The sequence below is a fragment of the Humulus lupulus genome, chromosome 8, assembly GCF_963169125.1.
Source record: "Humulus lupulus chromosome 8, drHumLupu1.1, whole genome shotgun sequence".
Lineage (NCBI taxonomy): Eukaryota > Viridiplantae > Streptophyta > Magnoliopsida > Rosales > Cannabaceae > Humulus > Humulus lupulus.
In genome coordinates this window covers 70136406-70208494 of record NC_084800.1, presented here as the reverse complement: position 1 = coordinate 70208494, position 72089 = coordinate 70136406, and the positions used below count along the sequence as shown (strand labels likewise).

At 36.9% G+C, this 72089-nt stretch overlaps 4 protein-coding genes across 8 annotated transcripts; all 4 read left to right on the top strand.

Moving 5' to 3' along the window:
- The first annotated feature begins 16182 nt into the window (after window positions 1–16182).
- On the top strand, window positions 16183–19632 carry LOC133797723 (vacuolar protein sorting-associated protein 60.1-like). The gene is made up of 7 exons (XM_062235740.1): window positions 16183–16425; window positions 17231–17382; window positions 17539–17632; window positions 18502–18573; window positions 18651–18762; window positions 19150–19307; window positions 19407–19632. The coding sequence occupies exons 1-7, from the start codon at window positions 16357–16359 to the stop codon at window positions 19458–19460; spliced, it is 711 nt and encodes a 236-aa protein (XP_062091724.1). The 5' UTR covers window positions 16183–16356; the 3' UTR covers window positions 19461–19632.
- Window positions 19633–21722: 2090 nt separating this feature from the next.
- Window positions 21723–23708, top strand: LOC133795580 (putative F-box/FBD/LRR-repeat protein At4g13965). The gene is made up of 3 exons (XM_062233034.1): window positions 21723–21980; window positions 22072–22950; window positions 23092–23708. The coding sequence occupies exons 1-3, from the start codon at window positions 21723–21725 to the stop codon at window positions 23263–23265; spliced, it is 1311 nt and encodes a 436-aa protein (XP_062089018.1). The 3' UTR covers window positions 23266–23708.
- Window positions 23709–27806: 4098 nt separating this feature from the next.
- On the top strand, window positions 27807–31634 carry LOC133797722 (FBD-associated F-box protein At2g26860-like). Of its 5 annotated transcripts, XM_062235739.1 has the most exons (4): window positions 27807–27966; window positions 28155–29455; window positions 30050–30129; window positions 31087–31634. In XM_062235739.1, exons 2-3 carry the CDS (start codon window positions 28196–28198, stop codon window positions 30092–30094), a joined length of 1305 nt encoding a protein of 434 aa, XP_062091723.1. In that variant the 5' UTR covers window positions 27807–27966; window positions 28155–28195; the 3' UTR covers window positions 30095–30129; window positions 31087–31634. The 5 variants fall into 5 exon arrangements, with proteins under 5 accessions (XP_062091723.1, XP_062091722.1, XP_062091721.1 ...); XM_062235738.1 differs by having other exon boundaries at window positions 30050–31634; XM_062235737.1 differs by lacking the exon at window positions 31087–31634 and having other exon boundaries at window positions 27810–27966; window positions 28165–29455; window positions 29589–30468.
- Window positions 31635–59052: 27418 nt separating this feature from the next.
- Window positions 59053–60635, top strand: LOC133795579 (F-box/LRR-repeat protein At3g26922-like). Its single transcript, XM_062233033.1, has 3 exons — window positions 59053–59356; window positions 59557–60341; window positions 60459–60635. Exons 1-3 carry the CDS (start codon window positions 59053–59055, stop codon window positions 60633–60635), a joined length of 1266 nt encoding a protein of 421 aa, XP_062089017.1.
- Window positions 60636–72089: the final 11454 nt, after the last annotated feature.

The following is a 72089-nucleotide window of genomic DNA, read 5'->3' as shown; positions in this document are numbered from 1 at the left end:
AACGCCTCAATTACAAAGGCAAAAAGTGGAGCGTTGAAGAGCACTACCCCAGAACGATTGCAGATGACAGAAGACGGTCAAACCCAATCAGGTGGTAAAGTCACCAAATAGGGTGTTGCCCAAAGTGAGGATATAGATTTGGATCCTCGCTTTGGGGATTTTGAAGAAAATATAGGACCCATCAAGGACCTGGAAGAGGTCCAACTCGATGAAAAAGATCCAACCAGAGTCGTGAGGGTTGGGAAGAATTTAGAACCTACCACAAAGCAGGCACTAGTAAGGTTCTTGCAAGAGAACCAAGAAGTTTTCGCCTGGTCGCATAAAGACATGGTTGGAATAGACCCTGCAGTAATCAGCCATGTCCTGAACATAAACAAAGCCTTTCCACCGGTGCAACAGAAAAGAAGGCTGCTCGATAAAGATAGATCAAAGGCCTTAAAAGAAGAAGTCGAAAGACTTAAAGAAAATGGGTTCATCAGGGTAGCGTTTTATCCGTCGTGGGTCTCAAATCCGGTGCTGGTCCCCAAGCCAAACGGCAAGTGGCGGATCTGTGTGGATTTTACAGACCTCAATAAGGCCTGCCCAAAAGACTGCTTCCCACTCCCGAGGATCGACCAGCTAGTCGATGCAACTGCAGGACATGAGATCCTCTCGTTCATGGATGCATATTTGGGTTACAACCAAATCAGCATGCACCCCCCTGACGAGGATCACACCAGCTTTCGGACCGATACGGGCTTGTATTGTTACAGAGTAATGCCCTTCGGACTGAAAAACGCAGGTGCGACTTACCAACGACTGGTCAACCACATGTTCAAAGAGCTAATTGGGATAAGCATGGAGGTATATGTGGATGACATGCTCGTAAAGTCCAAAAGGGCAGAAGGACATGTGAGGGATTTGCAGAAATGCTTTGACGTGCTGAACAAGTATCAGATGAAATTAAACCCCCTCAAATGTTCCTTTGGAGTCGGATCGGGGAAATTTTTGGGGTTCATAGTAAATTCAAGAGGAATCAAGGCCAACCCCGACAAGATAAAAGCCCTGATCGACATGAAGTCGCCAAAGAAAATCAAGGATGTACAAAGCCTGACCGGAAAGATCGCTGCCCTGAGTAGATTCATCTCAAAATCAACTGACAAGTGCGTCCCATTCTTCAATCTACTCAGGGGAAATAAAAAGTTTGAATGGACGGAAGATTGCGAGCAAGCATTCCAGACCTTAAAGACTCATATGTCGCAACCTCCCATCCTATCAAAACCAATCGAAGGAGAGACTTTGTATATTTATCTGGCGATTACCGAAGTTGCTGCTAGTGCGGTACTAATACGGGAGGAAGAAGGTGTACAGAAAGCTGTTTATTACGTCAGCAAAAGGCTCATCGGTGCGGAATTAAAATATCCTCCGATCAAAAGATTAGCATATTGCTTAATTCTAGCCTCCAGAAAGTTGCGTCCGTACTTCCAAGCTCATCCTATCACGGTTCTGACCGACCAGCCCCTTCGGCAAGTCCTCCAAAAACCGGAGGCGGCTGGTCGACTGTTAAAATGGGCGGTCGAATTAGGACAGTTCGACGTAACTTATTCACCACGAGCAGCAATAAAAGGACAAGTCTTGGCCGACTTTATTGCGGAGTTCACCGAACTCCCCAACAAAGAGTTGTGCGAACAACCTGAAGCGTCCATGCCTCAAGACAAGACTCCTTCATGGAAGCTATTCACGGATGGATCATCTAATGAATCTCACGCTGGAGCAGGAGTGATATTGATAACGCCCGAAGGGCATCGATTTCACTGCGCAATCAGGTTTGACTTCGCAGCGTCAAACAATGAAGCAGAATACGAGGCACTCCTTGCTGGGCTGAGAATGGCCAGGGATATGAATATAAAAGCGCTCGATGTTTACAGCGACTCTCAGCTGGTCGTGAATCAAGTCCTGGGAGAATATCAAGCGCGAGGATTAAAGATGATGGCTTACCTCAACAAAACGAAAGATTTGCTAGCACAGTTTACAAAGTACACCCTCTAGCATATTCCGCGAGACCAGAATTCGAATGCAGACGCCTTGGCCAAACTCGCAAGTGCTAAAGATGCTGACGCCTTGAACATAGTCCCAGTAGAGAGATTAAGTGAACCAAGCATTGATGCGGCCGAATCCAACATGGAAATTCGTATGAAAGATACATGGATGGCGCCTTACCTGGAGTACCTGACAAATGGGACATTGCCAGCAGATAGAAACAAAGCCAGAACTCTGCAAAGGCAAGCTGCTAGGTACATACTGCTCGACGGAGTTAGGTACAAAGGCAAGCTGCTAGGTACATACTGCTCGACGGAGTTATGTACCGAAGAGGATATTCAATGCCACTGCTCAGGTGCATTACATCAGAAAAAGCCAAGGAACTCATGAAAGAGGTGCATGAAGGCTTCTGCGGAGATCACGCTGGGGGGCAGAGTTTGGCGAAAAAAGTTCTCCGACAGGGCTATTTCTGGCCAACAATGAATGAGGATTCCATGGAGTACGTACGAAGATGTGATAAATGTCAAAGGTTCTCCAAAATCCCACGAGCAGCTCCAAACGACTAAAGCAGATGCAGAGCCCGTGGCCTTTCGCAATATGGGGAATAGACTTAATTGGATCACTGCCAACAGGAAATGGAGGAGTAAAGTACGCAGTTGTGGCAGTTGATTACTTCACAAAATGGGTCGAAGCTGAACCACTCGCAACCATAACGACCAAGAAAGTTCTCGACTTTGTCATCAAGAACATTGTGTGCCGCTATGGTTTGCCCAGAAAGATAGTTTCAGACAACGGGACCCAATTTGACAGCGACTTGTTCACCGATTTCTGCGAAAGGCATGGGATAATTAAGAGCTTCTCTTCAGTCACACACCCCCAAGCGAATGGGCAAGTCGAAGCTGTAAACAAAACCCTCAAGGACACCCTGATGAAAAGACTTGAAGAAGCTAAAGGAGCATGGCCAGAACAACTACCTGAAGTCCTCTGGTCGTATAGAACATCTCATCGAACAGCCACAGGACGTACCCCATTTTCCTTAGCTTATGGGTATGAGGCCATGTTACCCGTCGAGATAAATCCCCCCTCACATCGGCGTTTAACGTACGATCAAGACCAAAACAGCCAGCTAATGCTGGAGTCCTTAGACTCAATTGACGAGATACGAGAAAAATCTCAACTCCGAGTTGCTGCTTATCAGCAAAAAGTCGCCCGGTACTTTAACTCCAAAGTTAAAGAAAGAAGATTCAACGTCGGAGACTTGGTGTTACGACGAGTTTTCTTGAATACCCGCGACCCCACAGCTGGAGTGCTCGGACCTAACTGGGAAGGGCCTTACCAAATTGAAGAAGTCCTTCACCCAGGCACCTATAAACTCGCGCGCTTAAACGGAGATCTCGTTCCACGCTATTGGAATGGAGAACACCTGCGCAAGTATTATCAATGAACAGCCCTTCTTAAAGGACTGGCTTGTTTAAATTTTCTTTTACAAGTTTTGCAAAGAGGGTTAGCCACGTTGTGTGGCTAACTGCTCATATATGTAAGATTCTATTTCAGAATCGCTCGTAAAGACATGATTAGTCCATCTTTAATACGAAATTATAAGGGACTGTGCTCAGCCAGTCGTTCTTGCCAACCTTTGTGAATTTACATTTGCAAGTATTTGTTCATTACGTGTGTTGTTTTGCTGTATTACAAGTATCATTTTTTCACACGAACAGGAATGTTCGGACAGGCCATGGTCAAGGCAAGTGACCAAGGACCTAAAGCTCCTCGATCACTTGGGGGGCATATAAGGCACATCGATAAGCAAAGCATACTCTTAAGGTATGTAAACACATGAACAAAATGAGTGAAAGCATGCTACAAGTACTTAGAGTATTTTTCAAAATATATGTTTTGTTAAATCAAGCCAAAGTACTATGCTAAGTTCGGTCATACGGACAAACGTTATAATAAGTAAAAATATTATAGCACCAAGAGTTAAGCTTTTACACCGCAAGCATTGTTGCTTGGATGTAACTGTTCAAACAAAAAGATTTACTGCCCGTGCAGCAAAGTTAAAAAGAAACTATTGTCTTTACATCACGACCCGTGGGTCGCATGTTCAAAAAAGAAAGAAAAATAGTTAATAATAAATTAAGAAGCATGGGGGGCAGGAGGGTCCTGGGCAGCAACCTGGTCAGTCACTTCCTCGATGGTTTCTTCTTCCAAACCAACGACGCTTGGGGTTGCAGGAGTCGCAGCTCTTGCCTCCTCTTCAGCCAGTTGAACAGCGCACCGGGCCAACTCCGCAGCTCTGACCTCCTCTGAAAGGTAACTAAAGTCAGCACCCTGATTGTGTTTCCAGAAGTTATAGAAACATCGGAGTGTCGTCCTTTTGTACTTTTCTAGATTCTTGGAGTTGTCAAGCTCCAGCTGCTGCACCTTGCCCTCGAGAGTGGCAATAGTCTCGTCCTTAGACTTGACTACCCCCTCCAGATGCTTGATTTCGCGGAGATGAGTTTTGTTGTACGACCGGTACTCTTCCCTCAGCTTAACCGCTGCATCTTTTACAGCTTCAACCGCAGACAGTTTGGTTACCGCTGCATCCCTCTCTCAGACCACCGTCTCCAACTCCTTAGCATGTTTGGCCTCAGCAGCCGAAAGCTCCTCGGCCGCCTTCACCTGATGTTTCTCGAGAACTTTAGCCTCAATCTGCTCAAAGTAGGCCTGGGCTCGGGTACGAGCAGTAATGGCAGAAAGTAAGGCCTGTAAACGAAAGAAAAAGAAGTCAAGACTTATCACGAGGGCTGAAAAAACAAAGACTCGAGGAATAAAGAAATACTTACGCTGGAGATCTCGTTTAGAGCCCTGTTCAGGATCTGATCGACTGGTAGCTCTTCAGCTTGGATCATGGCGGCCCCAACATGCTCACCTTTGCCTATGCGTTCAATTCGATCCTTAGCGGATCGGATGGTACGGCTCACAAGCCTGGCCCCATGGGCCTCTTCGCGAGAAAGCTGCTCCCTAGCAGGCGCAGGTGGAGGGTTGGACCGAGCAGGAGTGTTTTGCTGTTCAGAAGGAGCTGGAGGAGGAGTGGGAGTTCGCCCAGTTGGCGCAGGACTTTTCCCAGTTGGTGTACCCTGAGGAAGGTCTTCTGGTCGATTCTTCTTAGCTGAAGGACCTTGACTGGTTTCACCAGTCCGCTTCTTTGACCTCCATTGAAGTTGAGGGATTTCCTCTTCCTCTTCGGCCTGGTACATATCAAAAATATTGGGAGTCGACATTTCTGCATGAAAATAAATACAAGAGGTTAGTAAGGGAAGAGAAAGGTGAAGGTAAGTAATACAACAGAAAGAAGATAATAAAGTGAATACCCGAGCTACAACTACTGGTCGCTATACTATTGACTCTATTAATCATATACTCATTTTCTGGCACGAAGAAGTTTGGCCCTAGATTGGGAACATATGTAAAGTTACCATCCCCGTCAAACATATGACAAGGGATTGGCAAATCATTTAAAAGCGAAATAACGTTACCATTGTCATCAGAGGACACCTCCAAGTCAACGACAGTATCTGTGGCCTTTTCTTTCCCCTTGCCTTGGGGAGCAGAAGGCCTTTCTGCAGAAGGACTGCCTGTGGGTTCCCTGATCGTAACTCCTGTGGGCCTCCTCCTAGGAGAGGGCACAGGAGGATGCTGCTCGGGAACCCCCTCGGCAGTAGGATCGTCCGCTACGGACCCTCTATTTTCATGGCGAGGAGCCAGAAGGCCAGAAGACCTCAAGTTCTTTTCTAGTGTCAGAGTTTTGACACATTTGGCTGCAGCAGACATCTTGGCCAGGGTGTTAGACCTCAACACCATGTCTGGTGTTGGGGTCGGACGTAACCAAGGGCCTGAAAAGCATATCAAGTTTGAGAAATGATGAAAAGAAATACTCCGTGATAAAATATCAACCAAGACAAAGATAAATTTATACCTCCTCTCGCGAAGGCCAAGTTGCTACTGGCTATATCCGGAGTAAAGAAATACTCCTTGTTGTAATGCCCCACGTTCGATATATGGGTGGTGCCACTCAAAAACGTCCGGCCGGTTTCCTGGTGACAGAAGTGAAAAAAGCCCGTTCCGTTGTGTTGAGGATTGGACTTGAGGTCAAAGAGGTAGTTAACCTCATGAGGTGAAGGTTCTGGCCATTTGTTAAGTTTGTACAGGACATAGAGTGCAGCCAACATCCTATATCCGTTAGGATTTATTTGAAAGGGAGCGACGCCGAAATAATTGGCCACCCCCACAAAGAAAGGATGAAGAGGGAGATAAGCCCCCGCTTCAATATGATACCGGGACCAGGCGCTGTTCGCTCCTCCTGGACGGTTAGCCCTCTGGTCCACAGTAGGGCGCGTAATGGTTACCCCCGTTAGGGGGTATTTTCTGAAGCAGTTGGCGACCATCCGAGGGGTCATCGAACTGGCTGGGGGAGTATACCACTCGACATCAGGCGGATTCCGATGGCGAGGACGAGCCCTAGTTTGGATATTAGGGTCAGGAACAAGATTCTCTCGACCACTGGTCGAGGGAGCCCCCGCCTGCGAATCAGGCTGGGCAGGAGAAGAAGGGTTATTTTCAGACTCGGGCCTTTTCTTGCCAGAAGATTTTGAACGAGCCATTGGAGGAGAAGGGTGCGGTCTGGAAGAAGTTCGTGAGAAAGGTATCTGGTAGACGCGGTCAGCTGGTTGTTCTTCTCCCTCGAGCAGTTGGGCGAGGAGGTCGTCGTCGATGGGTCTCTCACCACCCCACAAATCTGGCATTAAAATCTGCAAACAGAAGAATGGGGAGGCGAGGTCAGAGGAGTCTAGAAGGCTTTCAGAATAACACTGGTCGAATATAAAAGCTAAGCCTTTATATAACAGTATTCTAACAAGAAACTAAATCTTTCTGTGCGAACAGTTTAAGAAACGGATCAAAGGGTGAAAGTGGAAAGTTTTCCTGAAAAGCTTTTCCAACTCCCCTTAGGGCGGGAAAAAATTATTTTCAACTGGCTTAAAAATCGAAATACTACTTCGATTTTACGTCCTAAAAAGCACTGATCCTAGGTCTTAAACTTACTCATAAGCCTACTCTGCCTACAAAAGTATCCTATCTGCAAGCGTTCACAAACTAAAAACCGAGAGACTCAAACAGTACACCATTTAAAAGCATGCACCACGAGAAATTAGAAGCATGGAGTCTCAAAAAACTTACCAAGGAAAATGATCGTGGAGATGGAAGTGAGAGCTTCGGGAGTCAAGGAGCCCACCGTCTGAGTCTAGAAAGCACAGGAGAACGTTCGCCGGAGAAGGTAAAGCTCTGTTTTTTAGGGTTTTCGGCAGAGTAGTGGCGTGCGTGAAAAGGAAAGAAATGGCTCTGGTGGATCTTATATAAGTTTGTCTCTGATATTCAAAAGGCGTGATCATTAAGTTTCCCTTTTCGAAGTATGGGGAAACGTGATAGCCGTCGAAAGTGTTTTTGGGGAACTGAAAAGCCATGATTAGACAGGAGTAGTTTGCTTTTTTCAAGAATGCACGAAGGGTCCTGACACGTCAGAAGGGGTTACCGAAGAGTCATACGTTCAAAGTTTATTCACTGTTCGTAATAAATAAACTTTGGGGGGCAAATGTTATCAGGTAAATTAGCATTTGTGACGTGGCAAATAAATCCTTGATACATGGCTGACACCTGGAAGCATCTGCTAGAGTATCGACCAGGAGACACACCAGAAGCATGACAAGCCTATCTATACCGCGACCAGTCTGGTCGGTGGTTCCACTAGCAGAACGACATTTATGGGAAGATCTTTGTAAATCCCAAATTTATCTCATGCAATCTTCCGAGTATCCCACTATTCAGGGGATAATATCTGCAACAAATAATCTGTAACCCTCCTTGAGCCTATAAATAGCAAGAAATAGCTCAAGGGGAGGGGACTTTTCTTTTGAACGAAGAAAAACGAGAGAGAGAGATAGAATTTCTCCCAAAACACTTGTATTGCTTTAAGTGAAGTGCTGAAACTCATTGAACCCAGGTTCTTTGATCACACTTCTGATTTCATATCAATATATTTCTAAGTGGACGTAGGTCATTACCAGATCCTGGGGCCGAACCACTATAAATTGCTGTGTTTTCTTTACTTTCGTCATTATATTATTTTCTTTATATTTGTTCATATCATCCATATTTTGACTCTGTGTCAGTTGGCCAAATCGTGGGTCAACAGAGAGCTTTAGGGGAGTTGTGTACATCAACAGCTGCTTGACTGCCATGACCAAGGGATTGACAAGGACCGGAGCCAAATTTGATTTTTCTACTTAGGCTGGCTTCAATTGTAATTATTTTAAGGGTTGTAATTGCCTTGTAAACACCTTTTTGCGATCCCGTGTACAAACTCTTACTTTTTAATGAAAAACAACTACTTTATGATCAAAATATTTTAACCCTAACCTGTTAATTACCTTAGTAACAAGTTTATGTCCAAACGACTTGATTAGCAAGTCCTGCACTATTTAAAATACACAGTGTAATGGTCTTGGCTATCCAGGGCATTGCAGGATAGATATGTCTAGCTGACCTCAGAAGTTAGTGGAATACTTAGAACTCTCTCAGCTCACAACCTTTTCTTTCTTAGCTCTCTATCACGTTTCCTCTCTCTCTTTCAAAATATTGGAGGTTTGATCTTGATTTTGAGGAAAAAGGCTAGGGAATTGAAGATTCAAGCTGGGAATTCCAGTAGGATGAAGTTAAGGGACATAATCCATCACTGAGGAAAGCTCTAACGTCTTCGTTTATTCATGTTTGTTTTGGGTTTACGGGTGTTCTTGAGATGTTCTTGAGCTTCAAAGCTCAAGTATGGATTTTTGTGTTTGATGGGTTTTTGATCAAGTGTAAACTTGGGTTTTGTTAAGATTAATGTATTGATGAGGTTCTGAGGTTGAATTGTGAGTTTGGATTATGTTTAGATGAGATTTTGGTGGCTTGAATTCAGGGGAAAATATAGGGAAACACCAAGGAATTTTGGGTTCGTAGGGGAGCTCCCCAGCACTGGAATTGGGCGCCCCAACGCTATGCAGGGGAAGCCAAGGAGGGCTCTCTGACTTGGTTGGCACCCGAGCGCTACCCTTGGGTGCCCCAGCACTATACCAGTCTCAACAAAACCTATTTTTAGAGCTTGGGAGGATTTGGGGGCTCGGGGATGGTTCCACCACCCCGTTGGATGGGATTGGAAGTCCCGAAAGCACAAGAGTGGTCTGAGTTTGTTTTTAGGGATTGAATCTTAATGAGGTTATTATTTATGGTTGTGACTAGGTTACCGCTAGAGCTCGAGACAGGATCGTGCTCGAGGGTCGTTTATATTTAACTTGTGCTCAGACCAAAGGTAAGAAAACTGCACCCAATACGTGATGTAAATGATTAAGGCTTGGCCCGAATGTTGAATATATATTTGATTAGAGCATTGGCCCCTGTAAATGTGCACAATTATGATTATTCCTATGATTAATTGATTAAGCATGATGAGTGCTCTGTATCTGGATATTTATTATATAATGAATGTTTATTTGCATTATCTGGTTGGGAAAGGCTTGACTTATGAGTCAAGGACGGCAATAGCGCTAAGCGCTGGTTGAAAAGCATTGACTTATGAGTCAAGGACGGCAATAGCGCAGAGCGCTGGTCGAAAAACATCGACTTATAAGTCAAGGACAACAATAGCACTGAGCGCTGGTCAATATGGTTAAATCTAATCAGGAGCGCATTATATGCTTGCTCGACCCAATGGTCGCGGAAAATTAAAAGCGCTAGGTACGCTGGGCTAGATCCAAGGCTGTTTATACAAAGGATAGGGCAACAGGCCCCAGGGTGACTTATTAGTCCCATATCCTGGGGCACTGGGCCCCAATATGATTTATTAGTCAGTTAATTAAGGCAACTGGCCCCTAGATGACGCTGTAGTCATTTATATGAATAAAATACATGCACGAGTAGGGTTATTACTGGTAGGCATGTTTTTTTATGACTTGGTAATATGTTATTAACTGCTTATGAGCCTTGGCTCACGGGTGCTATGTGGTGCAGGTAAGGGGAAAGGGAAGCTGGACCAGCCATGAGTTGGAGAGCTTCGGTGACAATGTGTACATATGCAGCTGCTTGACTGCCACTATAGTGCCCTGGGTAGCCAGAACCGTCACACTGTGTATTTTAAATAGAGCTGAACTCGTTAAACAAGTCATTAGGTCATAAACGTGCATCTAAGTGTTATTAATGGCTAGGGTTAAAATTTCGGTCAAAAGGAATGGATATTTTATTAAAAACGTTAAACTGTACATGGGATCCCATAAAAGTGTTTACAATCCAAAATGGTCATTACAATTCAAAAGTTACAATTCACTGACCTAAGTGGAAAAAATAGGGTTAAACCCTAGTTCCCCTGAAACACCTTGGTCGTGGTGGTCAAGTGGCCGCATACGTACATGTCGCCACCTAAGCTCTCCACTCAAGGTTGGGTAAGCTTTTCTTTCCCTTTACCCGCACCACATAGCACCTGTGAGTCAAGGCTCAGCAAGAAAACTTATTACTGTATGTATACAAGTATTAATAAATGATCATGGGATCCTGTGCTCTGAATAGATGACTATTAAGTCATCCTGGGGTCCTATGCCCAGAATAGATGACTTTTAAGTCATCCTGGGGTCCTGCGCCCTGAATAGATGACTATTAAGTCATCCTGGGGTCCTGCGCCCTAAGTTATGTGACCATCAAGTCACTTGGGCCTTTTAGCCTTAGCTTTGAATAGCTAGCCTTAGACTAGCAAAGCGCTTTAGTTTTCTTCGACCATTAGGTCAGATGAGCGTATGATTCTCTGTTGATTAGATCTAATCATATTGACTGGCGCTCACTGCGATATTGCTGCTCTTGACTCATAAGTCAATTCCATTCGACCATCACTCAGTACTATTGCCGAACTTGACTGATAAGTCAGAGCTTCACGACCAACACTCAGCACTATTGTCGTTTCTGACTGATAAGTTAGCGCGTTGCTCAAGTAAACAATACAATCAAGCATTCACAATGCATCAAATATCCATATATAGAGCATTCAACATGCTTCATCAATAATCATGTATGTCACATAATGGGTGCAGTTTTCTTACCTCAGGTTCGAGCATAAAATATGTTAAGAACGACCCTTAAGAACGATCCTGACCTTGGGCCCTTAGTGGTAACCTAATCATAACCAAATATGAAATCCCATCAATCAAATAAGTAATGAAAGATTCCTGGACCAAGTCTTAGCCCCCCGGAACCTCGAATTCTACTTGAGGGTCGCGGCGTGCCTAGCAGACAGAGCCTCCTCTTGGCTCTGGGGTTCGCTTAGGTCGCGGCGCCCAAGAACACGGTCGCTACCTAACCCAACGAACCCAGCTCCCCTGCATTTTCTTCAATCCAAACTCAGCCAAAACTTCTTCTAAACAGTCCCAATATCAATACCAAACCTCAACATAACATTACCACCAATCTAGCAATAAAACCCACGCTTCATAACACCTAAAACACCTCCAAAACCCAATTCACAATCTAAAACTCTCAAGCTTATAAGCAACATTAAAAACAGAGGAAAACACAAAGTTCAAGCTTAGAACCCTTACCTCAAACATTGAAGTATCCCTAAGCTTCACCCAAACAAGAACCTAGCTTAGAAAAGCTTCAATTCTCCTAAACCTCAAGCTTCAAAAATCAACCTGAATGAGAGAGAGGAAGTGATCGAGAGAGAAGAAGAAGGTGCGCTGTTTCTGTTTTGCTTGGTGCATTCTACAACCTTCCCTGACTAAGTCTATCTAAAGCCTAAAATGACTAAAATACCCCTAAGGCCAATCTAATCCCTCAAAGCCACCCAAGGGCAATTTTGTCATTACCACCTGCCCCGTTAATCATAATTAACGTCTCACAATTCCTGTCTTTCCCAATATCCTCAAATAATTACCAAATCATTTCCCATTACCCCCTCATTCCCGGTAATGTACTAAGCACTAAATTACCCCTAGGCTCACCCCGAGCCCGGTAATTAACCCCATCATGACTAAATCGTTAACTTGCTTAAGAGGATCGTATCATGCTGAATAACTCAAATATATCCACATAATAATGTGGTCACACCCATATATCACATACATGCACATAAATATACAAATATAGCCATATAATAATACAACCCACATAATCATGCGTATAATCACATAATAACACATTACATTCATTATTGCCCCCTAGCCTCCTAATCCAGGCACTAAGCCATATTAAGGAATTTATGACGTTACAGCCACGACCAAGGTTTCTCAGAGGAACTAGGGTTAAACCCTATTTTTGCCGCTTAGATCGGCTGGTTGTAATTTTTGAGTTGTAATTACACTTTTGGAACTGTAAACAACTTTGTAAACATTTATTATGAGATCTCATGTACAACTTAACATTTTAACGAAATAACTGTTCTTTTTGATAGAATTTTTTAACTCTAAATCGTTAATCACGTTTAGTTACACGTTTATGACCAAATGACTCATTTAGCGAGTTTAGCACTATTTAAAATACACAGTGTAACAGTCTGGGCTAACCAAAGCATTACACTTATTTTATTTGAACTATTTGCTTTAGTTTTATTTGCAAGTTTAATAAATTTATTGTTTGATTGATTATGCTCAAATTTTTCCTCATAGATGGTGAATTTTAAAAATTACACAAATAAAATAAATAATATTTTATGAATTTGAGTAGAAAGTATGATTATAGTAAAATTGTAAATTAATAAATATTATATGATTATAATATGAACCAGCCACCATTACCCAATAATTTATAATTTCCTTTCTTCTTTTTTCTTTGATATTTTTTCTTTGAGGAATATCACTTTTCTACTAGTCACGTCATCATTTTCTACTTCAATTCATAAGACATTATATTTTTAAAATTTGTTTAATATATTTAATTTTTAAAATTCACCATCTTTGAGGGAAAAATTGAAGCATAATTAATCAACACAAGAAATTTATTATACATGCAAATAAAATTAAAGCAAAATAGTTCAATTAAAATATTATTAAACTTACTATTGTATATGATGTTTTAATTTTGTAATATTTAAATAAAATAAGGGAAAACGAAGTATGCTTCAATTCATAAAACATTATTATTTTTAGGGAACATACCATTTTGGTCCCCTGGTTTTATGCAAAATACAAAAAATGTCTCCCGGTTTTCGTAAATACCAAAATAGTACAATCTATTTAGTTGTTTATACCAAAATGGTACCCTATATATATATTTTTGGTCAAAATTATTTTTTTAAGACACTTTTACCATTCACTTATATATTTTGTTTATAATTAAAGTTATTTATAATTATTTAATAAATTAAATAAACTTAAATAAAATGTAAATAATAATTATAAAAAATACTATCTTTCAAATTATTATCATACCAAAATCGTACCCTAAATTTATTTTTAATCAAAATGATTTTTTCAAAGACCTTTTACCCTCACCTATATATTTTGTCTATAATTAAAATTAGCTTTAATTTTTTTAATAAATTAATAATAATACTTAAGTATTTCATTTTATTATTATTTGATATTTGATTTTTACTTAAATAAATTCATAATTTACGTAAGTTTTATTATTATTTAAGTTCATTTAATTTATTAAATAATTATAAATAACTTTAGTTATAAACAAGATATATATACGTGAGGGGTAAAAATGTATTAAAAAAATCACTTTGACCAAAAATAGGTCTAGAGTACTATTTTGTTATAAACAACAAAATAGAAGGTACCATTTTGGTATTTACAAAAACTGGGAGTCATTTTTGGTACTTGGTATAAACCCAGGGGACCAAAATAGTATATATATATATATTTTAATTCATGTTTCAATTTAAATTTCTTCAACTTTTTTCCTCAAAGATGCTAAAATTTATTTAAATTTCTTCTTTTTTCTCTGCAGAATATCACTTTTTTACCGGCTACGTCATCATTTTCTACTCCAATTCATAAAACATTATTTTTTTAATTCATAAAACATTGATTAATTTTTAAAGTTCATCATCTTTGAGGAAAAAAATGAAGCATAATCAATTAAGAAATTTATTGTATATACAAATAAAACTAAAGCAAAATCGTTCACATAAAATGCTATTAATGTTACCATTTCATATGATTTTTTAATTTTATAATATTTAAATAAAAGAAGGTAAAAAACATTTAAATAAAAAAAGAAAAAAAAGTAAAAAATATATATAATTTTTAAATTATTTTTTCTTAATTTTTTAATTGAATTATATATGTGGCATTGACGTAACAGTACCACGTCAGTACCCAATCTGTCAAATCAGCTTGTGAGGCAAGTCACTCGTAAACTAACTGAAGTCACGTAATGGTAAATGTGTATAGTTTTGGAGAATTTTAACAACCTGAAAAATTCGGGGGAATTGGTAGTAGGTAAAATAAATAAGAGAATTTTACATTCCTTATTGTTTTTTATAATTTAATTACAAAAATCACTTACAAAATTTTATTTACAAAAATATCTTGCCACATCATCAAAAAATATTGGATTATAAAAGTAATATACCTGAATTTGAAACTTTCTCGAAATCCTGATTTCCCCATTTTTCTAGGTTTAAAAAAGTAACATTTTAGTTACTTAAAATGTTAATAAGGTACCAATTAGTTACTTTTTTCATGAATTTTTATTTTTATTTTTATAGTATATTATTTTACATACATTTTGGTTACCTCCAATACTTATTTTTTGAAACTTTTTTATCTTAAGACACTGATTAGCCATTTTGAAGTTATATTATAGTGTCTTATTGCTTAAGATACTTTTACATTCCCGATTAGTCATTTTTTAGAAACTAATGAGTTGCAATAAAATATAACAAATTACTATATAGCTTATTATTAAAAGTTACTTTTAGTATACTATACAACAATTTTTTTTATATTTTATTTAAAAGTTACTAAACAATATCCTTAAAAATCTATTTAAAAAAAGTTATTTGGAATATTTTAAAATAAATTTAAGTTGTTTAGAATACAATATAGGTGCTGTTTGGTAACCATTAAAAAAACAGTTTTTTATTTATTTAATTAAAAATTTGATAATTAAACATAAAATAGTGTTTGGTAACTCTATTTTTATTTTTTTAAATTTTAAACAAAATTTATTAAATTTTGAAAATAGAAAATTTTCACTTTCAAAATTTTTTTAAACAGTTTTCATTTTTTCCTTCTCTTCTTCAAATTAACACATCACATTGTTAAACAAAAAATAAAAATAAAAGTTATCAAACACGTTTATTATTTTTTGTTTTTAAAAACAAAAAACAAAAATAGTTACCAAACATATTTTTATTTTTTAAAAATAAAAAAACAAAAATAAAATAATATTTCTATTTTTGTGTTTAAAAAATTTAAAAACAAAAATTTTACCAAACAGACCCATAGTATCTTTTAAATGTAAAATAAGAATACATATTTTAGTATATTAAATTTTGATCAAGTTTAAAATTTAGTTACTTGATTGCTTTTTATTCTGGTCATATTTTCCGGCGGCGGTCAAAAAATATATGCTTCCCACATATCAAAATGATCATTTTGAAGATTAGGTCTCGATGGTACCACTTTTGAGCCCAATTAATTAGCGGTGTAACCGGAAAATATTTTTGAAATTAAAGATAAGAGAGAATGTAAGAAATTAATAAAAGAAAGAGTACAGTGAAAAAAGAGAGGGGCCATGTACCATGAAAAAAAAAAACAAAAGGAAAATTAAAAAAAAGTTGAAAAAAGTGGTATAAAAAACCGTAAAAATAGTAACTAATTTGTAATTTAATAACATTTTAAGTAACAGAATAAATTACTTTTTTAAACCTAGAAAGACGTGAACACCGAGATTTTGAGAAAATTTTAAATTTAGGTATATTGATTTTAGAATACTTTTTGATGACTTTACAAAATATTATTTTTGTAATTATTTTATATTATAAATATAGAATTGTAAAGTTCCCAATAAATAAAGTGAGGACAGTATGACGGGCCTGGACCCAATCCAAATGGCTCAGATCACAGAACTTACGATGTAAATACGAGAAAGTGGAATATTCTATATGAAGATTGATTTCTAAAGCTTCGTAACCTTCGTATCCAAATACTCCCAACACAATCTAAAATCTGGTCTCTTTGACTTTTATCCATCCAATACTTGAGAGATCAAATCGAATATCTTCAATCCATTCCTGTTTCAAGGAAGAAGAAGAAGATCAATACTACGATGAGGAGGGTTTTCGGTGTAAAGAAGGACAAGGAGCCCCCTCCTTCCATTCAAGATGCCTCCGATAGGGTTTGCCTTCTCTCTCTCTCTCTCTCTCTCTCTCGTTTGATTTCTTATTCTTTCACTTGCTATTTTTTCCTCTCTAAAACGTGATTTAATTGAATTGTTGGGTTTTACCGAAGTTGGGTTTATCAATTTTAAACTTTTTTTGGGGGGGTTTATGTAGTTATAATGGAACTTATTGACTATTGAAGAAACCCTATTTGTTACGGATGAAAAGGAACATTAGAAAGAAAAAAAAATGGTTGCTGGGTGCTTGATTCCTAAATTATGGTATCGGCTTGTTTTATGAGAGTTTCCCACCAACTGTAATGGTGTTAGTAATTCTGGGTCTGATAATTCAAAATTTTCAAGGTAGATTTTTAGTGCATATCAGTTTCCACCTGGTAAGTTTTTCAACAAGAAACGCTAGTACATTGTTTAGTGGGAGCAAATCACGGGCCTGATTACCTGATGTATCTCTATGGACAGTTGTTTTTGTTATCTGTTTGCTGAATAATTTAATGGTGCTTAACATTTTCTATGTCATATTCGATTTTAGTTTCGTGTTCTGGTTGTTTCCATTTGGGGTGGGCTAGTTCAGGGTAATCGTTTGATCTACTTGATGATCTATGTTATCTGTCTTATAGCGTTCTATACTGTTCATAAGAATTTTTTTCATGTTTACTTGTGTTATTCCTATTTGCATTTTCATTCAACTCTTTAGTAGATAATATAATAATGTTTGGTTGTAATTTGTTTATTGAAGTATAACTAGGACTAGTGGGTTTAGCTAGCTGGCTCCGAGAGACTAAGTGCATTTTATTTCTTTCAGATTAATAAAAGGGGTGAGACAGTTGAAGAGAAGATTAAAAGGCTCGATGTAGAACTTAGTAAATATAAAGAACAGATTAAGAAAACTAGACCTGGTCCAGCACAAGAAGCTGTTAAAGCTCGAGCCATGAGGGTTCTCAAGCAAAAGCGAATGTAGGTGCCTCTTCTCCATTTTACTAGCTCTTTTATTATTGTTTCTGCAAGTTGAACTTGAAGCTTTTTATGCAAGGGGAGGATTCAAGACCTTACTGTTTTTTTTTTGGTGTTTTCTCTTTTCATGATTTCTCAACCCACCAAACGTCTGGGCAGGTATGAAGGCCAACGTGACATGATGTTCAATCAAACGTTTAACCTTGATCAAGTTGCATTCGCTGCTGAGGGCATTAAAGATGCTCAGCAAACCGTAAGCTTCTAATTTGTATTGAAATGTTTGTTATTATTTCCTTTTTGGGGATGTTGACCTATTTAGAATGTCAAGTTAATTCCTGTCGTGATAAATTGAGTTTAGGACAATATGATGGATGACTAATTCAGTTTCAATGTGTATCATAATCTTAGACTCCCCCCTTCCTTCTCTCTCTCTCTCTTTATATAAATATTTTTTGTGAATCAAGCTTTTTTGTAATTTGTTTTGGCTAGGAGAGTTCCCTTACATAGTTACATTTGTTTTTATTGTCTTGAAGTGTTGAACTTTTTGATCAAAGTTTTGGATTAAATGAACATATTGCCTTAGGTTAATAATTTATTATATCCTGTGGTGGTCCTATATAATTAATTTTTGAGTAGTAAGCATTCCATTTAACTTTTCTGCTGAATTCTTTAGTAGTAAGCATTCTAGTTAAGTCAATGAAACATTATCTTCTTGGGTTGTCAAAATCTAGATGGAGAGGCTGTTGAAAACTAAGTTATTAGCTTAGATCTACGATGGTGGGGGTGTAACTCGTTGCTACATTAACTTTGGCTGTACTGGAGCTTTGGATTTTCACCTTGAAATATTTGTTTTCTTCGTAGCATCTCGAGGGTCACAGTTCAAGGCTGTCCAAGCGGAGCTTTTTCGGTAACCTGATTGGAATCGGCTGCCTACCTCATGAGAAGTAGGGAATGGAATTAGGAGGAATTCAGCCATAAGTATCCGAATAATCTAAGTCTTAGGTTGCCTTATGCTAATATTGGAATGCATTTAGGTTTCAATGTGTTAAATCTTAATAGAGGTACTTTAAGAGCTTTATAGATGTTTGACCTTGTTACAATACTTTCTTATAATCTTTGCAGATGTCAGCCCTAAAATCTGCTAACAAGGAGTTGAAAGGGATGATGAAAACTGTGAAGATACAAGACATAGATGTAAGTAACATCTCATCAAGAATTTCTTTCTTTTATTTTTTCTTGCACTTAACTCTGTATATTTTTTACTTGCATAGAATTTGCAAGATGAGATGATGGACCTGATGGACGTCAGTTCTGAACTTCAAGAGAGCCTGGGTAGAAGCTATAACGTTCCTGATGATATTGATGAGGATGAGCTTTTGGGTGGTAAGATAATTATAAATAAAAAGCTATGTAGAGGAATCTCACTGTACTGACTAATAATTCCATGCTGATTGTATTTGTTGCTTGGTAGCAAAATTCGTTAAAAACTGCTATTGATTTTCCTACAAAACATATCTGTCGGGATTATGCTGTGGTTGTATTGAAGTGTATTGTAGATTTTCTGAACGTTTGATGATATCATTTTTTAGGTAGAGTAGAATAACACATATTCATCTCATGTGCTGATTATTTAGCAACTTATCTCAGTAACTTTTATTTAGTGTCATATAAAGCATTCATTTGCATGACTCACATTTCTAGCTATTTCGCATCATCTTTAGAACTCATCTTCCATAAATATTCTCATACCCTTTCTGTTTCACGTTGCAGAGCTTGATGCTTTAGAAGCTGATATGGGAATGGAAACTGAAGCTGATGGTGTGCCTTCCTATCTCCAACCTGATAAGGAATCTGATTTGGATGCAGAGCTCAACTTGCCTTCAGCGCCAATGGGATATGCGGCAACAGCCGGAAGATCAAATGCACATGTATGTTTGCTTCGCTATAGCATGGTTGATGTGTGTGTGCGTGTTTTGCTTGTCTTTTCCCCATTGCTTAATTATTCTTCAAATCTGACATTGTGACAGGCAAATGATGAAATGGGCTTACCTGCTGTTCCACGGGCGACCCTCCGTGATTAGGGAAATACTGATTGATTCTGTAATATCTACATCCATTTATTACTGGTGGTAGCCTTTGTGATCATATTTGTGCAGAAGCGAACATTTGTTTCGTTTTGTTATTCTTGACTATTATTTTTAGTTTGCTGTTTCATGGACGCTTTTGGTTTATCAATAAATATTACTTGGTATATTTGCACTATAAGATAGACATAGAATTGTTGATATTTGGGACTCCATATTCTTGTTGTGTGTACTCTTTCGTCTTTCTTGGTCCAAAGGGTTTTGTTCACTGGCTCAACCTCTTGAAGTGGCCTTGAGTGATCTTTGGTGGAGCAGCGCAGTCTATATAAACGTCACAAAATGTTTGCACACTTAACCGTTCGGTCAAATTAATATATTCGAAGTAGGCAGGAACCATTCCGTTCTTTTTTATTAATTTAAATTTTTTTACGAAACCAGCTTCATTATTGAAACTGATTATGTATTTATGTGACTACTGATGATAAGAAGGGAGATTATACATGTTTAATTTGAATAAACTAAACAGATGAGATTGTAGCTGATCTTTTAAACAATATATTTTTAACTTTGGTTTTTGTTTCTGTTTTTCAATTGCAACAACTTTGTTATTTCTAAGTTACTGGTAAGAAGCATGTTTTAAGTATATTTTGTTGGGATGAATGCTACTGCATTAAAAATTCTATTTAGTTACGAATGCTAAAAAGAATGTGACTTTTGTCTATATTAGTAAGTGATTATCTACTCACAAATCTTTAAGTTATTCGATTATATAGAGTAACACTTTGTGTTTGTATTACTCGTTATCTTGCCATACACTGGTCTTTTTCTTAAATTTATAAACATTTTCTATGGAAGTTAATCTACAAAAGGCCCCAAAACTCCTGTTGTAATAAATATTGTGCTATATTTAGCACCAAATAAATCAATATGCTATATATTTTGCATAATTTTTATCATTATACTCCAATTATAAAAATGGATGTAAAATTAATATTTCATTAATATATATATTTTTTAAAGACATTAATATGTATTTAATATATATTAAAAATATACAAAAAAAAAAGTAATAATTGTACTTTATACTTTAGGACAATTTTATGGTAGGGCCTTAAAAAAGAGCCATACCGTAGGGTTTTTTTGTGTTCTCAACCTGTGAATAATTTTCGGCGTGATTTTTTTTTTATGACCATGTATATTGTAGTTATTTAGAACATCCTGCAAATTTTTAGAAAATTCTGAATAATTTACAGTGCCGAAAACATATTATTGCACGCGTGACTAATTTTTTTATGCGCGTGGAAAATAACATGTTTGAACTTAGCTTTCGGCACTGTAAATTATCTAGAATTTTCTGAAAATTTGCAGAATGCTCTAAATAACTACAATATACACGGTCATAAAAAAAATCGCGCCGAAAACTATTCAAAGGTTGAGAAACACAAAAGAGCCTTACGGTGGAGCTCTTTTTAAAGGCCCTACGAAATAAATTTCCTATACTTTATTATTTATAGGTAAATATAATAATAAAATAACAAAGTTAAAAGTCTAGCATTAGCATTTAATTGATAGGTAAAATTTTAATAAAATAATAAAAAATAAATTAAAAAGTGTAGTATTTATGATTATGCAATCCAAAATATTAATTTCACTAAATTTGTAACAAGTGTCAAATTTATCAGAACTTTTGTTACAATTTTTTTTTTTTTTTGTTATGGAGTGAGATATATTTGATTTGAGCAATACATCACCAATTATATTTGAGCAATCCATCATCAATTGGCGCTACAACTAGATGCTATAAGAATACTTGTTGCTTGATGGGCCATTTTCTTGGACACAGCATCAGAAGTACACGTCCCTTCGTCGGCCTTTTTCTTCTGTTGCACTCTCAAATCTCACTCAATAGTAATACTTTCTCTCAGTTGTTTTATTACTTTCTTTCTTAAGAAACCCTTTCCCACTTAGCCCAGCTCTCAACACAATCCTTCGACTCTAAACTTTCTGGTTGAAGACAGAGAAAACTTCTGCAGCTACAAGTAAGTATGAACGAATCTGGCTTCTTTTATTTTATTTTTTTAATCGCAAATTTAGTTTTGGAATTGGAGTCCATTTATCGCAAGTAATCAAGGAAAAATTAATTGATGAATTATCTGTTTTTCTTTTCCATTTCTAGTTAGTTACAGTCCACAATCCACTTGGGGTTGTTTTTAACTTATGGCTGAAATGGGGAAAAAAAGAGTTAAAACGACTACATCAATGGCTGATGAAGATAGAATCTCGAAACTACCTGATACAGTAATCGTACACATTTTGTCCTTTCTGCCCACTGTGGATGTTGTTCGGACATGCATCCTTTCAAGGCGTTGGAAGTTCATGTGGTTTTCAGTTCCCACTCTCTCTTTCTCTGATACTAGTGCTGATTTTCAATCGCCAGACGGCCTAGAAAAGTTCTACAAATATGTGGATGATTGTCTCGAACACCGAAGGAGAATTATGTATTATTTCGTCGATTCAGTCATTACTAGTTTTAAGCTTGAGATGAGGAATTTCTATCGATCAAGCAAGTCTGCCCACCTAGATAAATGGTTAGCTTTTTCACTTTAAGAATAAAGTGAAGGAAATAAATCTTTGCTTGAGTTTTAGCTGCGAAGATGGTGTTAATTACTATTGGTTACCTGAAACAGTAGTCAACGCAAGAGGTTTGACTATTTTGGAGTTGGAAGGGTTAGATTTGGATGCTACCTATTCAATTGGACTTCCAGCATTGAAAACTCTGTCGATGAAAAACTTTTTCTTTCTAAGTATCGGAAAGGTTGATTTGGTATCTAAGTTTTTGTTGGGTTGTCCTTCCCTTGAGAAATTGATGTTAGATTTGGGTGGTAACATGGGTAGTATTGGTGATCTCCGTTTACAAAGTTCAAGCCTCAAGTTCATTAAAATTGAAAATGATGGAAGTGCATATGCAGTACCTTTTCAAGTTGAAGCCATAAATCTCGAGTCTTTGGTACTAAATGGACCTATTTTTGAAATCTCAAATCTTTCTACATGCAAGGCAATTAGAAATCTCTCACTAACTTTTAATAGTAGTATTACTATTAAAGACCCGTCATCACTAGAGTATCTCATTTCAAATCTTCCTCTCCTTGAGGATTTGACTTTGGAGAACTGCTATGAATTGAAGTTGGAGCACATTAAGATCTTGAATCAACAATTGAAAAGTTTCCATTTGAAGAATAAGGATGCTAAATATGATCATGGAATGAACATTATAATTGAATCAGCTCCAAAATTAACAACCTTTTGTTATGAAGGTAATGTCAACCTCAGCATATCAACGAAGTCCTCTAATTTATTGAATGGAAAATTCGTGATTTCTAATCTGCATGAGAACTATGACCCAAATTGGTTTACGAGTATGATGATTTTTCTTCTAAATCTCAATTGCTCTTGGAATATTGTAACTCTGCATGTGCACTCAGATAAGGTACGTTCAATACTTGTTTTGTTTTTAATTTCATTATTTCTCTTGATTTATTATTTGGCTTTATTTTAAGTTAGTATTATTAGTCTATTTAACTGATATTGATATGTTTTTTCGTTTTCTTAAATCTATACATACATGAAGGATCTCATTTTGTCAGAAAATTTTAAAAAGATATGTCGTTCTCCCTTGCTTAATTGGAAGCATCTCAGAGTTATTACTGATAAACCAGAGAGAGAATCAAACCTGAAGGATTCTTTGATGTGGATTTCACCCTCTCTAGAAACATTATCTATTAATGGAAAGGTCATACTTTAGTTGTTACTGCTGATTATGAGCAGGAATGATGATGTTTCATTTGTTTTCTTTCCTAATTGCTACTTTCGATCTTTTGAGATTGTATTTACTTTATCACTAACTTAGTATGAATGAGTTTTGACTACTTTGCATAAGAATGTGATATTTTTCCTTTCTTGCATATTTGTTTCTAAATAGAATACTATTATTAATATTATAGATTTATTTTTCTATCTTCTTGCAATTTTTACAAATTTACAAATAACTTGACCTCACACTGGTAGAATTGTTAATGAGGTATATAGTTTAGCTGAACTCATCTAATTTGATAAATGGAAACTTTAAACTTAATGCGCAACCTAGGTCAGGTCTGCATATTTTCTCACATAAGGTAATGCCAATTAGTTATCTTATTATATAATGGGTTACTTCAATTTGATATCACTAATTTACATCTAAAACAATTATTTCACTTATATTGATATTTTATGCGTTTTCGTTAATCTTTACATGGTTCTCATATTGAGTGAATCGGACTTGAGTCATGCCTTGTCTATCAACACATGTAATGTTAACCTAATTTGGGTGCTTGCTAAAAAGATAGGGTAATTATTTAATGATAACCTAATTAACACATGTTTTTAATGGCTGAACTGGTTTTAGACAATGGCATGAGTCTTTCAAGGTGGTGAATCTATCAGCTTCAAAAACCATGATTTTGTGTCTTCTTTTCTAATTGGTTTCAATTTCACTTTGAGCAAAGGTTAAGTTTCTACATATCTAAAGCCATTTGCATGGCCTCTAAATTAACTGCCTCAGCTGGGGAATTCGGAAAGAAACATGTTCGAATTTGATTGTGACTGGAATTTGTTTAACCACTCTTCAATCTCTTGGCTTCCTTCTTTTCCTGATGCTGACCTGCACCAGTAGTCATAATCAGTATTATATGAGAAAAACAATAACCATGTCCATGTTGTCCACATTAGATGTGATCAATGATTTGAGCAAAGCTCTCCTGAACTATTAGCTCACACATATGTAACTAACCTTCTACCACAATCTTTAGTGACTTAGCCTTAATGCTTGTTAGTCCCATCTGTATCTCTGTTATTCCATTGCTTGTCTTAACTATAGTTGTTATATTGTCAATATTCTGTTACTGGCTCACTCATCTATTTTGTTGCTTGTTTATATAAGCCTATTTATGCTGGGAATATAACTTAATTATGCTGACCTTTACAAAGCATAGTATTTCACTCTGTTTTATTCATACTCTGTGAAGCTCTAGTTACATTCCATTGAAAACGGGTGGCAAGCTGCTTCGAGGGGTAGCCTTTGTAATCATATCTGTACATAATCGATCATTTGTTTCGTTTTGGTATTGGTATTGGTGACTCGTATTTTTAGTGGCTGTGTCATTCATAAACGCTTTTGTTTTATCAATAAATATTACTTCGTATATTTGTAAAATAAGATAAATATAGAAGGTGGTATGTTTGAGTGTACTGTACCTGTGTCTTTCTTGTTTATTGGTCACTAGGTTTTGTTTTTTTTTTTTCTTAAAAAAAACTTTAAACAGTTACTCACTTAACTTCTTGACTCTTGCACCATGTTTGGTAGGAAGGAGGAGATAGGATGGATGAAGAGTTTATGTAGGATAGAGATTATGGTATCGAGAGGATAGTAACTTTCTTTCCTTTATGTTGTTTGATGTTTGGTATGAGATATGAAGTTGGAAGGATAGAGAGGAAAATAATTATTTAAATTACCCCATTATCTTTTGTAACATAAATATTTGTTAATTTTTTAAAAGGATAATAATGATATTTTACATATTTTGGTTATTTTTTTCTTAAATCCTTCTAAAAAAAAAGAGGATTGAATTTTAATAGTTTGGAGGGAGAAGGTCTCTCTCCATCTCTCCTACCCCTTTATCTCTCCCTCTTACCATATCTCTCCCTCTTAACAAGGGAAATAAAAGAATTTGCAACCAAAATATGTAAAAAATTAAGGAAAAAAAATTGGAAAAAAAGATGAATATATTCTCCCCAAAATATTATTCTTATATTTTGTGTAATGAATAAAAATTCTACACATCATTGAGATATTTTCTTATCAAATGGTTCGGTAACTACAATATATATTAAAAAAAAGGAAATTACTTTTTGACCTCCTTAATTTAACAATTGCCAAGTTTAATCTTATATTTTCACAAAAAACTAAAAATAAATTTTGTTAATAGAAATAGTAAAAAATATCCCTTTCTCTTGTTTCTAGTCAATTTTTTATTATAAAAAACAAAAATAAATTCTCACTTAAATTTTATTAATATTTTTATATATTTTTTTGTGTAAATAATTTATAAAATTCATTAAATTTTAAATAAATTAAAACCCAAAGTAAAAAAAAAAGTAACACTAAATCTTTTTTTAATTTTATTTAATTACTTTTATATTTTATTAATTAATTATATTTATATTTTATAAAATATTATAAATATATTTATGCATAAAAAATGTCAAATATATTTTTTATTTGTTTTAATTTTAGATTTCATTTAAAAAAAAATATATGTAGTAATTTATTATGAGTTGTTAGATTGTAGAAATTATATATTTTTGGACCTTGTATTTTGTCTCATTACCTATTTAGACCCTATGTTTTGACAAATTATTTTTTAGATCTCGTTCATAAATAGTTCATAAAACTAACAATTTAGAATAAAAGTACAATTATTTTGTCTAATAATTGTGTTGTTATATTCAATTTTTTTTTTATCAGAGTTTGGTTTAGGGGTCTTTTAGAACCATTTTACAAAATATAAAGTCCAAAAGATAATTTATCAAAACATAAAATTCAAAGGTACAAAAATGTATAAACTTTAGATTATATATAAAGAGTTTATAATTAGATTATTATGAGTTGTTGTACATGGAAGGAAGAAGTCATATTATTATGAGCTGTCAATGTATATTAAAAAAAAATATTTTTTATACATCATAAACTCAAATAAGACTAAACTTTAATTAAAAAAAAACACACATATTTAATAATAACATCATCAATAGAAAAAAAGTAACTTTATTTTGAGGGTATTGACAAAAAATGTTCACTTTCATCTATGTTAAAAAGAACATTCTTATTTTTTTTAGTTACTACTATATTTTACATATAGTCAATATATATCATAATATAGCTTCTAATTTTATACACGTAAATAAAATTCCTCATTAAATTTTTTATATGTAGTGCAATGTAATGCACATAATTATTGTTATTTGACACCTTAAGATGCTTAGCACCACAAGAGGTGACATCCTATAACTGGTTAACGATACTCTATAATAATTATTAAATTAAAATGCGTAAGACCTAATATTAGATTTCATCAATATCGATCTCCTGCCCTCTTATGGTGTTGCACACCAATAATACCCCTTAACAATTCTTTAATTACATAATGATCACAATCTTTAAAGTATATTAATATATGTATATCATATAATTATAGTATTAATTTTAAACATCTTGTTGTACCTATTTTATAGAACATTTATATAGATACCATATAAGTACAAGTATCCAAGAACATATTTATATAGATACCATGTAAGTACAAGTATCCAAGATTTGAATTTTCAATTAATATCTTTTCGAAACCAATATTAAACATTAATGTATAGAACAAATAGTAAATAGGGCATATATTTGGAGCTAGTACCCACTTCTCACTTCCATTATGATTTTTATGGGTTAGAAATAGATGCCATAAATACTAATAAAAACACAAGAATAAATTAAATTTATTTTTCAATTGCAACAACTTTGTTATTTCTAAGTTATTGCTTATTGGTAAGAAGCATATTTAAGTATATTTTTGTTGGGATGAATTCTATATAGTTATGAATGCTGAAAATAACATGACTTTTGTCTATATTGGCAAGTTATTATCTACTCACAAAGATTTGATAACAATTTGAAATAATAAATCATAATTTCATACAATTTGAAGTAAATGTTTTATGAATAAAAGTTATTCCAAAATATAAAGTAATGATTTAATGTATTGCGAATTTCTATGGCAGTGGCTAGAAAAAGAGCTCTATTGGTGATGTTCTTTTGTCTTATCAACTTGTGAACAGTTTTTGATGCGATTTTTTTTTATGACTGTGTATATTTTAATTATTTAGAGCATCTTAAAAACTTTCAGAAAATTATGAATAATTTACCGTATCGAAAACTAATTTAAAAACAAGTTATTACACGTGTGCTAATTTTTTTATATGCGTGGAAAACAACATATTTAGAGGTAATTTTCGGCACTGTAAATTATTCAGAATTTTTTAAAAATTTATAAAATATTATAAATAACTACAATATACACGATTATAAAAAAAATCGTGCAAAAAATTGTTAATAGGTTGAGAACATAAAAGAACCCCACCCGTGTAAGTGCTCTCACATGAGGTATTTGTATAACCATGCTATACATCTGATCTATTTCTTAAATTTAAAAAAAAAATTATTCTATCAACATAGGCCCCTAAAATTCTATATGTGGGCCTCACTTCGTCGGCCTTTTCTTCTGTTACACTCTCAAATCTCACTCAGTAGTAATTCTCTCTCCGTTGTTCTAGTCCTCTCCTTCGTGACAAACCCTCTCCCGCTTAGCCAAGCCCTCAATCCTTTGATTCTGTACAGAGAAAACTTCTGCAGCTACAAGTAAGTATAAACGAATCTGACTTTTTTTTAATTGTTTAAATTAATTGAATTAGAAATTTGGTTTTGGAATTGGAGTCCGTTTATTTTCTCTTGATCATCGTAAGTCTTTGAAATATTCAACATCTAGTATTATAGGAATCAAAGCAAAATTAATTGATGAATGATCTGTTTTTCTTTTCCATTTCTAGTTAGTTACAGTCCACAATCCACTTGGGGTTGTTTTTAACTTATGGCTGAAATGGGGAAAAAAAGAGTTAAAACGACTACATCAATGGCTGATGAAGATAGAATTTCGAAACTACCTGATACAGTAATTGTACACATTTTGTCGTTTCTACCTACTGTGGATGTTGTTCGGACATGTATCCTTTCAAGGCGTTGGAAATTCATGTGGTTTTCAGTTCCCACTCTCTCTTTCTCTGATGCTACTGCTGATTTTCAATGGCCAGGGGCCCTAGAAAAGTTCTACAAATATGTCGATAATTGTTTGGAAAACCGTAGGAGAATTATGTATTATATCGTCGATTCAGCAGTCATAACTCGTTTTAAGCTTGAGATGAGGTATTTCTATCAAACAAGCAGGTCTGTCCTCATAGATAAATGGCTAGCTTTTGCAATTAAGAATAGAGTCAAGGAATTATATCTTTCCTTGAATTTTTCCTTCGAGGATGATGTTACTTACTACTACTGGTTACCTGAAACAGTAGTCAACTCAAGATATTTGACTACTTTGGAGTTGGATGGGTTTGATTTGGATACTGCTTATTCAATTAGACTTCCAGCATTGAAAACATTGTCATTGAAAGATGTTGTCTTTGAAGAGAATAATGTGGTAGTGAAGTTTTTGTTGGGTTGCCCTTCCCTTGAAAAATTGGTGTTAAGTTCATCGTATTATAATTTTGTTGGTCATCCTCTCCGATTACAAAGTTTGAGCCTCAAGTTCATGAAAATTAAATACGATGGACTTGATGTAGTACCTCTTGAAGTTGAGGCCATGAAGCTTGAGACTTTGGTAGTAAAGGGATTGATCTTTGAAAACACAAAACTTTTGGCTTGCACGGCAATTAGAAATCTGTCACTATCTTTTGATTGCACTAATCAAGACACGTCATTATTAGAGTATGTCATTTCAAAGCTTCCTCTCCTTGAGAATTTGACTTTGAAGAACTGCTATTATTTGAAGGTTGAACATATTAAAATCTCGAATCAACAGTTGAAAATTTTGAATTTGAAGAATAAGTATAGTTACGAAAAGGACTATGGAATGAACTTCATAATTGAATCAGCTCCAAAATTAGTATCTGTTTGTTATGAAGGCAATACCAATTTCAGTATAACTATGGAGCCATCTAATTTGTTGAAAGGAAAATTTGTAATTCTTAAACAGCATGAGAATTATGACGCAAATTGGTTTACCAAAATGATGAATTTGTTTCTGAATCTCAATTGTTCTTGGAATGTTGTAACTCTGCATGTTCCTTCAGATAAGGTATGTTCATTATTTGTCTCTTTATTTAATTACTTCTCTTGTTAGAGTCTGCAATATTATTTCAATTTCATATTATTAATCTATACATTGAATATTGATATGCTTATTTATTTTCTTAAATCTATATATATAGGCTCTCATCTTGCCAGAAGATTTCAAAAGAATATGTCGTCGTCCCTTACTTAATTGGAAGCATCTCAGAATTATTACTGATTATAAACCTATGAGAGAATCAGACTTGAAAGATACTTTGATGTGGATATTACCTTCTTTAGAAACACTATCTATTAATGAAAATGGTGTACTTTAGTTGTAACTGCTGATTATGAGCATAAATATGGTCTTTTTCTGTTTTCTTTGCTAATTGTTACTTAGTTTTTTTGAGATTGTATTTTCTTTATCAGTAGCTTATTCCTAATGCATTTGACTACTTTGAATAGGAATGTGATATTTTTTTTACACATGTTTGCTTGTGAATGAGTAAATAAGATACCATAGATATTATAGATTTATTTTGCTATCTTGTTATAACTTTTACAAGTTTACAAACCTGTCCTCAGTCTAGTAGAACTCTTAATAAGGTTCATAATTTAGCTGGACTCATCTAATTTGCTGAGTGGAAACTACAAAACTTCATGAGCAATCTAGATCAGGCTGCATATTGCTGAGTTAAGGTATGCCGAATAATTGTCTTTTTAATTATTTTTCACTTTTATTTTAATATTTATTATACGGTGGGTTACTTCGGTTTAATATCTTATATACGATAATAGTTATCTCACTTATTGTTATTTTATGCATTTTCTGGATCTGTTGCTCTTCCCTGCTTAGTTTTAGGCATCTCAAGTTTATAACTTGAGTAATGCCTTGTATGTTAATCATATCTATGACAAATTTAATTTAATTTAAAATGTGTTAGTACACTACTTTTGGGGTTAATGAATCTGCTAGTTGCTACTGATATCTCTACAGAGAACGATGCTGCTTGATGACATAATTTATTGAACTCGGTATGTTAAAATGTTTAAATTTAAAGATAATCCCACAAAATTGATCAAAATCAGCAAAAATGAATTTAACTCGCACAAATTTAGAAAATAATGGACAAAATCTCCATGGAAATAAATTATGTAAACAAGATTTTTGCACAGTAAAAAGTTATTCAATATAAATAGGAGAAAAAGAAAAACTTGGAAAATAAATCTTAACAAGGATGAAAATCAAAAGATAGAATAGAAAAGATGGTTGTGCTTGTAGCATTTAAATATCACAGTAAACATTTTGATTTCAATTAGGTTCTTGTCTTGTGTTACTTATTGGCCCAAATCATTTTAAAAATTATTAATAAAAGGAGTTTTTTTCATTTTAAAATTATCATGGGAGTTTTGACACATTGTAGATGCTTGAAGAATCAATATTTCCTTGTCCACCTTGTGTATCATGCACTTTGGGGTTGTGATTGACTAGCGTCGATCAGGAAGTGTTTTCAAGAATAAGTGGTATCTTTCCCTTTCCCTGTACATGTTGGTTTTTAAATCTTTATGGTGGACTTGGTTGAATGTTTAACAAGAGATCAGCTTGAGAAGTTTCTAATTATGCTTTGGAGAATCTGATTTAAAAGAAACAAGCAGGTTAATGAAGGGATGATTCTCCTTGTTGATATGGTTGTTGAATGGGCTTTCAACTACTTGGAGCAATTTAGACAAGCTAATGTTTCAAGGGACGTGGGAGCTATTCATGGAGCTTCGACTTCAGCTGATGTGCGTCCCGGTTGGACTCTGCACCAACTCCAAATGCTTTTAAGATTAATACAGATGCAGCCTTCAATGCCAGCACAGGGAAGGTGGGACTTGGTATGGTTATTAGAGATTCTCATAGCAATGTTCATGCCTCTTTGATATGGCCTCTTAACAGTACGTTTAGCCCTGTTGTTGCTGAAGCTTTTTGCAATTCTTCATAGCCTTAAGTTATGAAGGAGCTTGGGCTATAGAAGTACACTGTTAGAGTCTGATTGTCTCATGGTAATTCAAACCATTCAGAATAAAACTTAAGCATGTTCTTATCTAGGCAATTTATTAGTGATATTATTCTAATTTGTAATGATTTTTTTTAGATCTCTCTCCACGCATTGGCAAAACTAGCATTTTCGTCGGAATATAAATATAGTGGCCTGGCTACCTATTTGTATTGCCTCTATTATTTAGGTTGACTTCTAGTTTATGAAGAAGCTATTCATTTGAAGAAAGAATAACAAATACGACAAATCATCTATCCAATGAGCAATAAAACGAGATATTACTTCAAAAGATAGACTCAAAAGTCATTATAAAGGTTACTTTTTGCCCATGTAGATGTTACTTGATTTCGTTCACAAGTTTTTCTAGTAAGAGCCAACACGACAGGGAAAAAGTGTTGGATATCCCCAACATTTTCAAAGAGAATCAAATGTGATCCTAAATAGCATATATAGCATCTCTAGAATCGTTTTTGACACAATGTATCTTAATACCCTTAGTATATCACCAAGCCTCCAAACACCCCAAAAGTTCAGCAGTAAGAGGAGGTTGAACCGAATGTGCATTAACAGAGAGAAAGTGAATCACTTTACCACAGCTACCCCAACATCAACATTGAGTTTGAAATGAGACCACTTAGGAGGTTTCCACAATGAATGTCGCCTATCACTTCTTTGAGACGAAATGTTGGGTCCTTGATATTCCAAGCTACTGTCACCCAAGTCGTTGGTGATGGTTGAGGGGTTTAATTCAACAAATAAATTTATTTGACTCAATAGCTGGATAAAAAGATCAAATGAGATATTAAAAGCAAATTAATTATGATGAAGCAAAATCATTAATGCATTCTTTAGTTTTTTCCTACATTAGTCAAATCTCCACTGGTAAAAATACTATTGGTTGCCAAGAGTACATTATATATAAAAAAATATTAATTTTTCTTTTTAAAAAAAGAGAAGGCAATGTTGCTTGGTAGTGGCAACGTTGCCAATGTCTCTCACAATATATATTATTTTTCAGCAGTTACGTTGGCATTAATCTGACAAAAGTCAGTTAAGCTACTCATGTGGCTACTACATTAAAGTTGCTCTAAGAGTAACAACAATATGAGCAACTCTAGTAGCTTAAGAGACCCTATTTTAGTTTTGTTTTAATAAATCTAACAAATCAAAAAGGAGAAAGAAAAATAAAAAAAATAAAAAATAAGAAAGCAACGTTGCCTCTGCTGGGCAACATTGACTGTCTTCTTCTAATAAAAACCCCCCACCTCATCCACCTATCCTACCACCTGACAAGCCACTCTCCCAGCAACTCCCATTAGAGTTGCTCTAAGGGTCCTTTTTATAGGCTTTCCTTTCATACTCACCAAGATTGCCAACTACAATTTTAAACATATTTAAGTATTTAATTTGCACAAAAATATCTTTTGATCTTGTCATTGAGATATCTGATCCAATCTTTTCGTAACACCTTTCATAACTAGCATTGTCATCTCTATTGCTTGTCTTCTAATTTTATTTTCAAGAACCCACTTTTCTTAGGCCGTCTAATCTCTCTAATGGGCTTGAATTCGCCACAAATGACGATTAGACCGGACCTAAAAAAGGGCAGAAACTCAAGTTCACGAGCCACCTCCTCTACTCTCACATTGTTCCTTTCAAATCAAAGCAACCACACCATATAAACCCAGTACTCAAGATCATTCTTCGACAACATGGAGAAAGCCTCAGGGAGTATATCCTAAGTGGCCAATCACACACAACCAATTCGAACCAAGGGGTGAGCTCCCAACACAATTGAATAAGGGCATTCGAAAAATGCATGAGTAATTGTCTCGCCCCCAATCTCTGCACCAGAAACAACTATAAGGCACCTTGATCGCTATGAACCCAAGGGCATGAGTTATGGGAATTATCCCATGAGATACCGTTAGTAAAAAGATTTTGGTTTTGGATAAGGTATGTAAACTCTAAAGTCCATTCCACCACAAAGGTAAGGAACCTGAAGAGGACGAAGAGACATTGTTAACAACATCCATTATATCTTGTATCTCGACCATATAGTATATTGCTTCTTACTATCAAAATGCCAACTCAACCTGTCCTTAAGGGAACGAATACTAGGATGAGTATTCAAGATAAGCTCACTATCGGTCCCCCCCCCCCCCCCCCCCCAAAGACATGTTTGACAAAATCTTTGTTCCATCGTCTAAGATTGTTCACAATGAAATCCAAGACAATCTAACTATGTGACCAACTCAGTTGGATAGTGATGGTGGTTCGAAAGATAGACTAACATGGCAGTTGGCAAGAATCATGGTGCTGCATCTAAAACCAATTGGTTTTTTGATGGAGCACTATGATTCTTGTCATGGTATCATGAGCTAATTCCTTAGAGGGCATTCGATCCACTTCGATTCAAAAAGTGAGCCAACTTTAAAAAAACGCTTGAGATTCGCATAGTGTAATAAGACACTTTAGATCCAAATAATGAGCTAAGTCGCACGAGATTCGCATAGTGCAAAAAAACACTTGAGATCCAAAAAAAATAAGCAAGCTGGAAAATGGTCACTTGTAATCTGGTGATTCAAGATTAGTGAGCGAAAAATCGCCACCATCTTGAGGGGATATTGGAGTATGGTGTCCCACATGGAATAAGAGTAAGAATATTGAGTCATTAATAAGAACATGAGTAACTTCACTAATCACCAATTGGTTTTTAGATGGAGCCCCATGATTTTGTCATGGTATCTTACACTTATTTCATGTGGGATACCATACTCCAATAGCAGCCAAGGATCTGATGAAGGATGAATACAAGAGTCCTTATCTACCTTCCACCACACCCCTAATTTAAGTGCCTCATCTTGAAATCCAAGTCCACCTTCCTTCTTTGGCAAACACAAGGCAACCCACCTTTACCAATACATATTATGGGTATTGTTCGTCGATGCTCATTAAGTAATTTGGAATGGCTAAGGCAACCACTTTTATAAGGATTTCCTTCCCACCCAATGACAATAGTATCATTTTCCAAACTTTGAGTTTTTTCTACTAATAAGAGAATGGAGACCTAAATACTTGGCATAATTATTATAGATATTCAAGCCCCAACAAGTTTTAAATAATGCTTCTAACATCATTCAGGTCATTCGGACAAAAGGTAAACTAGGACTTACTAAAGTCGATACATTGGCTCAAAGCTTGTTCATAGGTTCATAGGATATCCAAATGAGCACGACACTCTGTAGGATCTTAAACTTCTGTCTAGATGCATGCTTCATATTTTCATATACATAATATAAAATAAAAAACACCAAAACAAGCTCACATTTGAATAAACTCGTAAATACATAAATCAACATGAAGTACTTACGAAATACGTAGCGGAACAATGTATCATTCCTTTATATTCTCTATCCTTTTATCCTTTATGAATGCTAGGAATAGTCATTAATCCAAACTGCTTAGAACGATACCAACTTCTTCCAAGTCTTTCTCTAAAACAGGTCTAACAAAGTGTAGGCAAGTTCTCAACACGTAAGACAAAATTTCAGAGGGAGAGAGAGAGTGATGGGCGGCCAAACTTAGGGAATGGAGAGTCTAGGTTTTCTTTTTCTTTCACTTACCAAAAAGAATAAAGTTAAACACTTACTGAAAACCCACTACATCACATTCCTTATATAGGTAACTAAATGAGCTTTACTTTTATTTATTTTAATTAAAAACAATAAAATAAAATTAAAGAGCTTGGGCTCCCACATAACTAGTTGAACTCAATCTCTTTATCTTGAATTTAAATCTCAATTGAGTCAAATTCAAAACATTTTATTTATTTATCTTATAATTAATTAAATAAATAATTAAATCATTATTCAAATGAACTAATTATAATTAAAAAATTTATTTAATATTATTTATTTATATTTACGTCAATTTATCAATATTAATAAATTGACGTCAATCACGTTCTCACAAGTTTTAGGTTCACCATGAATCATTTCTATCTTTCCATAGGTTTCCTTAATTTTCAAAGGGATATAGCCAAACTTCTTTTTTCTTCCACACGTGAAGAAAGGACGCACAATATTGAAACTTTTGGAGAAAATGCTCATCAACCCACCCGTCAAAGCCACCCGACACCCATCCATTTTTTATCAAATTAAGGCATTCCTTATCTTGAAACTATCTCCATTCGAACCAAAAAATCCTCCCCCTCTTAAGACCTCAACGCACCAAGGGATATGATATAGATCAAGTAAGAAGGCTTGATGGCCCAAACCCCAAAATTCAAGATGGGAGAGTTTGAACTTAAGAAACGTAGAACACCAAAGATTTGTTGAAAATTACAGAGAAGATTTGAGAGAATATTTTGGATGGATGAGGCTTTTTATTTTAGTTATCAACTTGTTCTTTTTGGCTTGATACAAAATGGTGGGAGAACATCTTTATTTATAGGACTCCATAAATGATTCTAGATATAAAATTGAATGAATAGCTAGTAGATTATTCTAGAAAATTACCATCTCAATGAGAATTCTAGAAAATACAATAGTATTCAATATACTTACATGAAGATTCTAGAAACTCTAATAACTACAAGAACATTTTAGAAAGTAACCATAATAAATCAAGTTTAATATTTCAACAGGATCAACAACATCTCTATCCAAATGTTTAATAACATACATTGGTCGACCCTCCTCTACCGTTATTCCATGTAGAAGTATCACTGAAAAGCCAATATCCCACATACCACAATTGTTCAAAGTCCCTAGGAACTTACCCATAAAATCCAAACTTTTTAAAAAGTTCTCAAGTTTCTCAATATTTCAAAGGATAACATTAAAATCTCCCATAAGAAACTAATGAAGAGAAGATATACAATTGAGCCGACAGAAAAGTTCCCACACATGCCTCCTTTTGCAAGTGGGTGGGTTTCCATAGACACCCGTGAGCCTCCATTGGATACCATCATAGGGAGAGACAATACAATTTAGGTAACTCTTCGAATAGCTCAAGGTATCAACCACAAGGTTCACATTCTAAAAAATAATAAGACTGCCACTCCGACCAACACAATCAACATGAATTTCGTTGGAGAATTTCAACCTTGTTTTCAAGTGTTTCGCCCGCTTACCATGTGAAATATTATTCGTAAAAAGAACACTATATTGGGTTGTGAACTTCGAACAAGCCAACAGAGGTTGTTGAACGCCCTGGGGTTACCCAATCCCTTGGCATTCCAAGATAAGGTTTTCATAAAGAGCGGCGAGGTTGCTTTGCAACCTTCATCGATGGGGTGCCAAAGGCCCGTTCTAGGTAACTAGGGTCCCCGGATAAGGAAACTGAATTAATTCCCATAAAAATAGTTGAATACCGAATGTGCATTAACAGAGCGAAAGTGAATCACTTTACCACAACTACCCCAAACCACTACTCCAATCTCAACCAACTCCGATGTGAGCATAAAGCAACATCAACATTGAGTTTGAAATGATACCACTTAGGAGCTTTTGCAGCCCTGATGGAATCATTGTAGTATTTCTCATTAAACAGGGTCTGAAACTCTTCCCAACTCAGGGCATTAACATTTATGGTCTGGGATATAACTTCCCACCCTTATAAAGTCAAGGATGGTGGTAACCATGCTCATCCACTATTCTGCCTTAGCTGGATCTGCACTACCCTAAAAAGCCGGAGGGTGCTGTTTCCTGAACCTTTCATAAAGATGTTCCCATTTATTCTCAGCCTCTGACGGCTGCTCAACTGTTGGCACCGCTACAGGTGGTGCCTCTGGCAAGATGTTCCCTGCAGATTTCTTCTTCCTGCCTCGTTACTCTGTCTTGTAAATCAGCAAACAACTGCTACTAGTTTTTAGGAGCTGGCTGAGGGGTCTGACCCTGGTCATTATCCTGACCCTGTCTGTCATTCTGGCCCTGATCTTCCTGACTAGTTGATGATCCTATCTACCTTAGAAGCATACTATCAACTTATACCTTGCTGCAATAATGAATACGACTAGTTAGGTAGTGATAACTAAACCTCTTGCTGCCTCACGGTCCAAGATCACGCAGATACTCATCCATGTTCCACAATCATACTAACAAACATGTTGATTTATAAACATAGAAGTTAAAATTTAGCACTTAGCAATTAACAATTAACAATTAACGATGTTAATAAGCATGTTCTAGCAATATTCGTGCTAATAAGCACATTCTTGCTTATCATGCAGCAGTCAAGGGCCAACCCTATTAGTGTATCTTATGCATACAGGTGAAGCATTTATATTATATTTAAGCAGTTAAACACATAACCACATAAATAGTTACCGAACCATGAGTCGAGCTTGTCTTCAGTGGCAAGTGTACATGCCCAGCCAGTCTACAGGAACCCTAAACCTTGGCACGCTTTGATACCAAGTTGTAACGCCCTGTTAGCCAAGACCGTCACACTATGTACTTTAAATAGTGTTTAACTCGCTAAACGAGTCATTAGGCCATAAACGTGCATCTAAGTGTCATTAATGGGCCAGAGTGAAAATCTCGGTCAAAAGGAATGAATATATTTTATTAAAAATATTAAACTGTACATGGGATCCGATAAAAGTTTACAAAGTTGTTTACAATCCAAAATGGACATTACAGTTCAAAAGTTACAATCCGCCGACCTAAGCGACAAAAATAGGGTTAAACCCTAGTTCCCCTGAGAAACACCTTGGCCATGGTGGTCAAGCGGTCACATATGTACACGTCGCCACCTAAGCTCTCCACTCAAGGCTGAGTAAGCTTCTCTTTCCCTTTACCTGCACCACATAGCACCAGTGAGCCAAGGCTCAACAAGAAAACTTATTACTGCATGTATACAAGTATAAATAAATAATCATTCTGGGGCTTGCAGCCCTAATCAAACGATGATTGTTAAGTCATTTTGGGGTCCTGCGCCCTAAGCCATGTGACTATCAAGTCACCTGAGCCTTTTAGCCCTGGCTCTGAGTAACTAGTCATAGACTAGCCAAGCACTTTAGTTTTCTTCGACCAATAGGTGGGTTAAACATTTAATGCTCATATTGATTAGATCTAATCATTTCGGCACACATTAATATTCTAATGTCGCTCTTGACTCATAAGTCAATTCCATACGACCAATGCTCAGTACTATTACCGATCATGACTAATAAGTCAGAGCTTCACGACCAATACTAAACACCATTGTTGTTTCTGACTAATAACTCAGTACCATTCACAAGTAAGCAATGCTGCCAGGCATTTACAATGCAACCAATGTCCATATGTAGAGCACTCAACATGCCTCATCAATAATCATGTATGTCACATACTGGATGTAGTTTTCTTACCTCCGACTTGAGCGTGAAATAAATAAAGAACGACCTATGAGAACGATCCTGTCCTTAGGCCCTTAGTGGTCACCTAATCATAACAAAATATGAAATCCCATCAATACAAATGAGTAATAAAAGGTTCATGGACTAAAACCCAACTCCCGAGACCTCGAATCCTACTAAAACGATTAGTAAATTTGATCCCGAGCCTTGAAATTCGAAACTCGTCCCTAAGACTAAAAAAAAACCCAGCCTGGCTCAAGAGGACAGGCGAGCCACGACCTGCCCCAAGGGTCGCGGCGCACCCCCAAGACAGAGAGCCCCCTATCTAGGTGCCAGGGGTGGGCCGCGGCGCCCTTGCAAGGCAGAGCCCAATGAAGGCTCTGGGTTCACTCAAGTCGTGACTTGCATGAACTCGATTGTGACTTGACCCCGCGAACCCAACTCCCCTGTATTTTTCTCAATCCAAACCCAGCCAAAACTTATCAAACAAATCCCAATATCATAACCAAGTATTAATACAACATAACCACCAATCTAACAACAAAACGCAAGCTACGAAACACTCAAAATACCATCAAACCCTCACTTCTAAAATCAAACTATCAAGCTTTCAAACAACACAATAACAGAGTAAAAACTCAAAATTAAAGCTTAGAATCCTTACCCTAGTTATGAATTAAATCCCTTTCAGTTGCTGAATACTCTTCTAAGCCCTCAAGCCTTAAAACCTTAAGCTAAAATAACTTCAAATCCCAACTTCAAGCTTCAAAAATCCAATGAAAAGAGAGAGAAAAAGATGATCGAGAGATAGAGAGAACAACTCTTTTTTTCTTGCATGTGTAATTCTACAGCCTTCCTTGGCTGAGTTTATCTAATGGTCTAAATGACCGAAATGTCCCTAGGGCCAAATTAATCCTTCAAAGCTAAGCAAGGGCAAATTTGTCATTTCCCACCTATCTCGTTAATCATAATTAACGTCCTCCAAATCCCGCTACTCCCAATTATCCTCAAATAATTATTAAATTATATCTCATTACCCGCTCATTCCTGGTATGTACTAAGCACCAAATTACCCCTACGCTCACCCCGAGCCCGATAATTAATCCCGTCATGACCAAACCACTAACTTACATCCTAGGATTGTCTCATGTCGAATAGCTCAAACATATCCACATAATAATGTGGTCTCACCCATATATCACATACTTGCACATAAATATACAATTATGCCATCAACATGCCAAAATTACGAAAATGCCCTTCTAATAAGAAGTGGGCCCACATGAATGCAATTACCATCATATAATAATATAACTCACATTATCATGTATATAATCACATATTAAATCAATTATGGCCCTCCTGACCCCCTAATTCAGGCACTAAGCCACATTAGGGAATTTGGGACATTACAGGCATGTACATGTTCGACCTACCTGGCCGCCACGACCAAGGTTGTTTGAGGGACATATTATAAACACTTAACCTTGTCACTTAGGTCGACTGTAAAGTAACTTTTGAATTGTAAATATATTTTGAAACATTGTATTGGGATTTTAGTGTATCACTTTTACAAATTTAATGGACGCCTAACCCTTATATATTTATTTTTCACTAAATGAGTCTTTATCTGATTTAATCACACTTTTCAATTTAAAACCTCGATTAGTGAGCTAATGACACATTTTAAAATCACACAGTAACAACTCTACGGTAGTAGGGCGTTACAGGCCACCTTTCTATACTCTCACATTGTTCCTTTCAAATCAAAGCAACCACACCATATAAACCCAGTACTCAAGATCATTCTTCGGCAACTTGGAGAAAGCTGCAGAGAGTATATCCTAAGTGGCCAATCACACGCAAGACAACACCAATTCAAACCAAGGGGTGAGCTCCCAACACACAACTAAATAAGGGCATTCGAAAAAGCATGAGTAATTGTCTCGCCCCCGATCTCTGCACCAGAAACAACTATAAGGCACCTTGATCCCTATGAACCCAAAGGCATGAGTTGTGGGAATTATCCCATGAGATACCATCAACAAAAAGATTTTGGTTTTGGATAAGGTATGTGTTGGAAATGTGCCCTGAAAGCATATGTAGTAGACATTGTTTTATGAAATAAATAAATAAATTGAATTTGTTATGCATACATTTTATGGACTATATTATTTTTTGATAATATTATGTAAATATCAGGAAAATTCCTAAGTTCATATATGTGATCTCAAACACGTATTGGTACGGGAGGATTGTGTTTGAGATAAATGAACTTGAATAGTTCGCAGTAAAATAAACTTATGGAAGCTTTAGATTAATTACTGCAAGTACGATCCACTAGTATTATGAATACACGTGATCTAGATCAGGATCACTAGTGTGGTAGGACACTTTAGTGGATGTGCTTTATATATTAGAGAATATATAGAACTTGACCAGATATGTTTATTAATACTTAGTTAAATACCGTTTCGAAGTATTAATTAAATATATCAACTGATGATCATATACAAATAGATCTTAATCCTGAAGTTACTATGAACTCCTGTTTATGTTATATGAATTCTTTTATTCACTTGTTAGGGTCTGTCAGAATTATTAGGCTAGAAACTTTTGTTTTGGGAACTCATTAATGTAGATGGCTGGGGACATAGTATACAGATATGGAATCTATGCCTTATCGCAAGAGATTGAATGATGATTCTCTTAAGGGTTGACTTTTGGGACTGAAAGGTTATTGAGGTCAAATTCATAATTTAGTTATGAATTAACCTTCACTAGTAAAGTCAATGGTACTTAAGGAAACAAGAGATAATTAAAATGGTAAAATGGTAATTTTATTCTCGATTAATTATGAACTATTATTAGAGGGTCAAGTTGTATGCATTGATTACATCAATGGACGCTTTATAATTATAAAGTACTAAGTAAATGAAATGTCTATAATTACAAGAGTGCAGTCTCATATTTATAGTGGAATAATCATGAGATTAATAAATTAAGATTATTTAATTAAAGAGATTAATTAATAATCTCAAATTTATTGGAGCTTGGAATTATAGGTCCATAGGTCCCCATAGCAGCTCTATCAACACTATTCAAGGTAATAGTTGATATGAAGGGAAAAATAGTTTTGTTGACCCAAGATTTGGCCAACTGACACGGAGTCAAAACGTGATTGATATAAACGAATGTATAGAGAAGAACGTATGGCAAAAGTAAAGAAAACACAGTAATTTTATAGTGGTTCGGCCCCAGGATCTGGTAATGACCTACGTCCATTTAGAATGATATTGATATAAAACCAGAAGAGTGATCAAAGAACTTGGGTTCAATGAGTTTCACCACTTTCTGAAGAACAATACAATATTCCTAGAATGATTACTATAATCTCTTCTAACTTAAAGGCAAAAATTCCACTCCTTTGAGTTATCTCTTGCTATTTATAGGCTCAAGGAGGGTTACACAAGATTGTTACAGATATTCTTTCCTGAATAATCGGATACCCAGAAGATTGTATGAGATAAATTCGGGATTCATAAAGATCTTCCCATAAATGTTGCCTTGTATACGGAACCGTCGACCAGACTGGTCGCGGGGTAAGACGGGCTCACCCTGCTTCTACTGCGTCTTCTGGTCGATACTCTAGCAGACCCTTCCAGGTGTCAGCCACATGTCCAGAGATTACTTGCCACGTCACCAATGCTAATTTATTGGATAACATTTGCCCCCCAAAGTTTATTTACTACGAACAGTAAATAAACTTTGAACGAACGACTCTTCGGCAACCCCACCTGACGTGTCAGAACCCTTCGTATGTTCTTGAAAAAAGCAACCCACTTCTGTCTAATCATGTATTTTCAGTTCCCCAGAAACGATTTCGACGGCCATCCCGTTTCCCTATACTTTGAAAAAGGAAAACTAATGATTACACTTTTTCAATATCTAAGACAAACTTATATAAGACCGTCAAAGCCTCCTCTTTCTTTTTACGCACGCCATTATCTTTGCAGAAAACCCTAAAAACCAGAGCTTTAACCTTCTCCAGAGACCGTTTTCCCGCACTTCCAAGACTCAGACCGTGGGCTTCTTAATCTCCGAAGACCTTTCTTCCACCTCCACGATCACTTTTCTCGGTAAGTTTTCGAAACCCCATGCTTCTAATTTCTCGTGGTGCATGCTTCTGATGGTGTACTGTTTAAGTCTTTCTGTTTCTGGTTTAAGGTGCTTGTAGATAGGATGTTTTGTAGGCAAAGTAGAGTCACGAGTTAGTTTAAAATCCAGGATCATGCTTTTTAGGACGTAAAACCGAAGTAAAATTTCGATTTTTAAGCCAGTTGAAAAATAGATTTTTCCCGCCCTAAGGGGAGTTGAAAAAGCTTTTCCAGAAAAACTTTTTACTTTCACCCTTTGATCCGTTTTTCAAACTGTTCGTGTAGAAAGATTTAGCTTTTTGTTAGAATGCTGTTGTATAAAAGCTTAACTTTTATACTCGACCAGCGTTATTCTAAAAAGCTTTTTAAAGTTCTATATCCTCACCTCCCCATTCTTCTGTTTGCAGACTTTAATGCCAGATTTGTGGGGAGGTGAAAGACCCATTGACGACGACCTTCTCGCCCAACTGCTCGAGGGAGAGGAACAACCAGTTGACCATGTCCATTAGATTCCTTTCTCGCGATCCTCTTCCAGACCCCGTCCTTCCTCCCAAATGGCCCGCTCCAAGTCTTCTGGCAAGAAAAGGCCCGAGTCTGAAAGCAACCCTACTTCCTCTGCCCAGCCTGATTCGCAGGCTAGGGCTCCCTCGACCAGCGGTTGAGAAAATCTCGTTCTTGACCCTAATATCCAAATTAGGGCTCGCCCTCGTCATCGGAATCTGCCTGATGTCGAGTGGTATACTTCCCCAGCCAGTTCAGTGACCCTTCGAATGGTCGCTAATTGCTTCAGGAAATTCCCCCTCACGGGGGTAACTATTATACGTCCTACCGCAGACCAAAGGGCTAACCTCCCAGGAGGGGCAAACAACGCCTGGTCTCGGTATCATATTGAGGCGGGAGCTTATCTCCCTCTTCATCCCTATTTTGTGGGGGTGGCCAATTATTTCGGTGTCGCCCCCTTCCAAATAACTCCAAACGGATATAGGATGCTGGCCGCACTCTATATCCTGTATATACTTAACAAATGGCCAGAACCTTCGCCCCACGAGGTCAACTATCTTTTTGACCTTAAGTCTAACCCACAGCACAACGGGACGGGCTTTTTCCACTTCTGCCACCAGGAGACCAGCCGGACGTTCTTGAGTGGCACTACCCATATATCAAACGTGGGGCACTACAATAAGGAGTATTTCTTTACTCCAGACATAACCAGCAAAAACTTGGCCTTCGCGAGAGGAGGTAAGAGCTTGTCTTCGACTGGTCGATACTTTAACCTAAAGTGTTTCCTTTCGTTTTTCTCAAACTTAATCTGTTTTTCAGGCCCTTGGTTACGTCCGACCCCAACACTAGACATGGTGTTGAGGTCCAACACTCTGGCCAGGATGTCTGATGCAGCAAAAAGTGTCAAGACCCTGATAACTGAAAAAAACTTGAGGTCGTCTGGCCTCTTGGCTCCTCGCCATGAAAACAGAGGGTCCGTGGTGGACGAAACCACTGCCGAGGGGGTTCCCGAGCAGCAACCTCCTGTGCCTCCTCCTAGGAAAAGGCCAACAGGAGTTACGATCAGGGAACCCACGGGTAGCCCTTCCGTAGAAAGGCCTTCTGCTCCCCAAGGCAAGGGGAAAGAAAAGGCCAAAGAGCCTATTGTTGACTTGGGAGAATCGTCTGACGATAATGGTAAAGTTATTTCGCTTTTAAATGGTTTGCCAATTCCCTGTCACATGTTTGATGGGGATGGTAACTTTACATATGCTCCAAATCTAGGGCCAGACTTCTTCATGCCAGATAATGAGTATATGACTAATAGAGTCAATAGTGTAGCGACCAGTAGTTGTAGCTCGGGTATTTACTTTATTACCTTCTTTCTGTTGTATAGCATATTTTCACCTTCCTCTTTTCTTACTAACTTCCTGTGTTTACTTGCATGCAGATATGTCGACTCCCAACATCTTCGACATGTACCAGGCTGAGGACGAAGAGGAAGTTCCTCAACTCCAACGGAAGCCTAAGAAGAGAACTGGTGAATCCAGTCGAGGCCCTCCAGCCAAGAAGGGTCGATCAGAAGACCCTCCCCAGGGTACGCCAACTGGGAAAAGTCCCGCGCCAAGTGGGTGAACTCCTACTCCTCCTCCAGCTCCTTCTGAACAGCAAACTACTCCTGCTCAGCCGAATCCTCCAGCTGCGCCTGCCAGGGAGTAGCCTTCTCGTGAAGAAGCTCTTGGGGCCAAACTCATGAGCCGTGCCCTTCGATCTGCCAGGGATCGTCTCGATCGCATCGGCAAAAGCGACCGTGTTAGGGCTGCAATGGTCGAAGCTGAAGAGCTGCCAGTCGACCAGATCCTGAATAGGGCTCTGAACGAAATCTCCAGCGTAAGTACTTCTTTATATTTCAAGCTTTAGTCTTTTAGTCCTCATGATAAGTTCTAACTCCTTTTTACTTTGTCTATAGGCCTTGCTGTCTGCCACTACTGCTCGTACCCGAGCCCAGGCTTACCTCGAGCAGGCTAAGGCAAAGGCCATTGAGAGGCACCAAGTGAAGGCGGCCAAGGAGCTTTCGGCTGCTGAGGCTAGGCATGCCAAGGAGTTGGAAGCAATGGTCCGAGAGAGGGATGAGGCAGTGACTAAGCTGTCAGCGGCTGAAGCTGCGAAGGATGCAGCAGTCAAGTTGAGGCAGGAGTATCGAGATTTCAACCAAGCCCATCTTCGCGAAATCAAGCATCTGGGAGAGGTACTCAAGACCAAGGATGAGGCTATTGTCACTCTCGGGGGCAAGGTGAAGCAGTTGGAGCTTGACAACTCCAAGAATCTGGAAAAGTATAAAAGGACGACACTCCGATGTTTCTACAATTTCTGGAAACATAATCAGGGTGCTGGCTTTAGCTACCTTTCAGAGGAATTCAGAACTGCGGAGTTGGCCCGATGTGCTGCCCAACTGGCCGAAGAGGAGGCAAGAGCTGCGACCCCTGCTACTCCAAGCGTCGCTGGTGTGGAAGAAGAAGATGTTGTTGAGGACGCGACTAACCAGGATGCTGCCCAGGACCCTTCGGCCCCGACTGCCGCTTAAGATTTTTTCTTATATATTTTTTCTTTCTTCTTGGATATACGACCCACGGGTCGTGATGTAAAGACAATAATTTCTTTTTTAAACTTTGCTGCACGGGCAGTGAATCCTTTTACTTGAACAGTTACATCCAAGCAGCGATGCTTGCGGTGTAAAGGCTTAAATCTAGATGCTATAATATTTTTACTTATTATAACATTTGTCCGTATGACCGAACTTAGCATAGTACTTTGGCATGATTTAACAAAACATAAATTTTGAAAAATACTCTAAGTACTGTAGCATGCTTTCACTCATTTTGTTCATGTGTTTACATACCTTGCGAGTATGCTTTGTTATCGATGTGCCTTATATGCCCCCCAAGTGATCGAGGAGTTTTAGGTCCTTGGTCACTTGCCTTGACCATGGCCTGTTCGAACATTCCTGTTCGTGCGAAAAATGATACTTGTAATACAGCAAAACAACACACGTAATGAACAAATACTTGTAAATATAAATTCACAAAGGTTGGCAAGAATGACTGGCTGAGCACAGTCCCTTATAATCTTGTATTAAAAATGGACTAAACATGTCTTTACGAGTGATTCTTTAATAGAACCTTACATATACGAGCCGTTAGCCATACAGCGTGGCTAACCCTCTTTGCAAAACTTGTAAAAAAATTGAAAATCTTTACACAAGCCAGTCCTTTAAAAAGGACTGTTTATTGATAATACTTGCGCAGGTGTTCTCCATTCCAGTAACGTGGAACGAGATCTCCGTTTAAGCGTGCAAGTTTGTAGGTGCCTGGGTGAAGGACTTCTTCAATCTGATAAGGTCCTTCCCAGTTAGGTCCGAGCACTCCAGCAGTGGGGTCGCGGGTATTTAAGAAAACTCGTCGTAGCACCAAGTCACCGACGTTGAATTTTCTTTCTTTAACTTTGGAGTTAAAGTACCGGGCGAATTTTTGCTGGTAAGCAACAACTCAGAGCTGAGATTTCTCTTGTATCTCATCAATTGAGTCTAGGGACTCCATCATTAGCTGGGTGTTCTGGTCCTGGTCGTAAGTCAAACGCCGATGTGAGGGGGGATCTAACTCGACCGGCAACATGGCCTCATATCCATAGGCCAAGGAAAATGGGGTATGGCCTGTTGCTGTTCGGTGAGATGTTCTATACGATCATAAGACTTCAGGCAGCTGCTCTAGCCACGCTCCTTTGGCTTCTTCAAGTCTTTTCTTCAGGGTGTCTTTGAGAGTTTTGTTCACGGCTTCGACTTGTCCATTCGCCTGGGGGTGTGCGACTGAAGAAAAGCTTTTTATAACTCCTTGCCTCTCGCAGAAATCGGTGAATAAATCACTGTCAAACTGGGTCCCGTTGTCTGAAACTATCTTCCTGGGCAAACCATACTGGCAAACAATGTTCTTGATGACGAAATCAAGAACTTTTTTGGTCGTGATGGTTGCGAGTGGTTCAGCTTCGACCCATTTGGTGAAGTAATCAACTGCCACAACTGCGTACTTTACTCCGCCTTTCCCTGTGGGCAGGGATCCAATCAAATCTATCCCCCATACCACGAAAGGCCATGGGCTCTGCATCTGTTTTAGTTCATTTGGAGCTGCTCGTGGAATCTTGGAGAACCTTTGACATTTGTCGCATCTTTGTACATACTCCATCGAATCCTCGTTCATTGTTGGCCAGAAGTAGCCTTGCCTTAGAATCTTTTTTGCTAAACTCTGCCCCCCAGCGTGATCCCCGCAGAAGCCTTCATGCACCTCCCTCATGAGTTCCTTAGCTTTTTCTAGTGTAACGCACCTGAGTAGTGGCATCGAATATCCTCTTCGGTACATAATGCCATCGACCAGTATGTACCTAGCGGCTCGCCTTTGCAGAGTTCTGGCTTTGTTTCTATCTGTTGGCAGTGTGCCATTCGTCAGATACTCCAAGTAAGGCGCCATCCACGTATCCTCTATACGAATCTCCATATTGGCTTCAGCCGCTTCTATGCTTGGCTTACTCAGTCTTTCTACTGGCACTATGTTCAAGGTGTCAGCATCCTTTGCGCTTGCGAGTTTAGCCAAGGCGTCTGCATTCGAATTCTGGTCTCGCGGAATCTGCTGGAGGGTGTATTCTGTAAACTAGGCTAGCAGATCTTTCATTTTATTCAGGTAGGCCATCATCTTTAAGCCTCGTGCTTGATATTCTCCCAGGATTTGATTCACGACTAGCTGTGAGTCACTATAGATATCAAGCTTCTTTATGCTCATATCCTTGGCCATTCTCAATCCAGCGATGAGTGCTTCGTATTCCGCTTCATTGTTTGATGCTGCAAAGTCGAACCTGATTGCACAGTGAAATCGATGCCCTTCCGGCGTTATCAATATCACTCCCGCTCCAGCGTGGGATTCGTTGGATGAACCATCTGTGAATAGTTTCCACGAAGGAGTTTTGTCTTGAGGCATGGGCACTTCAGGTTGTTCGCACTGCTCACTGTCTGGGAGTTCGGTGAACTCCGCAATAAGGTCGGCTAAAACTTGTCCCTTGATTGCTGCTCGCGGTGAATATGCTATGTCGAACTGCCCTAGTTCGACTGCCCATTTTAACAATCGTCGAGCCGCCTCAGGTTTTTGGAGGACTTGCCGAAGGGGCTGGTCGGTTAGAACTGTGATAGGATGGGCTTGGAAGTAAGGACGCAACTTCCTGGAGGCTAGAATTAAGCAATATGCTAACCTTTCGATTGGCGGATATCTTAATTCTGCACCAATCCGCCGTTTGCTGACATAGTAGACTGCTTTCTGTGCGCCTTCTTCTTCCCGTATTAGTACCGCACTAGCAGCAACTTCAGTAATCGCCAGATAAATATACAAAGTTTCTCCTTTGATTGGCTTTGACAAGATGGGAGGTTGCGCCATATGAGCTTTTACGGCCTGGAATGCTTGCTCGCAGTCTCCCGTCCATTCAAACTTCTTATTCCCCCTGAGTAGATTGAAGAATGGGACGCACTTGTCAGTTGATTTCGAGATGAATCTACTTAGGGCCGCGATCCTCCCAGTCAAACTTTGTACATCCTTGATCCTCTCTGGCGACTTCATGTCGATCATGGCTTTTATCTTGTCAGGGTTGGCCTCGATTCCTCTTGAATTTACTATAAACCCCAAAAACTTCCCTGATCCGACTCCAAAGGAGCATTTGAGGGGATTCAACTTCATCTGGTACTTGTTTAACACATCAAAGCACTCTTGTAGATCCCTTACATGTCCTTCCGCCTTTTTAGACTTTACCAGCATGTCATCCACATATACCTCCATGTTTGCACCGATCAGCTCTTTAAACATGTGGTTGACTAGCCATTGGTAAGTCGCACCTGCGTTTTTCAGTCCGAAGGGCAAGACTTTGTAACAGTATAAGCCCGTATCGGTTCGAAAGCTGGTGTGATCCTTGTCAGGGGGATGCATGCTGATCTGGTTGTAGCCTGAATATGCATCCATGAACGAGAGGATCTCATGTCCTACAGTAGCATCGACCAGTTGGTCGATCCTTGGGAGTGGGAAGCAGTCTTTTGGGCAGGCTTTATTGAGGTCTGTAAAATCCACACAGGTCCGCCATTTTCCGTTAGGCTTGGGGACCAGCACCGGATTGGAGACCCACGATGGATAAAACGCCACCCTAATAAACCCATTCTCCTTAAGTCTTTCGACTTCTTCTTTCAAGGCTCTTGATCTATCTTTATCGAGCAGCCTTCTCTTTTGTTGCACGGGTGGAAAGGTTTTATCTATGTTCAGGACATGACTGATTACTGCAGGATCTATCCCAACCATGCTTTGTGCGACCAGGCGAAAACCTCCTGGTTCTTTCGCAAGAATTCCACCAGTGCTTGCTTCGTGGTAGGCTCTAAATTCTTCCCAACCTTCACGACTCTGGTCAGGTCTTCTTTGTCTAGTTGGACCTCCTCCAGGTCCTCGACGGGTCCAACATTTTCTTCAAAATCCCCAAAGCGAGGATCCAAATCTCCATCCTCACTTTGGGCAACACCCTATTTGGTGACTTCACCACCTGATTGGGCTTGCGTATCTATTGCCATCTGCAATCGGTCTGGGGTAGTGCTCCTCGACGTTCCACTTTTCGCCTTTGTGATTGAGGCGTTGTAGCACTCCCTGGCTTCTCTTTGGTTTCCTAAGACGCGTCCTACCCCTGCGTCCGTCGGGAACTTCATGGCTAGGTGCCACATAGAGATGACGACCCGTAGATCAACCAGTATGAGCCTTCCAATAACGGCGTTGTACGCCGAAGGACAATGGACCACTACAAAAGTGGCGAGTAATGTCCTTGTTGCAGGCGCTGTACCTGTCGTTACTGGGAGTCTGATCATTCCGGCTGGGGCAAGTCCTTCTCCAGAGAAGCCGTATATCGTCTGATTGCAGGGCTCCAAGTCCTTTACAGACAATTTCATGCGTTCCAGTGTTGACTTATACAGGATGTTCATTGAACCTCCTGTATCAACCAGTACTCTCTTCACCATCATATTGGCCATCTGGATGTCCACGACCAGCGGATCGGAATGTGGGAACCGGACGTGCTGGGCATCGCTGTCAGAGAAGGTTATCTCACCTTCCTCCGACCAAGCCTTTTTTGGTGCACAGTCCTCCACAGTCATCATCTCGATGTCCTGGTTGTGGCGCAGAGTCCGAGCATATCGTTCCCTGGCCTTTCCGCTATTTCCCGCGAGTTGCGGGCCTCCACAGATGGTTAAGAGTGTTCCGGCCACGGGGGCAGGCTGTAATGGTGGCGAGCGTTGGCATGTGGACGCCTGCTCGTTGCCACCTGGAGCTTCTCGTTGAGTAGTCCCCGAGGCCCGTACGTACCTTCTCAAGTGTCCTTGTCTAATAAGGAACTCGATTTCGTCTTTTAACTGGTTGCACTCGTTAGTGTCATGTCCGTAGTCGTTATGGTAATGACAGAACTTGGTGGTGTCTCTTTTCGAAATGTCCTTTCGAATGGGTCCAGGTTTCTTGTAAGGCACACTAGAGCTTGTGGCCTGGTAAACCTCTCCCCGAGACTTGACGAGGGCAGTGTAGTTAGTGAACCTAGGTTCATAACGATTACCCTTGGCTCATTTGTTGTCGGAGGTGGAAGGCTCGTTATACGACCGTTTCCCACCATTCTTGCCATTACTGTTGCCCTTTTCGTTGCCTTTGCTGTTGCCATCAGGTTTGGAACCATTGGCGGCTTTGGCGGGTTCGGCGGCCTTCTTTCCCTTGTTCGAGGGTTTTCCATCATCAGCAATGGCCTCTTCGAGCTTGATGTAACGATCAGCTCGGTCCAAGAACTCCTGGGTTGTTTTAACTCCTTCCTTTCGGAGACTTTTCCAGAGGGGAGAGCAATGTTTAACCCCTGCGGTAATGGCCATCATCTTGCCTTCGTCTCCTACTGTTTTTGCTCCAACTGCTGCTCGCATAAAGCGCTGGATGTAATCTTTCACTGACTCTCCGTCCTGCTGGCGAATTTCGACTAGCTGGTTTGCTTCAGTTGGATGCACACGACCCGCATAGAACTGTCCGTAGAACTCCCTCACGAACATTTCCCAGGAAACTATGCTTGCAGGCGGGAACTTAAAGAACCACTCTTGGGCTGCTTCAGAAAGTGTTGCAGGGAAGATCCTGCACCGAGCGTCTTCGGACACTTTCTGAATGTCCATCTGAATCTCAAACTTATTCACATGCGAGACTGGGTCCCCATATCCATCAAAGTTTGGGAGCGTAGGCATCTTGAACTTGCTGGGAGTTTCGGCGTTAGCTATCCTTTGGACGAAAGGAGTGCCTTTCCTCCTATCGTGGTCGATGTAAGAAGTCCTTCCTTCGACCAGCTGCTGCACAGCCTGGTTGAGTGCGTCTATCTAGGCTTGCATTGCGGTAGGAATCGTGGTGGCCTCTGTTGCTGGGGGGACGTTCTCGCCGTGCCTCTCGCGACGATCGTTAAGTACATCTCTCAGGTCCTCTTCTCTTCTTCGGTGCTCGCTACCACCGAGCCGGTTGAAGACATTATTTTGTCTGGGCTGCCCCCCAGCATCCTGCCTATTTGGTTGATCATCTTGAGGTATTTGGCTCCTGCTTTTACCTCTTTCTCCATTCATCCCACCAGCATTTCCCTTGCCTGAGTCAGCCTCATTGTATCCGTGGCCGTCTCTGAACCTCGACTGGCTATGGTGAGATCGGCTGTTCCCTCTATTCCCGTCTCTGGCAGAAGCATCCCGAGCGTTAGAGGGTGGCCTGCGCTGGTCGCGGTGTTCCCGTGCATTATCATGCCGTGGGGGACCTCGGACCGCAGAGCCTAACTCTGAATCCCTTCTGTTACCAGGAGGGTACTGACCTCTGTTCGGTAGGCTTGGCCCATCGTCCCTGTGGCGTCTAGGACTACGAGGCTGCGCTCGGCCCTATTCTGCCTTTGCTGCAGAGGATTACCCCGAGCAGCTTGGGATGGTGGATGTGTCTCAGGGTCCAGCGGGACATCGTCACGGGGCATCTGAGGCTGCTCGGGCCTTTGCGGACTCGAAGGATGGATTGGTGGGCTAGGATTGGGACTCTTCTGAGGTGGCCCATTCGCAGGTTGGTCAGGCTGCGAGGCAGGTGCGGCCTGATTTCTAGCCAACAGCAAGGTTGCTTCAAGGGCTGCCATGGCTTCGGTCTGGCGGCGATCCACCTCCGCCTGTCTCTCGCTCAACTTCGCACGCTGCCGATCAATCTCCTGCTGCTGCCACGCCATAACTTCAGCGGCAGTCTCCTGACTGGCTCTCAGACTAGCCAGCTCTTCTTGCAACGCGCCCAGAGTACTCTTCAGCGTTGCATCATCCATTTCCTCCTCTTCAAAGTCCAGTTGCGGCTCATCTTCCGCTATGCTTGCAAGAGGAGGATGAGGTGGTGGATTCGACGGTGCAGCGGCGGTTGCCTGCCCAGTTTTCTTTCCTGCTTTCGCCATTAGTTTTCTCAACAGCAATAAATCAATCTCTCAATGAAAGCACCAGAATGTTGACCCAGGATTTGGCCAACTGACACGGAGTCAAAACGTGATTGATATAAACGAATGTATAGAGAAGAACGTATGGCAAAAGTAAAGAAAACACAGTAATTTTATAGTGGTTCGGCCCCAGGATCTGGTAATGACCTACGTCCACTTAGAATGATATTGATATAAAACTAGAAGAGTGATCAAAGAACTTGGGTTCAATGAGTTTCACCACTTTCTGAAGAACAATACAATATTCCTAGAATGATTACTATAATCTCTTCTGACTTAAAGGCAAAAAGTCCCCTCCTTTGAGTTATCTCTTGCTATTTATAGGCTCAAGGAGGGTTACACAAGATTGTTACAGATATTCTTTCCTGAATAATCGGATACCCAGAAGATTGTATGAGATAAATTCGGGATTCATAAAGATCTTCCCATAAATGTTGCCTTGTATACGGAACCGTCGACCAGACTGGTCGCGGGGTAAGACGGGCTCACCCTGCTTCTACTGCGTCTTCTGGTCGATACTCTAGCAGACGCTTCCAGGTGTCAGCCACGTGTCCAGAGATTACTTGCCACGTCACCAATGCTAATTTATTGGATAACAAGTTTAAAGACATATTTGAAAATAAATTTGTTCTTCAGGCCAAATATGCAATTATATGATAATAGTGATTAATTAATTAATTACAAATTAGTTGTAGTTAACAAAATTAATTAATATTTAATTATTGTATAATTTTTGAAATTATATTAAATAATTAAATTAATTTCTAAATTTAATTAAATAATTAATTAATTATAATTTTCGAAATTGTAATAAATTAAATATTTATTTTCGAAAATATTGGATTTAATTAATAGGTAGAATTAATTAAATATCTTTATTTGAGTGGGAGATAATAATCTGATAAGTTCAAATTGGATTTGAATTTAAAAGGTTAATATTTATCTAAATAAGTAATTGTATTTGATAATTAATTAAAAAGATAATTAATTTAAATTTGAATTAGTTATCTGGTTGTTAGATCTTATCTGAAAAAGTAGTTTGAATAAATAATTAAATAAAAATTGAAAAAACCAACATCCCTAAAAATAGGGATGCTACACGTGCACACACAGCGTGCATGGCTATTTTTCATGGATAGGATTTTCATTTTTATTTATTTAAATAATTAATTAATGGATCATTCAAAAATTAGTTTTTGGATTTTTTTCATTAATAGAATAATTAATTAATTAAAAAGTAAATTGTAAGTTGGTTACATATTTATTTTTTAAATTTGAATATTTTCTTTTAAGTATGACTAATAAGAAAATATTCAAATATCTGAGATAACTCAGAACATTCGCTTTGTGAAAAATATAACGATAGTTTTCTCTCCCTGAAAAATAAAGAACTAATTCTAAGGCCTATTATCTTGATCTCATGTGTCACTACAAAAAACCTCACTTTTGCCGGCACAAATTTGCGCCGGCAAAAGTAAGGTTTTGCGCCGGCAAAGGTCCGCGACGTACCCCCGTCGCTAATTTCACTTTTGCCGACGCAAAACGTAATGCGCCGGCATATGGTATCTTTTGACGAGGAAAAAATGCGCTGGGAAAAATAAGGATGCGCCGGCAAAAATATTTGTCGCGTTGTTGTGGAAAACACCGGCAAAAGATGACTCTTTTAGTGGCTCGTTTTTGCGCCGGGAAAGGTGTATATATGCAGTGAGGGTTGAGACTTTTGCCGACGTAATTTTGCGCCAGTAAAAATATTTTTTAAATAATTTTTTTTGATTATATTATAATTTTATTTTCAATATATTAATATTACTTAATAAATTTCAATTTTAATATATTAATAATTATTTAATTTTTTAGTAATATTATTTAATTAGAAATAAAATTAAAATTAAAATTTTATAAAAAAATAAAAAAATTACAACTATTAATATTTATTGTCTCCACCAAACATGAAAATATAAAAGTAGTTTAGTAAAATAAATGTCTAATAAATTAAACTTTAAATAAATAAATAAAAAGTTGTATAAATGAGTACTGCCCACCTCATCATCCCCGCCCCCGTCAGCATCATCATCCTCGTCCGAATCCTGTTCTGGTAAGTCAACAGTAAAACCAAGAGCCATTTCACCAACCTGCTTCAACAAAGCACTGAGTAGGAGATCTTGACGCCGTTAAAAATATACATACTCAAATCAGTTTTTTTTTAATAAATACTAAAATCATATTTTTTTTCATTATTAATCTCATTTTTCTAAAACTACACAGATTTATTTGTTTTTTAACTGAAAAATATAATTATAATACAAAATATCACACTCTTACATATATATTAATAGTTCACAATTAATTAATTAATTTTCTAAAAAAAATTAACATTAAATAAACATATATACACACACATTTACATATATACATATAAACATATAAACATATATACATATATATAAAAAAACAGACATATAAATATAAATATACATATATACGGACATATAAATATATATATATATAAACATATATATAAACTGATATATACATATATATATATATAAATAAACCGTTATAAATATATATAAACCGATATATATATATATAAACAGATATAAATATATACATAAATTAACCTTTGGAGTTGTTCTACCGAGAGATTGGAGCTGTAACACCTGTTTATAGAGAGAGAATAACAAAAAAAAAAAAAAAATACAATTACAAAACGAGATATAGAGAAAAAAATATAAAAATGTTAAAAAATTTCCCATTGGATTTACTAACCTTGAGAGAGAAGAACTTCACTATATGAGCTGAGCTACGGTGGGATTATGGCATGGGGTGGTCGAATTCCATTAACACAGAGGAGAGAAGAAGTTTTTTTCTGAAAAAAATCTGAAATGGGGAAGAAGAGCTCACGACGGGTCTAATATCGCTATGACTTTTGCCGGCGCGTTTCGTTGCGCCGGCAAAAGTCTTTAATAAACCCTAGGACAAAACGGTGTCGTTTTACTTAGTCCGACTTTTACAGACGCAAAATAGACTTTTGCCGGCACAACGAAACGCGCCGGCAAAGGTCTAGCCACCTACTTTGTTGAAAACGTGCACAAATTAAAAATGCACGTTTGACTTTTGTCGGCGCGCTAGGTGAAATGCGCCAGCAAAAGTCTATGGTATTTTTTTTTTTGAAAAACTGATGTTACTTTTGCCGCCGCAATTCGGGGTTGCGCCGGCAAAAGTTCTTGTTTTTGCCGGCGTAATTAATTGAATGCGCCGGTGAAAGTTGTTTTTGCCGACGCAATTCCGAATTGCGCCGGTAAAATCCTTGTTTCTTGTAGTGTGTTGCGTACATCAAGTAGAATCACAAATAAACTATCCTTCATTCTCTAAGTGCCCACACACTTCTTGAGGTGTAGAGAATACTTTGGAAGATCTTGGTGTGAGTACCTGGGAGCGGCTTGGATAGAAAGATCGTTCTAAATACGAAAAGATAGCAATGATACTTGATAGGCTTCAAAAGGTATGATTTCTATCCTTAACTTGCTTATGATTAATGTATTTATATTAATGAATCCACATATTTAAAAAGGTAGTTTAAATATGTTACAAATTTTTGTTGTACACTGGCCAACCCCACCACATTTCCGCTGCGTATTAAGAAACTCGTTCCTAACAGTATGTAAACTCTAAAGTCTATTCCACCACAAAGGTAAGGAATCTGAAGAGGACGAAGAGACATTGTTAGCAACATCCATTATATCTTGTATCTCGACCATATAGTATATTGCTTCTTACTATCAAAATGCCAACTCAACCTGTCCTTAAGGGAACGAATGCTAGGATGAGTATTCAAGATTGTTCACAATGAAATCCAAGACAATCTATGTTAACAGCTCAGCTGGATAGTGATGGTGGTTCAAAATATAGACTAATTAACAAGGCAGCCAAGGATCTAAATTGCCCCCTAAAATCATTTTAAAAATTAAATACATATAAAATATTATAAATTTAAAATGTATTAATTTAAAAAAAAATATATAAAACTTAATTAATTAAAAATATTGGGCACAAAAATGAAAGAATATAAAGTAATTAGAAAAATATATTAAGAAATAATAATGAAGAAGAATGGAATATGTTTTTTTTATTTGTAACAATTTAGTTTTTCTATTAAAAAATATTTTTAAACTTAAATGTATTTAAAAGGAATTTTAAATAATTTGAGTCTTTTATTGAATTTTTTAAAATAAATTTTCTTTAATTTTTTAAGAACTAATAGAAAAATATATTTTAAAAATTTTATAATTAAAGGGGGCACAATTTGATAGTTGTCAAAATTCGGGGAGGGGGGGGAATACTAATTATTTTATGCAAATCGTAACAAGGGGCATGATAATGGTATTTTGGATATTATATTTGTTATCCTTTTGTATTTAGATAATGTTAATTTCTAGTGTTTTTAGGTGTTCTTAGCTTTGTTTTATGAGTCTTTAATTTTTAAGCCATAAAATATTTTTTTAAGGTATTATTGATGAATTTGATGAATTTTTGTGGTTATGAATTGATGTGCAACGATAGGACTCGAGAAAATGAAGTTTGGGACGAGTTCAAAGTGTTTTAGAAGTCCATACACCTGTGGTTTGAGTTTAAAGTTGAAGATTACAAAGAAAAAGAGTGTGAGCAGAAAAATGCCTGTGGTCGCGGCTAGCCTTAATCCAGGCCGCGGCCGCGGCCTGGGAGTTAGAGACTAGGCTGCGACCACCATAAACTCATGGCCGTGACCACCGCGCGTATTTTTGCCTAGAAAAGTCCCGTGGCCGCGGCCACCAAGAATCACTGGCTGCGGCCTGCGATATATAATTTTTCTTAATTTTTTATTTTTGAAGGTAATTTTTAATGGGCTATAAAAGAGATTAGGGTTAACTTTTAGAATAACTGAGGATTGCGAATTTTAGAAGCTAAAGCAATAGAGGAGGAGAAAAGACATCTTCATCTACATTCTTCAATCTAGTTTTTCTTTCTTCTCATAACTCTTTTATTTTCATTGAATATTTATGTTTGTGAATATGAATGCGATTATGGAGTAATTTTTCTTTGTAGTTGAGGGTTATTTCAAAACCCAATGGGAAACGGGGCAGGAACGGGAATAATTTTCAATCCCCAAATATAAAATGGGGCGGGGATGGGGATGGGGATGGGGATGACCCTCCCCGCCCCGACGGGGTCCCGTTTAAATTATTATATATTTTTGTAATATTTTATATTTATTTTATATAATGCACATGGAGCGGGAAATTAGCGGGGAACGGAAAAAAATAAAAAACTATTAAAACAAGAATTTTCGTTATTTAAACACTTATTATATATAGAAGAGATATACTATATTTATTTTATTCTTTTGAGAAACACATTTTTTTTTGTTTGAGAAATTTGAGAAACACATTTACATTTATATTTTTGTGTGATGAATGCTCCCAATATATATTTTCTGTGTGTAACTATGATTTTTTTTTAAAAGAGTACTATGTTATATTCTTGCCATGCAATTAATTTTTTTGTTATTACTTCTTCAATTTATAAAATTATTCCATGGAAGTAATTCAACAGAAAATGCCCTAGAGCTTATCTTAAAATACGTCGCTTCCTCTGCCTTTCTCTCGGGACGGAGCAGCCAAACCCATAAGGCCATAATCATATATATATGTTTCACTGTCAATACTCTCTCACTCTCAGCTTCTAATCCTCTCTTTCGTAAAACCCTTCCCACTTGCCAAGCTCTCAATACTTTGAGTCTTCTCCGTACATTGTTGTTGAAGAAGGAGAAAACTTCTGCAGCCACAATTAATTAAGGGTAACGAAATTTATTTGTGTAGTCTATTTATTTTCTCTTTTCACACTGTAAACCCTTGAAAAAATTCATCTAGTATTATAGGGATGAAAGCAAATTAATTACTTGATCACTTACGTACCAGGCCTGTTATTTATTTTTTTCCTTTCTGATCTGTTGTTTCTTGTTACAGTCCCAATTGTTGTTTTTTAACTTATGGCTGTAAAGGGCGGGACAAGAGGTAGAGGTCGTCCGGCGAAAAAAAGGGTTAAAACGACATATTCATCAATTACTGAGGACAGAATTTCAAAACTACCTGATGCAGTTATTGTACACATCTTGTCGTTTCTCCCCACTGTGGATGTCGTTCGGACATGCATCCTTTCAAAGCGTTGGAAATTCATGTGGTATTCAGTCCCCGTACTCTTTTTCTCCGATGCTACTACTGATTTTCAATCGCCACAGGGCCTAGAAAAGTTCTACAAATATGTGGATGATTGTTTGGAACACCGAAAGAGAGGTATGTATTTTATTGTCGATTCAGTCGTTACTGGTTTTAAGCTTGAGATGAGGAATTTCTATCAATCTAGCAAGTCTGCCCACCTAGATAAATGGTTAGCTTTTGCAGTTAAGAATAAAGTCAAGGAAATAAATCTTCGCTTGAATTCTAACTGCGAAGATGGTGATAAAAACCATTACTATTGTTTACCTGAAACGTAGTCAACGCTAGAGATTTGACTATTTTGGAGTTGGAAGGGTTAGATTTGGATGCTACCTATTCAATTGGACTTCCAGCATTGAAAACTTTGTCGATGAAAAACTTTTACTTTCAACATGAAAAGGGTGATGCAGTATTTAAGCTTTTGTTGGATTGCCCTTCCCTTGAGAATTTGGTGTTAAATTTGTGTGGTAACATGGGTACTATTGGTCATCTGCTCCCTTTACAAAGTTTAAGCCTCAAGTTCATAAAAATTGAAAATTTTGAGGATGCAATACCTTTTCAGGTTGAAGCCGTAAATCTTGAGTCTTTGGTACTAAATGGATTTATGTTTGAAATCTCAAATCTTTCTACCTGCAAGGCAATAAGAAATCTCTCACTAACTTTTAATAGTAGTGTTGAAGACCCGGCATCATTAGAGTATCTTATTTCAAACCTTCCACTGCTTGAGAATTTGACTTTGGAGGATTGCAATGAATTGAAGTTGGAGAACATTAAGATATCGAATCAACAGTTGAGAAGTTTCAATTTGAAGAATAAATATACTAAATATGATCATGGAATGAACATTATAATTGAATCAGCTCCAAAATTAGCATTTTTTTGTTATGAGGGTGATATCAACTTCATCCTATCAATAAAGTCCTCTAATTTATTGAATGGAAAATTCGTAATTTCTAATCTACATGAGAACTATGACCCAAATTGGTTTACTAGTATGATGGTTTTTCTTCTAAATCTCAATTGTTCTTGGAAAGTTATAACCCTGCATGTGCACTCAGACAAGGTACGTTCAGTACTTTATTATTTCTCTTATTTTATTATGTAGCTTTATTTCAAGTTAGTATTATTAGTCTATTTAACAAACGTTGATATGTTTATTCATTTTCATATATACATGAAGGATCTCGTTTTGTCAGAAAATTTCAAAAAGATATGTCGTTCTCCCTTGTTTAATTGGAAGCATCTCAGAGTTATCACTGATGATAAGCCAGAAAAAGAATCAAACCTGAAAGACTCCTTGATGTGGATCTCACCCTTTCTAGAAACATTATCTATTAATGAAAAGGTCATACTTTAGTTGTTACTGCTGATCCAATTATGAGCAGGAATGGTCTTTTATTTGTTTTCTTAGCTAATTACTACTTTAGACCTTTTGAGATTTTAATTACTTTATCGATAATTTAGTATGACTGAGTTTGACTACTTTGCATAGGAATGTGATATTTTTCTTTTCTTTCATTTGCTTGTGAATTTCATTTGCTTGTGAATGAGAAGATGGGCTATGGCAATTAGTTATCTTATTAATTTTTTACTTATTATATTTATTTGATGGGGTTCTTCAATATTTGATATCATTAATTTACATCTGAAACAATTATTTCACTTATATTGATATTTTATGTATTGTCATACCTTGTCTATCAACCATAAGATTCATATTTTATTCAATATGAAATGTTTTGGGTGCTTGCTAAAAAGATGGGTAATTATTAAATGTTAGCCTAATTAAAACTTGTTTTTAATGGCCGAACTGGTTTAGACAATGGCATGTCTTTCAAGGTAATGAGTCTATCAACTTCAAAAACCATGATATTTTGTCTTCTTTTCTAATTGGTTTCACTTTCTCTTTGAGTAAAGGTTAAGTTTCTACATATCTAAAGCCATTTACATGGCCTATAAATTAACTGCCTCAGCTGGGCGATTCGGAGCAAAATATGTTCGAATTTTATTGTGACAAGGTCGAAAAATATACAAATTATTTTATAACATATCTATTATCTTTTATTGTACTACAAAAAATCTTAGTTTTAGTAACAAATTTATTGTGACTAAAAACAAAAAATTTGTGACTAAAAATAATCCATCTTACTTATGTCATCACTAAAAAGTCTGTGGTTAAAAGTATTAGTCACAAAAATTACAATTTGTTTGTCACTAAATTTATTTTTAGTCACAACAAACTTTATCATTAAAAATAGGTTGTGACTACAACTACATTAGTGACAACTTGTGATTAAGTATGATTTTTTAGTCACAAGTAATTTTTTGTTGTTACTAAAAGTGACATTTAGTTACACAAAATATATGTTGTGACTAAAAAGTTGTCACTAAAAGTTACATTTTTTGTAGTAGTATAGTGTCCCACATGGAACAAGTGTAAGAATATGAGTAACTCCACTAATAATCAATTGGTTTTAAGATGAAACTTCATGATTCTTGAAATAGTATCATGAGTTATATCCACACCTATTACCTATCAAAATATCCATATACCTAATTAAAAAGTAAGCTTGCTATAATGCTAAGCCATGGTGAGCAAAAAATAACCACCATCTTGAGGGAGATATTTACTACTACAAAAATACATTTTTAGGACACTCACATAAATGCGAGTCCTTAAAGAATTTGTTTTAGGACTCGCTAAACTATGTGTGTCCTAAAAGTTTGAGTTTTTTTTTTAAATAAACACCTTCTGGACTATTTAGGTGCGAGTCCTAAAAACTAATGTGTATCATAAAATTTTGAATTTTAAAAAACTCGGGTGCGAGTCCTAAAAACATTATTCGCGAGTCCTAAAAACTTATGTGTATCATAAAATTTTGAATTTTAAAAAATTTCGAATTCCCTCCAATTTTTTTTTAACAAAAGTTTTATTATTATATATTAAAAAAAACAAAAAAATCACACAGCCCACATTTTCACTCTCTCTCCTCGGTTCCCTCTCTCTCTCTCCCAAAGTTTCTTCTCTCTCTCCCTCTCTCCCGAAGTGCCACCGCCGAACGCTGCCGTCCCACCTCCGGCCACTGCCACGCACCAGACCAATGGAAGCGCCGTCCCCCGAGACCCCCGACCCTCGGAGATGGCGACCTCACGCGCGACCTAAGGCCCTCAACGGAGCACTTGAAGTTCGGTCATTCATGAGTTTAAATTTCTCCCAAACTTTCCGAGCATATTCCGGCCACCTCGAGCCACCACGAGTTGAACCACCACCACCACCATACTCCTTACTTCTTGGGCTTTAAAACCCAATAGTTTGTTTTCCGAACCACCACCTTTTAATGGTGGCGCCGCCACCGTCGCCGGAGCCCCGCCGCCGAATTCAAAACCCACAAATTAATTTTTTAAAAATAAAAAAATAAAAATTTTCAGGACTCGAATTGTTTTTAGGACTCGCAGACCCAAATTTTTTAAGGCTCTTAAATAGAGGACTCGCGCCCCGCGAGTCCTAAAAAACCTTTTTTTGTAGTAGTGATTGGAGTATAGTGTCTCTGCATAGAACAAGTGTAAAAGTATTGAGTTATTAATAAGAACATGAGTAACTCCACTAATGACCAATTGGTTTTAAGATAGAACTCCATGATTCTTGTCACCTTTAAATAACAATATTTTACTTATTCATTATCAATTATTTCAATAACTCCACCTCGAATTTTGTAAACTTTAGCCAAAAAATTATGTTAAACTATTGAGAGTGAGTTTCCTCTTGTGATTTGAAATTTGTAAGTGAAATTATTTGTGAATTAGAATGTGAGTTTGATGATTTGATAGAATAAGATGAAATGTGTATTTCAAATTTCATAGGGTTATATTTTTATATTGTTGGTATTAAATTACATTTTAAGTCATTTTAAGTAGATTGCGAGATAGTTTGTGAGAAACATTAAGCTGTGTTTTGTAAAGATGAAAAGAAGAAAATGTAGAAGAGAATAGTTGAATGAAAAAAAAAAGTTTGGTAAGAAAGAAAATAAGAAGGAAGAGAAAAGTGAGTGGAAATTTTTTGAGTGAGGTCCACCAATTTTCCCCCCTCCAATTTGGAGAAAAAAGAGTAGAGGAAATTTTCATAATGACAAATAGGATTTTTTTATTATGTAAATTGTTGAAAATACCCCCTTATGTATATTCCATTCAAAAAAATTAATGGTTGACTGAAGTGGTAAATTAACATAGTTTTTTTACCCAAAACTATGACATCCCCCCTCGCCAAATGCCCATAATAATAAAAATTGTTGAAAATAATAAATTATTTTCATTAAAAAAAATAAATTAATAATAATATAAAAAATTAAAATAATAAATCAGATTTTAATTAAATTTAATTTATTAAATTACACATGTGGCGCTGACGTGGCCAATGCACATTAACAAGCAATGTCGCTAGCCACATTGGACAAAATTGGACAGAAGTCTCACTTTACAACACTGTGAATAGTTTGAAGAGAATTTTTAATAACCCAAAAAAACTAGGGAGCACGATAGTGTATAGATCATAATTCGGGGGGAATCATAAATAACCTATTTATTAATTTACAATTTTATTATAATCATACTTTTTTACTCCAATTCATAAAACGTTATTTTTTTATTTGTTTAATTTTTAAAATTCATTATCTTTGAGGAAAAAAATTGAAGCATAATCAATTAAACAAGAAATTTGTTGATCGTCTTTTTTGCTATCAACTAATTAAACCAAAGCTTAAAGAAATGCAATAAATAAGGATTTACGTGGTTCATGTTATCAATTAGCCCTAGTCGATGAAGTGATTGCATCAGGTTTTGAGGAACTTGAGGAGTCAAGCTTTTATGGAGTTTCAAACAACGTTTTTGCAATGCACTGAATATCAAAAGTCAGGGATCCCTTACAATGGGAGCCCTAGCCCTATTTATAGAAGGCCAAGGGTGATTAATTCTCATAATAAGGGTTTATTACAAAACATTCCCCATTAATTGGGGTATAAACTCTAATAAATACAACCTATTGTAATTAAGACTGTAGTAGGCCTGTACGTATCACACGAGGCCCATTTATGAGGTTTCAACCCACCACTTTTTGAGGTGACACACCCCTGACAGTGTCAGGGGGTAGTCACACATTTCCCCATGTCAGGCAACACAATGGGACATGCTGCTTGTAGCCTGTATGGATTCGACACAACTACTAGTGAGAACAATAATTTTGTCAGACGGCTGCTTGTGGTCCAAGGTGTTATAGATAATAAAATTGTCTCAATGGAAAAAAGTAAGACTATTACAAGTCTAAGCAAGAGAATGCAAATGACAAGATGATGATTAAATAAGTTTACAACTCTATTGCAAAAATACAAGTCAATATAGAAATGAGAAGATAAAGAGCTAGAGTAGAAGAAATAACATCTCTATGAAAAAAATTACAAATAAACTAGAAGTAGTAAAACAAAAGATGTGGAAAAAGATATAACTAAATGTAAAGAGGAAATAGAAGAAAGATGACAAAAGAACAATAGAAGAAATAATAAAGAACAAGAACAAGAAATAAAGTTCTCTCACTCACACAACCAATATGTAGAGTAGTGGGGATCACCAACTTGAACAAAAATGTTTACAACCTTTGTCCAAAAGCTTATTTCCCCTATCTCAAGCACTAAGGAAACTCTCACAAATGGAAATAGCTCTCTGGAATAATAAAGTATCTATGGTGAATTTCTAGCCAAGTGCTTTAGTGGAGAAAAATAGCATGTCTTACAAGTGAGCAATATGCTTCTATTTATAGAGTTTTGAGACACCCTTTGAATTTCAAATTCCACCAACCCCGTGGTCGTTACCAATGTTTAATTTGATGTTTTTGGAATTAAAAATGAGATTTGAGAGTTACATGAGGTGTTAAAACTGTTCAAGATGGAAAAAATAAGTTGGAGTTGGCTGTCAGTGTCCTTTGCTGCGACCAAAGATGTTCCTAGTCGCGACCACTGGCCTCTGTCCCCCAGGCCGCGGCCAGGGATAATCAGTGGCCACGGCCACATGCAATTTCAACCTCCAAAAATTCAGTTTTTACACAACGTTCCAAATTCTTTCCCAGATGATTTTGTAACCTCCATACACTTAATGAGAGTTAAAAACATGTCTCCATGAAATTCAAACACAAATGTGTAACTCTCAATTTACATTATTGGGTAATATTTTTTGGAGTTACAAATTTGTAACTTATTTTGTAACTCCAAAATATGTTAGATTTGGGCACACACATGTGTCCAATTTTGTAATTCTCAATAATATGTTACAAGTTGTGACAAATCTCATTTGTGTGACAAATCACATTTTGTCACATTATTTAATCTAACATTATATTATATGAAATAATATAACACAAGGTCGTTGTGCATGACACCTAACACAATGCTCCAGGGGTGGAGAACACTCCTCGTAGACTTGGAGGACTTGAAAGGAGATGACGGAGGAAATCAGGAACGATCCCTAAGGCGTGGTCTGCCTCAGGATACCCTTCTCTGGGGGTGGAGCATAACCACTACGAATAGCCTATGGTCCGAGTAGGTGGTGTGAGTCCCACATGTGCTCTCAGGGCTTGGGAAGCCTAATTAATCTCTAATGATGGCCACGCGTCAATAGGTGAAAACACGGACAACAAAATTTATTGTACATGCAAATAAAACAAAACCAAAATAGTTCAAATAAAATACTATTAAAGTTACTATTGTATATGTTTTTTTATTTTTTAATATTTAAATAAAAAGAAGTAAAAAATATTTAAATAAAAAAGGAAAAAAGAAGTAAAAAATATATAATAATTTTTAAATTATTATTTAAAAAAAATTAATTTTTAATTGAATTATACCCGTGGCACTAACATGATTCTCACGTCAGTGCCCAAATTGTCAAATCAACTTTTTATTAGCCATGTCATCCGAAAACTAACGGAAGTCCCATAATTCAGTAACCTGCATAATTCGGGGGAAATTTTTAACAACGTGCAAAGTTTGGGGGTACGATTTGCAAGTAGTAATAATTCGGAGGAAAAAATCTTATTTATTCTTCGAACTATAATAAGAACATTATATAAAATAAGAGAATTAGTATTTCATAAAATAATTTCACAATGTAAATTTTTTAATCCGTTTATGTTTATGTTTTCTTTTTCACTGACGACAACTTATTATTTCTAAGAAATTAATTAAAAGTGTGATTTATACTAAATGGAAGATTGTGAAATTGGAAAGCTTGGCCCATCTTCTTGAACATGAGAAAATGACTTTATACATAGATAGATGTTGAGAGTTAGAAATTGTATACAACTGAGAGTTGTTACAATTATAACAAACTGTATCAACTATCTATGACAGTACATATAATAACGATTCCTAACTAACTTTCTAACTCATCTTTTAACAGCCCTCAAGTTGCACGCAGGGATATACCAAGTGATAACTTGTCCCTAAGATAGGCAAACTGAGAAATGGTGAGTAGCTTAGTAAATAAATCTGCTACTCGATGATGCTCGGTGGGAACGTGCCGTATGTTAAATTGTTTGGCCAAAACTCTCTCTGACAAAATGAAGATCAAACTCTATATGTTTTGTACGAGCATGCTACACCTAATTTGAAAATAAAAAGGCAGCACTGAGATTATCACACGTAACACTGGCTGATTGGAAAACCAATTTCTTTGAAAAGAGATTGAACCAAATTATTTCTGAAATTGCTAAACCAAGTGATTAATGCCACCAAATCCAATACATATTTCTTTGTTTTATATTATTTTTACAATTAATATCGAATTTCACATATTACATTATTGCCGTGGCTTATTTCTTTGAGTGAATTGCACACTTAGTTTCCTTTGTTTTTTCTTGAGAAGGAGCAGCAACAAGTAGAGAAGTAGTAATGTATTTTGTTTGATGATAGAAGCGTTCTGTATTTTGTTTTTTGTGTGAATACAGAAAGGTTGTCATCTTTTCAGTACTGTTACCACTGATGAGTATGGGTCCCGCTGAGTAGAAAAATAATAAAATAAATTATTTTAGATACCACATTGCTATCTTTAAAAATTGGTGTGCATTAATTCACCATTTAGCCTTTTCCATTAAAAACATGTCGTCAGATTTAAAAGGGAAATTTGAAGATATATAATCCTATTATTTGAAAATGATATTATTCCAAAAATATAGTTAAATTGTTGCAAATATAACAGGGAAGATTTTTTTTAACTATAAAAATATCTTCTATTTACATATTTTTATACGATCTCAACACTTCCACTCCACCATATTAGATATAAAATTTACAAACTTGATTTTGGGAGTCAAAATTAATGCAAAACTAATATCTGAAATTCCGTTTTTAGTAATTACCAAATAAATTAAACCAAGTAAATTAATTAAAGTGCGGAATGGTAATTAACTGTTTACACAGATTACATACCAAATTTGTCATGACAGAAACTGAACACAATAAAAGACAGTGCAAAACAATAAAGAATACAACGAATTTTTACAAGGTTCAGAACCCTTTCGGATAACCTACTCCTTGGGGCCATGCCCAGAGAATAAAACCAATTAATAAAGAATCACAAGTACAAAAACATTGACTTAAACAAAACAAGACTCCCTCTTGAGATTTGTCGCAACTTGTTGTACTTCTCTTCACTAATCTGATCTTGATTGAAACGCTTAACCACTTGAACTCCCTTCAATGGCCAGCGAGTGCTTGCATCCTCCCGATGCAAGGCTTGTAAAAAATCTTCCCCCGAAGACTATAAATGTTGTGTTCAAATTACAATGTGTATTCACTCATGAATATGGTATAAACTCACCACTAAAAACTAAACACACATAATTCTACAAGATCACGTGAATACTTATGATATTTAATACAAAGATGAACTCTCACAAATATTACAGTAAAGCTCACGAATAATGCACCAAAGAGTTCACTTTTCTCACTGCCTTTAGAACCCTATTTATAGAGTCTTTTTCGTGCTCACAAAGGCAGAGAAAGAATTCCTTTAATAAAGGCAAGAATCACAGTAGATATTCTTGATTGATGAAGAGTTGCCTTTTTTAGAAAATGCTGATCCGACATATGTGGTATCGGTGGGGACAGCTCAGACCTGTGTTGGATAAAAAACAAGCTAAAAAAGGAAACAATAATTAATGACATTAAGAACCAGTTTCCTGATTGCAATCCTTGAGCTGCACGGAAAAATATATAAGCAAATATTCCAAAAACAACTTTGGGTAAGTACCGAATATTTGCAATATACTTTTTCCTTTTATAAACAAAATGAGACAATAAGGGAAACCAAAATTCACAAAAAAGGAAACCAAATATTTCTGAAAATTATAATAAGGGAAACCAAACATTTCCGAAAAGTATAATAAAGGGAAACAAACATTTCTGAATATTATAATAAATGGAAACAACTAAATCCACCAATTTATCTTTTAAGAAAAATATATTTCTATAAAAATGCAAATTATAGGATTTTACAATCTCCCCCTTTGGCAATTTTATAGACAAGGAATATCTATTTTTAAAAGATCCCTACAAAACACAAGTAAGTGCTAAAAAAACATAAGAGTCACAAAATGATCAAAAAATGACTCCCCCTGCGATAGATAACCAAAGTACTGTTAACAAAAACCAATATGAAATAGCAGGTCATCAAAGTACCAAAATAGAGTTACTCTCTCCCCCTCATTGTCTGAAAAAATGCCAAAGAACAAGTAAATGAAACCAAAAGAAAGACACATTAAGTGTTCTTTTACAACTAACAAAAGAAAAATAGATCAAAGGTACTGGGAGCATAATGGGGCAGGAGAGTTTGATGCAAGGAGAATGGCCAATGACGCGAGAATGTTGCGCTGAGTCTCCTCCATTTGAGAGAACCGATCAGAAAGACTTTGAATCCCTGTCTGGATAGCAGCAAGATCTGTTGGGACAACAGGTGAGTCGGACACAACATTGCCAGAAGCAGGACCAGCAAGATTAATTCCTTTGACTTTCCGAGATGTGGATGGAGGATGATCATCTTTGACTGTATAGGTGGGACCAACCAAGGGAGAAGTCAAGGTCTCATGAGACTTCTTCAGAGGACGTTGAGAGTCCAATAGTTTGTAAATGACCTGTGGAAACATCAAGTGTTGCCCCTTACGTTTGGCACCACTTAGAGACATGATTTGGTCAAAAATAACTGCTCCAAGATCTATGGCGACTCCAGTACCAATTTTGAACAACAGGAAGGCCATATCTTGAGTGATGGTAGAGGAATGTGTGGTAGGCATCCAATTAAACATAGTAAATTTAAAAAGAGCACCATAATAATGAGTGAGATCTGTGACTCGAAGAGAGGTGCTCGGTTCCCACACCATAGCCTGACCAACTAGTTCAGACAAAACTTGGTCCTTTGCAAATTCAATAGAATCATCAATCTCCACAGGGACGAGATTGAGAGCCTTAGCAATTTCGGATGGGCTAAAATTATACCAATGACCCCTAACATAAACTTTATGGAACATAAAATAAGATTGGTCTAATAACTCATCATTCAAATTTGCATAAAATTCTTTAACAACACGAGGCACAAACCCATCAAACCCAGACAAGGATCACAACCAACCTCTTTCCTCTAAAGTAAGCAATACCCCAAAAAACACGATGAGGAGCAAAAAGAAAGTTGCGCTCACTAATAAAATGACGATGGTCATAAAATTGCATGTTCTTCTCATTATCATTAAAACAGAATGTAAGAGAATGGGCTTTGAAAGAACCTGAGGTACAGACAGGAGCACCTTTTTGCTTCGCAAGTTTGGAAGACAATTCGGGAAAAGCCAATGGAGTGGTGCCTTTTGGGTCAGATGCAACAGGAGAGGCTTCAGATGGGTCTTCTTCAGATTCAGACTCCTCAGCCAAATCATCAAGAGGGACTTTAGGATTTGGCTCAGTCAAAGAAGGATCTAACTCAGGCTGAGAGTTTTCAGTCTCGGGAGAGACATCCTCCGATGAGGTGCATGGAGGAGGATTGATTTTGGCCTTTAATTTAAAACGAGATAAAGGTGATGAATCAGAGATGGAGCTGGTACCTTTAGATTGAGTCACTTTGGCCTTCTTCACTTTCTTCGTTCCACCAGCTTTGGATTTACGTTTGCCCTTTGCCTTGGGTGTCAACACATCAGGTGAAAGCGAGGATTCTGAATCATGATCAGATGGATCAGACAAAGCTTCAGTGGAAATAGATTTGGACTGACTAGTTGCCAAGGCCAGTTTGGCTTTTATTTGGCCTTCAGGAGAGGCGAGTGAAACCGCCGAGGCTGGGATTGGCTCAGCATCCAAATTCGGGAACGTAACTCCTTTGCTAGAAGCACCAAGAACAGATGAACTTATAGGACTCGAAAGAGAAATAACCTTTTTTCTTGCTGTGGTTTTAGAGCGACAGCCTGGAGTAGGAGAGATAGCAGAGATTGATGCTGGGACCGAAGGAGTGGCAGTGGGAACAGATTCAGGAAGTGTCTCCTGTTAAGACTTCACGGACTTGGAAGATGAACCACGACCTCGAGTCTTCATGGCTGCTAAGAGAGAAACAAGTGAAACACACAAAGAAAGAAACCCTAAACACTTCGGTTATATGTGAGAGATTTAACAAGAAAACACTGATTATAAAACAACCAAAGGGACTCCGAATATATAAAGTATTCGGTACACAAATGAGGCAAGTTCAAAAATGGGTAACCGGATTTTAAGTGATAGATGCCAAAATATCTCCTTTTTAAAACAAATTCTTTCACACCTCAAAATTGGAAACTTTTTGAATATATTTTAGAATATATTGAGATAAAACAAATAAATTGCATCAATTAATTTTTCAAATCTTTTTTTTAAAGTACACGGTACAAACAGATTTTATTTTTCAAATTTTATTTTATTTTAATTTATTACAAAATTGCCGAAAATATGGTGTAAAATTGCCATACCATATGTGTCAATGTAAATGCCAAGTCTTGTTAAAAAGAAACAAGATAACCATATTTTTCACAAATTAGAGAAATGAGTTATAAATCAAATACTAAGAGACCATAATTCGAAAAATATACCAATCACAAAACATATTTGAATCAATTCATTATATGTATGAGTCTTACAACCATCTTACACAGTCTAGAACAAGCATATGTGTGTGCATGTGTAAGCAATTTGGCGTTTCTTTTTGGCCTTTTAGAGCTAGGGTCATTGCCCATATGTGGCGATTTTTAGCCTTTTTCAAATTGTAACCATAATGGAGGCTATAACTCTTATACTGATGGTAGCCCTTTACGCTGGTAGAGTATCTTCCAATATAATTGCTAATTACTTGGTACCAACTTACTTAGTGTCGGCTTTCACACATCAGTATAGGTAGCTCTTTTCCAAAATGGAGCCTGAAAAAGAAACTGGATTAGGAATGCTCATACAAAATTAATGATTTGATTAAATATAAATTGGATGGTCTATAATTTTTTCAAATATGTTTTTTTTTATTCCAACAAAGTATAGGACTTATAACGATCATTTTCTAAAATACAAAAAAAATATGCCCATCAAATTTCTTCCAATCAGGACAAGAGATTTACAAAAAAACACATATATGCAAGGCAAGATAATCAATTTATTGGAAATTTCAAATAAAACAAACCCCCAAGGATTTCCTGAGGGAATTAAATCTGACCGTGTCTAAGGCTTTAGTAAAGATATCTGCAATTTATTTGTTAGTCTCAACGTATTCTAAAATC

Excerpts from the sequence above, each read along its gene's own strand:
- LOC133795579 (XM_062233033.1), top strand. The coding sequence starts at position 59,053 with ATGGCTGTAAAGGGCGGGACAAGAGGTAGAGGTCGTCCGGCGAAAAAA. Across the intron at positions 59,357-59,556 it reads TTTGGAACACCGAAAGAGAG|TCAACGCTAGAGATTTGACT; the intron begins GTATGTATTTTA and ends CCTGAAACGTAG. Across the intron at positions 60,342-60,458 it reads TGCATGTGCACTCAGACAAG|GATCTCGTTTTGTCAGAAAA; the intron begins GTACGTTCAGTA and ends ATATACATGAAG.
- LOC133797722 (XM_062235737.1), top strand. The coding sequence starts at position 28,196 with ATGGCTGAAATGGGGAAAAAAAGAGTTAAAACGACTACATCAATGGCT. Across the intron at positions 29,456-29,588 it reads TGCATGTTCCTTCAGATAAG|GCTCTCATCTTGCCAGAAGA; the intron begins GTATGTTCATTA and ends CTATATATATAG.
- LOC133795580 (XM_062233034.1), top strand. The coding sequence starts at position 21,723 with ATGGCTGATGAAGATAGAATCTCGAAACTACCTGATACAGTAATCGTA. Across the intron at positions 21,981-22,071 it reads TGTATTATTTCGTCGATTCA|AATAAAGTGAAGGAAATAAA; the intron begins GTCATTACTAGT and ends TTTCACTTTAAG. Across the intron at positions 22,951-23,091 it reads TGCATGTGCACTCAGATAAG|GATCTCATTTTGTCAGAAAA; the intron begins GTACGTTCAATA and ends ACATACATGAAG.
- LOC133797723 (XM_062235740.1), top strand. The coding sequence starts at position 16,357 with ATGAGGAGGGTTTTCGGTGTAAAGAAGGACAAGGAGCCCCCTCCTTCC. Across the intron at positions 18,763-19,149 it reads TGAGGATGAGCTTTTGGGTG|AGCTTGATGCTTTAGAAGCT; the intron begins GTAAGATAATTA and ends TTCACGTTGCAG. Across the intron at positions 19,308-19,406 it reads CCGGAAGATCAAATGCACAT|GCAAATGATGAAATGGGCTT; the intron begins GTATGTTTGCTT and ends ACATTGTGACAG.